Source organism: Lithobates pipiens, unplaced genomic scaffold (genome assembly GCF_037356315.1).
Source record: "Lithobates pipiens isolate NorthernLeopardFrog02 unplaced genomic scaffold, aLitPip1_a1.2 Scaffold_30, whole genome shotgun sequence".
Taxonomy (NCBI): domain Eukaryota; kingdom Metazoa; phylum Chordata; class Amphibia; order Anura; family Ranidae; genus Lithobates; species Lithobates pipiens.
The window spans coordinates 143,297,804-143,369,892 of record NW_027507791.1 but is presented as its reverse complement, the minus strand read 5'-3'; the positions used below and the strand labels follow the sequence as shown (position 1 = coordinate 143,369,892).

Genomic DNA, 72,089 nt, shown 5'->3' with positions numbered 1-72,089 from the left:
CCATCCACTCTACCAAGTCTTTGGCATGTTGTGGCTCAACACATCCAGCTGCCAAAAATAAGGAAAAGCGTGTCCCATGGCCACCTGCTGATGAGGATGTACCGCGTCCATGACCAGCACTGTTGCCTTTAGGCTTACCCTCTTTTATTGACTCGTGACTGTCTGCCTCTCCTTGTTGGTCTTCCAGACATACTATTGGCCTGCAGGGAGATGCAGCTACACAAACCTGGGACGTATATACTGAATATATTGCAGCTAGCAGATTCAACTGCCTGCCTGTAGTATTATTACTTTGAGAACACCAGCAATTGGGGTAGCTTTAGGTGCACACTGAGCAGATGGCACAGTACACCGACTGTAATTATTGCAGCTGCCTGCCTGCGGTATAGGATCAGCAGAACACCAGCAATTGGGGTAGCTTTAGGTGCACACTGTGCAGATGAAACAATACACCAACTGTAATTACTGGAGCTGCCTGCCTGTGGTATAGGATCAGAAGAACACAGCCAATTGGGGTAGCTTTAGGCGTACACTGTGCAGATGACACAATACACCAACTGTTGGGGTAATCTCCGAACCCTTTCAGATTACAAACGGTACGCGACAGGGATGCCCGCTCTCACCCCTCCTTTTTGCGTTGTCACTCGAGCCATTCCTATGCCCCATCAGATCAAATCCGAACATAACGGAAATATCGATTAAGAATACTCAATACAAAGTGTCGGCCTACGCTGACGACTTGCTATTCTCACTCTCAAACCCGGTGATATCCCTTCCCAATTTGATGCAGGAGTTTACAACCTATGGGGCGCTCTCAAACCTGAAGATTAATTTTATGAAGTCGGAGGCAATGGGGGTAGGGATACCGACCATACAGCTCATGCACATTCAAACCAGCTTCCACTTGAAGTGGACAGACAAGGCCCTGAAGTACCTAGGTACATACATTCCCCATACGTTCTCGAAACTGTATGAACTTAATGTCCCACCACTACTGTTGGAAATAAAAACCCTTCTGACCCAATGGCAATCGGGCTACACTCCTGGATAGGCCGCTGCAACATCTTAAACATATCTATCCTTCCAAAAATCCTCTACCTGATGCAGGTACTACCTATACACATCCCAACCGCTTTCTTTAAACGGGTGCAATCTGTATTTACAGTTTTTTTTGGGCACACAAAAGGCCTAGACTCGCCAATAAACTTCTTGTTCTCCCCAAATCTCATGGTGGGCTAGCTCTACCGAATATCCAAGCCTACTTTCAGGCTATACATTTGGGGAGACTCATAGATTGGTGCCGCCATCAGGGAATCAAGCTATGGGCCAAGCTGGAACAGTCCCAAAGTGCGATCCCGCTACGGGGGGCACCATGGTGCTACCCGGCACTACCAACAGAGTTAAAACGCCACCCACTGATTGGTAACTCGGCGAGGAGTCTGCGCCCGGATAATATCGCAAACGTCCCTCTCCTCCCCGAATTCGCCCCTTTATCCTATAATAGGCAACCTCCTATTTACGCCGGGTCTTTACGATGGTTGTCTCAGGGGTCTAGGCGAGGCGGGCCTACATCAAGCCTCCAACTACAGTTCGGGAGGGCGCTGGAAACCGATGGTGGACTTCCTGGACCCTACGGGCCCGTTTCGCCTAGACTTACTGAGAACTCTCCAACTAAAGCATTTCCTTTCTACGATCCCATCTCCCAATGCAGATGCCCAGACACTTACAACCCTGGAGGTGCTATGCACTGACACGGGTGCCCTACCTCATACACTTTCGTTAACCTATAACCTTTTAAATGCTCCCTCAGTAGACTTCACACCCCCGGGATTACTTAATTGGGAAAAAGAGCTAGCTCGCCAATTCAATGCCCCCAAGAGACAACGTATTCTCCGATTCCCACACAAATCCTCAATCTGTGCCAAGATCCAGGAAACAAATTACAAAATTCTCTCACGTTGGTATAGGACCCCCTCGGTACTTCCCCAGTTCTACCCGACTACACCGGATCTGTGTTGGTGCTGCCACACAGACAAAGGGACCATGTTACATATCTTTTGGTCATGCCCGAAACTAACGCACTTCTGGAAAATAGTGAGACAATACAACAATTCATAGACCAGCCCATACCAGACGACCCAGCATTCTTTCTCTTACACACCTCCAATATCCCTGAGAGGAAATACCAGAAATCAGTGATTCGCCACCTACTTGACGCAGCTAAGGCCTGCATACCACTCGGCTCTTCCGCCGACCATTGACCTCTGGCTTCGTAAGGTAGAGGACATCAGAAAAATGGAGGACCTTATCCTCACAGCACGACACAGAGAAGAGGTCTCTACTAAAACCTGGCAGGGCTGGAATATGTTTATATATTCAGCTGAGGGCCAGGTCCTAAAAGGGGCAGACAAGGGCACATAATACGGCGGGTAATGACAATAGTATGTTGAGTTCAGTGGTCGTAGACATAGACCCCGTAACTGCGCATCTGATCAGATTTCTGCACATTCCATGATCGTGTGCCACACTGTTCCCCCTTTTCCCTCCCTTCCCCCCATCCTTCTCCCGCTATCTCCCACATACTTAATGCTCTCCTGCTCTTCTCCTTTCCCATCTGACCCCCCTGTTTTCTTTCTTGCTTCACCCCCCCACACCTTGGGGGTTTTATCCGAGTAGTTGCTCATTTAAAAAGACCTTGGGAGGTGTGCCCACGAGACGGTGATAATCTGCTGAATTCCACGAAGATGGTATTTACTGTTATTAATGTTAGCAGAGACTTGCTGCTATATCACCTGTTTTGCCTCCTACTCTATAAGACATGTGGAACGTATGTATCTTGTTGGTGTATGTGGACCCATCTCCTGTTATAAATAAACAATTAAAAAAAAAACAATACACCAACTGTAATTACTGGACCTGCCTATGGTATAGGATCAGCAGAACACCAGCAATTGGGGTAGCTTTAGGTGCAAACGGTGCAGATGACAGAGTACACCGACTGTAATTGCTACAGCTGCCTGCAGATAGAATCAGAACACCAGCAATTGGGGTAGCTTTAGGCGTACACTGTGCAGATGACACAATACATTAACTGTAATTACTGGAGCTGCCTGCGGTATAGGATCAGATGAACACCAGCAAATGGGCAAGCTTTAACTGTACACTGTGCAGGTGGCACAATACACCGACTGTAATTACTAGGGATGGCCGAACTGTTCGCCCGGCGGTCGGATCACGGCGAATTTTGTGTGTTCGCGATTCGCCCGATCGGCGGACTATTGCCGCTGTTCGCCCGGCGGACGTATGTGTTTACAGTGTGAAAGAACTTTGACCCATGATGACACATCCATCATGGGGTACAGGACAGCCAATTGAGACATTTCAGGACATGGACAATTGGACATACCCCCTACCTTATAAATAGACCTGATCTGGCGGCCCGTTTACATTCTGTCTTATGTCAGTGTAGGGACAGGACGCGGTGTGCAGCAGGGAGAGACTGTAGTGACACAAATCACTAGCTATTAGGTCCACAAAAGTCCTTTTAAGGACTGGTATAGGTGTAGTACAGTATATAGGGTTCAGTGCACTGCTGTGCTGGTGATTACAGCAGCCTGTCTTTTGTCAGTGTAGGGTCAGGTCGCTGTGCGCAGCAGGGACAGTCAGTTTAATCACTAGCTAGCTATTACTACTAGGTCCACAATAGTCCTTTTAAGGACTGGTATAGGTGTACAGTATATAGGGTGCTGTTGCACTGCTGCCCTATTCTGCAGCAGTCTTTTATTAGTGTAGGGACTGAGGGAAAGCCTGCAAATCACTAGCTACTAGGTCCACAAAGGTCATTTTAAGGACTGGTATAGGTGTAGTACAGTATATAGGGTTCAGTGCACTGCTGTGCTGGTGATTGCAGCAGCCTGTCTTTTGTCAGTGTAGGGACAGGACGCTGTGTGCAGCAGGGACAGTCAGTTCAATCACTAGCTAGCTATTACTACTAGGTCCACAAAGGTCCTTTTAAGGACTGGTATAGGTGTACAGTATATAGGGTGCTGTTGCATTGCTGCTGACTGCTGCCCTATTCTGCAGCAGTCTTTTATCAGTGTAGGGACTGAGGGATAGTCTGCAGATCACTAGCTACTAGGTCCACAAAGGTCCTTTTAAGGACTGGTATAGGTGTACTATTTGGTGTGCAGTATATAGGTGTGTAATACACATATAAAATACTTGCACATATAGAAAGCATAGTATCGTGCATTTCCACTGTGCAGCATTGTGACTGCTGAGCTGTTCTGCAGCGATACTACAAAGAGTGACAAACGCAATAAAAAAAAAGTATTATAACTGGTGTGATAGACCAGTGGCCCCGAAAAACGTCAGATTGAAATGGGGTGTTATATGCCTTCTTCCACATACATACTGCCCTTCTCTAGAGACTTTTGTCACAGTGTCATTTAAAAAATGACAGGCAGAGGAAGAGGCAGGCCCTTCCACAGGTGTAGTAGGGGTAGGGCAGGAGCAACAGGCTTGAGCCAAAGTGGCAAATTGGAGAAGGTGCGTGCGATTACGTCAAAGGACGCAACAGACTTGGTTGAGTGTCTCACTCAGCCTTACTTTTCTGCACCCTCCTCATCCTCTCGATCTGCACCCTCTTCTTCACTCTCTCTCCCAAAGACACTACCACCAACACCCCCACCACCACCATATACCTTCCGCTTGAGTCACAGGAATTATTTTCCGATCCATATCAAGACATTTCTGATGTGCAGCCACTCTTGGCATTGGATCAGGAAGAGGAGGTAGCAACAACCGCCACTCAGCAGTCTGACGACAGTACCCAGATCAGCCCAAGGAGGAGATTGGTCCCCGCTGTTGCTGCCTACTCCGAGATCTCTAATTATAGCGGTGGGGAAGGTGACGTTGATGATGACGTGTCTAGTGATGTCACGTGAGTGCCCACAAGAGAGGAAGAGGAGGGGAGTTCAGAGGGATATATGGACCAGCAGATAGGGAGGAGAATCAGGAAGAACTTATATTGCACAGGAGGGACAAAGCAGACTGCTAATGTATCAGGAGCAAGGCATCAACCATGTACGGTCTGGCGCTCCCAGGACGCTGGCACATGGCTCCGCAGTGTGGGCTTTTTTTTAACGTGTCCGCTAATGACAATAGTGTTGCCATCTGCAATCTTTGCAGTCAACGCATAAGTCGCCTTAAGCCCAACACTCACCTAGGGACGACCGCCTTAAGAAGGCACATGAGCTGCCATCACCGCGCCCAGTGGGAGCAACGGAACCCACAAAGCCACACTCCCGGCTCTCACCGTCCAGCTTCGTCTTCTACTTCTCCTTCTCCTCTATCCTCACAATTGTCCTCCACTCCACCTTCCATCCTTCTGCAAAAAGGCAGGCTTCCGTGGGCCAAATGTTCGAGCGTAAAAAAATGATGACTCTGGATAACCCTCTTGCCCAACGGTTGACGGCTGGCTTGTCAGAACTGATAGCCCGCCAACTACTGCCATATAAACTGGTGGTCTCGGAGGCCTTTTGAAAATTTGTGGCTATTGGAACACCACAATGGAAGGTCCCAGGAAGGAAGTATTTCTCACAGAAGGGCATCCCAGAGCTATATGGCCATGTTTATCGGCAAGTGAATGTATCTCTGGCACACAGCCAAGATACATCTGACCACAGACACATGGTCTAGCAAACACGGGCAGGGAACAGGGGACACTTTTACTGCCCTCTGGGTGAACTTTCTGACGGCCGTCAAGCATGTAACCCGTGGCACCCATGTAGATTTGGTTTTACCGCCACGGATTGCATGCAGGCCTGGCTCTTCTCCTCCTCCTCCTACTCCATCCTCCTCCCTCTCCTCCTCAGCTGACTCCTCCTTTTCCGCTGCTAGCATCTCTTCCGCTGCGCCGCCCAAGCTCCCCAGAACCTATTCAACATGCCAGGTGAGACGTTGCCATGCTGTGCTGCATCTGTTGTGCCTGGAAGCCAAGAGCCACACTGGCCCTGCACTCTTTTCAGCTTTGCGTTCACAGGCAGATCAGTGGCTAACACAGCTCAATTTGACAGTTGGTAAAGTGGTGTGTGACAACGGTGCCAATCTGCTTAGCGCATTGAAACAGGGCAAAATTATGCACGTGCCATGCATGGCACACGTCTTAAACTTGGTTGTGCAGCGATTCGTTTTCAAATACCCTGGGGTCCAGGACATCTTGCGGCAGGCAAGGAAAATCTCCATGGCTCGCCTTGCTGACGTTCAGCGGCGACACAATCTTTAGCTTTAGGTGCACACTGTGCAGATGACATAGTACACCAACTGTAATTACTGCAGCTGCCTGCAGCATAGGATCAGCAGAACATCAGCAATTGGGGTAGCTTTAGGTGCACACTGTGCAGATGACACAGTACACTGACTGTAATTACTGCAGCTGCCTGCCTGTGGTATAGATTCTGAAGAACACCAGCAATTGGGGTAGCTTTAGGTGCACACTGTGCAGATGACACAGTACACCGACTGTAATTACTGCAGCTGCCTGCGGTATAGGATCAGTAGAACACCAGCAATTGGGGTAGCTTTAGGTGCACACTGTGCAGATGACACAATACACCAACTGTAATTACTGGAGCTGCCTGTGGTATAGGATCAGCAGAACACTAGCAATTGGGGTAGCTTTAGGTGCAAACTGTGCAGATGACACAGTATACCGACTGTAATTGCTACAGCTGCCTGCGGATAGATTCAGAACACCAGCAATTGGGGTAGCTTTAGGTGTACACTGTGCAGATGACACAATACACCAACTGTAATTACTGCAGCTGCCTGCCTGTGGTATAGGATCAGCAGAACACCAGCAATTGGGGTAGCTTTAGGTGCACACTGTGCAGATGACACAGTACACCGACTGTAATTGCTACAGCTGCCTGCAGATAGAATCAGAACACCAGCAATTGGGGTAGCTTTAGGTGTACACTGTGAAGATGACACAATACATCAACTGTAATTACTGGAGCTGCCTGCAGTATAGGATCACCAGAACACCAGCAATTGGGGTAGATTTAGGTGCACACTGTGCAGATGACACAATACACCAACTGTAATTACTGCAGCTGTCTGCCTGTGGTATAGGATCAGCAGAACACCAACAATTGGGGTAGCTTTAGATGCAAACTGTGCGGATGACACAGTGCACCGACTGTAATTGCAACACACTGTGCAGATGACACCACACACCAACTGTAATTACTGGAGCTGCCTGCGGTATAGGATTAGCAGAACACCAACAATTGGGGTAGCTTCAGGTGTACACTGTGCAGGTGGCACAATACACCGACTGTAACTGCTACAGCTGCCTCTGGTTTAGGACAAGAAGAACACCAGCAATTGGGGTAGCTTCAGGTGTACACTGTGCAGGTGGCACAATACACCAACTGTAATTACTGCAGCTGCCTGCCTGTGGTATAGGATCAGCAGAACACCAGCAACTGGGGTAGCTTTAGGTGCACCGTATGCAGATGACACAGTACACCGACCGTAATTACTGCAGCTGCCTGCCTCTGGCATAGGATCTGAAGAACACCAGCAACTGGGGTAGCTATAGGTGCACACTGTGCCGATGACACAGTACACCGACTATAATTGCTACAGCTGCCTGCGGATAGAATCTGTCATGGTCGTCCCAGTGGCCCAATGGCATATAGGAGACCTGCCCGCAGAATCCCCTTGTTGAGAACTTGTCGGTATCCTTGGGCACGCGTTAGCGCGAACGGACGCACGCGGGTGCGCGTTGGTACGAACGGCCGCACGCAGGTGCGCAATGTTACGAACGGGCGCACGCGGGTGCGCGATGTTACGAACGGGCGCACGTGGGTGCGCGATGGTGCGAACGGACGCACGCGGGTGCGCGGGGTCACGAACGGGTTAATGGTCAAACTGAGAGGACGAATCAGACGCTGGAGCAGTATCTGCGCTGCTTTTCTTCGTTCTCTCAAGATGACTGGGCTTCGCTTCTACCCTTGGCTGAATTTGCATATAACAACTCTGTTCATTCTGCCACGAAACAATCCCTGTTTTTTGCGAATTTCGGCTTTCATCCGCTGTTCCTATCCAACAACCTCCCCTAATGCCCGGTACCAGCTGTACAAGAAAACCTTAACTTCTTCAAAGCAAACAATAAGCTTCTGCAGGAGATCATGACTAAGACACAGAACTACAATAAGGAGGTGTTTGATAAGAAGAGAAGGGAGGAACTTGATCTCAAGGTCGGGGATCAGGTCTGGTTGTCCACCTTGAACTTAAAACTGGCTTGCCCGTCTAAGAAACTGGGTCCAAGGTTTGTGGGTCCTCTTCCAATTGTGAGGAAGTTGAATAGCGTGGCATATGAACTGAAGCTTCCAGAATCATTCCAGATCCATCCAGTTTTTCATGTGGCCCTACTCAAACCTGCAGTTCCGGATTATTTTGCCAACCGAAACCTGTGATTATCGATGGAGAAATCGAATATGAGGTTGAATCCATTTTGGACTGTAGGAAGAGACGTAATCAGATTCAATTTCTGGTAAAATGGAAGGGGTATGGGCCTGAGGAAAATTCCTGGGAACCGGAATCTAATATCCATGCTAGAAGATTGATCCTTGCCTTTAAAAGGTCCCATCCGGGTAAGATGGCACAGTTGGGCATCCGGAGGCTGCCCCTTGGGGGGGGCAATGTCATGGTCATCCCAGTGGCCCAATGGCATATAGGAGACCTGCCCGCAGAATCCCCTTGTTGAGAACTTGTTGGTATCCTTGGGCGCACGCGGGTGCGCGTTGGTACGAACGGGCGCACGCGGGTGCGCGATGTTACGAACGGGCGCACGCGGGTACGCGATGGTGCGAACGGACGCACGCGGGTGCGCGGGGTCACGAACGGGCCCACTGTGCCTCATTGCTGTCCAGTCTACAGCGTGTCCGGTTATTCTGCTATTCGCTATCTGTTGCCTCTGATTCCTGTTACCCAGCCTGTTCCTGACGACGTTTGCTTGCTGCCTGCCACCGACCTCCGGCTCGTCTGACTTCGCTTCTGCCTCTTCCTGTGTATCGTTGTTGCCCGCCTGTTACCAACCCGGCTTGTACTTGACTCTGCTGTCTGCCACCTGCTGTTCCAGCCTGACCGCCTGTGCCTGTTGCCGTCTGCCATCTGCTGTTCCAGCCTGACCGCCTGTGCCTGCTGCCGTCTGCTACCTGCTGTTCCAGCCTGACCGACTGTGCCTGCTGCCGTCTGCTATCTGCCACCTGCTGTTCCAGCCTGACCGCCTGTGCCTGCTGCCGTCTGCCACCTGCTGTTCCAGCCTGGCCGCCTGTGCCTGCTGCCGTCTGCTCGTCTGACCTCCGGCTCGTCTGACTTCGCTTCTGCCTCTTCCTGTGTATCGTTTTTGCCCGCCTGTTACCGACCCGGCTTGTACTTGACTCTGCTGTCTGCCACCTGCTGTTCCAGCCTGACCGCCTGTGCCTGTTGCCGTCTGCTGTCTGCCATCTGCTGTTCCAGCATGACCGCCTGTGCCTGCTGCCGTCTGCCACCTGCTGTTCCAGCCTGACCGACTGTGCCTGCTGCCGTCTGCTATCTGCCACCTGCTGTTCCAGCCTGACCGCCTGTGCCTGCTGCCGTCTGCCACCTGCTGTTCCGGACCGTCTGCCTGTGGCCGCTGTCTTCTGCGTTCCTATCTGTCTGCTGGGTGTCATCTATCCAGCGCTTCTGTGGTTTCCACGTTCCTGTTGGTACGGACCAGTTCTACACCAGCCAGGCACTTGTGCCCTCTGAACTCTTGAATTCCTGTTCCCACTCCCAGGGGTTCTCGAGCCAGAGGCTTACGAGAGGCCGCTCCCTGCATTCTGGGCTCTCATACCAGGTACGTGACAGAATCAGCAGAACACCAGCAATTGGGGTAGCTTTAGGTGCACACTGTGCAGATGACACAATACACCAACTATAATTACTGGAGCTGCCTGCGGTATAGGATCAGCAGAACACCAGCAATTGGGGTAGCTTCAGGTGTACACTGTGCAGGTGGCACAATACACCGACTTTAATTGCTGCAGCAGCTGCCTGTGGTATAGGACCAAAAGAACACCAGAAATTGGGGTAGCTTCAGGTGTACACTGTGCAGGTGGCACAATACACCAACTGTAATTACTGCAGCTGCCTGCCTGTGGTATAGGATCAGCAGAACACCAGCAATTGGGGTATCTTTAGGTGCACACTGTGCAGATGACACAATACACCAACAATAATTACTGTAACTGCTACAGCTGCCTGTGGTATAGGACCCGAAGAACACCAGCAATTGGGGTAGCTTCAGGTGTACACTGTGCAGGTGGAACAATACACTGACTGTAACTGCTACAGCTGCGTGTGGTATAGGACCAGAAGAACACCAGCAATTGGGGTAGCTTCCGGTGTAAACTGTGCAGGTGGCACAATACACCGGCTGTAATTGCAAAAGCTTCAAAGGAAATACAGACACTGTCTCTCCGTCGATCTCTCTCTCTCTTAGTGATGCAACACACTACGCAAGGCCACTACGCAGACGGCCTTATATAGTGTGGAGTGTGTACTAAACCCCCTGAGCCATAATTGGCCACAGGCATCCTGCCGACGTGTGGGTCATAGTGCATGCTTGGCCAATCATCAGCCAGCAATGCACTGCAATGCCGCAGTGTATTATGGGCCGTGAGCGCCACTCGAATTTGGCACGAACGGCCCATAATGTTTGGATTTCCCCAAATGGGCGAACAGCCGTTGTTCGAATCGAACATGGGTTTGACTCGAACATTCAGCTCATCCCTACTCATGGGCATTGAGTTAACCAGAGCTTCACAGGTTGCTACTGGAGTCCTCTTCCACTCCTCCATGATGACATAACAGAGCTGATGGATGTTAGAGACCTTGCGCTCCTCCACCTTCCTTTGAGAATGACCCACAGATGCTCAGTAGGGTTTAGGTCTGGAGACATGCTTGACCAGTCCATAACCTTTACCCTCAGCTTCTTTAGAAAGGCAGTGGTTGTCTTGGAGGTGTGTTTGGGGTCGTTATCATGTTGGAATACTGCCCTGTGGTCCAGTCTCTGAAGGGAGGGGGATCATGCTCTGCTTCAGTATGTCACAGTACATGTTGGCATTCATGGATCCCTCAATGAACTGTAGCTCCCCAGTCCCAGCAGCACTCATGCAGCCCCAGATCATGACACTCCTACCACCATGCTTGACTGTAGGCAAGACATACTTGTATTGCATCATCTTTAGAAGAGACTTCCTTTTGGGACGACAGCCATGTAGACCAATTTAATGCAGTGTGTGGCGTATGGTCTGAGCACTGACAGGCTTACCCCCCACCCCTTCAACCTCTGCAGCAATGCTGGCAACACTCATCTATTTCCCAAAGACAACCTCTGGATATGATGCTGAGCACATGCACTTAACTTCTTTGGTCGACCATGGCGAGGCCTGTTCTGAGTGGAACCTGTCCCGGTAAACCACTGTATGGTCTTGACCACCATGCTGCAGTTCAGTTTCAGGGTCTTGGCAATCTTCTTATAGCCAAGGCCATCTTTATATAGAGCAGCAATTCTTTTTTTCAGATCCTCAGAGAGTTCTTTGCCATGACGTGCCATGTTGAACTTCCAGTGACCAGTATGAGAGAGTGAGAGCAATAACACCAAATTTAACACACCTGCTCCCCATTCACACCAGAGACCTTGTAACACTAATGAGTCACATGACATCGGGAGGGAAAATGACTAATTAGGCCCAATTTGGACATTTTCACTTAGGGGTGTACTCACTTTTGTTGCCAGCGGTTTAGACAATAATGGCTGTGTGTTGACTTATTTTGAAGGGACAGCAAATTTACACTGTTATACAAGCTGTACACTTACTACTTTACATTGTAGCAAAGTGTAATTTCTTCAGTGTTGTCACATGAAAAGTTATAATAAAATATTTACAAAAATGTGAGGTGTGTGTGTGTGTGTGTATATTGTATAATGTCAAGGCTAGCACATCGGTTTATTACTACTCCACCCCCTCTGTGCACAATATACACAATTGATTGCAGAGTAAATCCCCTGTAGCCAAGCCAAGGTGATCTGTTTTGTGCAACTTGAAGGGAGAGAGGGCACCATGTCCAATGTATTTCTCAGGCTATGGAACCTGATTCATCAGGATGGTGAAAATTTATTTCCAAAAATTCCAAGAATTCTGTTTATCTCAATGCTACATAATATACAAGGCACAGCCATGCAGAACTGCACAGACAAATTAAAAGGCAGGTATATCTAGTTCCTTCTCCCCCGGGTGGACTTTGGGTTCAAACGGATGGTCCAAGACCAGGAGGATTATGGGACACAGACACAGAGGACCTGTCTCTGAAAAAATTTTCAATGCAGGTTCATGTGGTTAATTAATTAAGAAATATATTAATATGCAATGGGGGTTATTTACAAAGGGCAAATCCACTTTGCACTACAAGTGCAAACTACAAGTGCAAAGTACAGTTGAAATAGATCCGAGGGGGACATGCAAGGAAAAAAAAAAAAAAGAATTTTAGCTTACACATGATTGGATGATAAAATCAGCAGGGCTTCTCCTCATTTCTGATCTACCCTTCAGACTTACAGCGACTTCACTTCCAAGTGCACTTTCAGTGCAATTTCAACTGCACTTTGCACTTGTAGTCCAAAGTGGATTTGCCTTTCGTACATAAAAACATTTCAACCATATCATGAGCTAAAAACTATAATATATATATATATATATATATATATATATATATATATATATATATATATATATATATATATATATATATATATATATATAGTTTTTAGCTCATGATATGGATGAAATGTTTTTATGTAAGGTACCTGCAAACACTATTACCTGAGACTTCCACAGATAACAGTTAGAAAACGAGTACAACTATAAGTATTTACCATATATTTTATATATATATATATATATATATTATATATATATATATATATATATATATATATATATATCAGACTGTTAAACCCTCTCATCCCCCTGTATATCCCACACCCTCATTTACCCTCACTTTACACTTCTCCAAAAATTCTGTATACCCCTAACTTTACACTCCCTCCCTATATACCCTGCACTGTACACTCCCTCCCTCCCATATACCCTGCACTGTACACTCCCTCCCTCCCATATACCCTGCACTGTACACTCCCTCCCATATACCCTGCACTGTACACTACCTCCCTCCCCATATACCCTGCACTGTACACTCCCTCCCTCCCCATTTACCCTACACTCCCTCCCATATACCCTGCACTGTAACTCCCTCCCTCCCCATATACCCTGCACTGTACACTCCCTCCCATATACCCTGCACTGTACACTCCCTCCCCATATACCCTGCACTGTACACTCCCTCCCTCCCCATTTACCCTACACTCCCTCCCATATACCCTGCACTGTAACTCCCTCCCTCCCCATGTACCCTGCACTGTACACTCCCTCCCATATACCCTGCACTGTAAACTCCCTCCCCATATACCCTGCACTGTACACTCCCTCACGGTCAGACCTGTAGCTCAGATCTGATAGAAGTGTAATGTAACTCCTCCTGGCTCTGTACAGGTCTGCCATCTCCCTCACTGTGCCATCCACAGACTGACAGGTCTCCTCCAGCAGGCCTGGGCTTATGTCTGCAGAGGTGCCAGTGACATTGTGCCCTCCGATACTGGGCTTTGTCATCCTCCGCTGGGCTCTCTGGTGATCACCGCCCCACTAATTGTGGGAGAGCTCGGGGGGCGGGGCCGAGTGTGAATTAGCAGCGTGTAATGAGCTTTCCATATATAAGTAGCTGGGAGCGAAGCGGAGCTTTATTCACTGATCGCCATCCGGGGAATAAGAACTGTCCGGACTTCTCCCACTCACAGGACCGATTGCTGGATTTATCTTCTACCTATCTGGATAGCAGGAGATCGGCTCTAGGACTTTTCCTCTGTCGATTTTTATAGATCATTCTGCTGGATCTGTACTGGAGATCTGCCCTGGGCACGGCCATGGCACGTTGGCGATTCTCTGCCCTCACCTTGCTCTTAGCGATGTTGCAGCAGGTAATGGTGCCCGTTGAAGCCCCATTCTCTAGGCAGCTGGTAGTCTGTGGTTTCTTAGGCTGACCACACACTACACAATCTGATTGTACAATCTCCTTCATATCTACCAGCAACTATGCAGTACAAGGACCTACCTGATTGGATACAAATTAAATGAGGGGTGTGTGTGTGTGTGTGTGTGTGTGTGTGTATGTATGTATGTATATATATATATATATATATATATATATATATATATATATATATATATATATATATATATATATATATATATATATATATATATATATATAATTTTGTACAATCAGAATTGTGACGTGTGAGGGCAGCTTTAGATGAGTGATGATGGGATGGTGAGATCTGATCGGAGGGTCTTGTGTATTTCTCTCTAAGGTGTCGGGCTCTGGGGTCTTCCAACTGGAACTTCAGGAGTTTATAAACACCAGCGGGATGCTGGAGAACGGCGAGTCATGTTTGCCCAACTGCCGGATTTTCTTCAAGATCTGCCTCAAGCACTATCAGACCGTGGTGTCCCCAGGATCGTGCACATTCGGCAATGTGGTCACCCCGGTGCTGGGATCCAATTCTTTCATCATTGGCAATATGGAAGGCTTCTCCAACCCCATCAGGCTGCCCTTTAACTTCACCTGGCCGGTAAGGGGCTCCGTATCTCCAGTGGTGGCCATCCACGATTCAATTTTATTATCTAAATGTTGTGAGGTTCAAATCGGCAAACCGTGGATTAGGCATAACTTCCCTTCCGATCTTGATTTTCAAAGTCGATTGGCCAAGGCAGAAAATGATTGTTTAATCGGCAGCACTGAGATACTTTGTTCATAAAGTTGCTTGTATTTTTTAACGATCAAATTATGACATGCAATGGATTACTTATGATGGTATCTTCAACTATAAATCAAAATTCACTACCCCATGTGTGTCATATCGATTAAATTGGTAGTCGGCTATAGGTTTATGGTTCCCATCGGGAGAGATTGATTATAAACAAAATAATTATCGAACCATCTACGGCCACTTTAAAGAGTTTGGTTCATTGATGCTTGGTATCAATGATCCTTTTCTTGTTTGGGGGCACACATTCAATTGGGTACACTAGAATCATTTGAACACATTTATAAATGCAGTGCATATACAAAAAAAGTATGTCAAAGGGCTGCGTAAACTGTTGGCGCTAAATAAATCCATTATTATTATTTCAGGAAATCTAGTTTACACCACTGAGATGCTTTCATGTACATTACTAAAAATCATGAACACACCGCAAAAGCATGTAATCGCAAGTCAGTAAAAAAATAACATTGCCAAGATAGGCATTGTAAACGCACATGTGAAACCACACTGAAGGCAGGGACTGCAGTATAAACGAGCCCTAAATGTCAGGCAGATAATTGTGTGTATTTTGTGTATAAACACCCCAAAGACTGAATGGTTAATTAGAGGCTTATTTACACATTGGGGACAATTCCATGAATTAATCACCAGAGCAAGATATTGATGGCCAATCGCATCCTAAGCAACCCTTGTGACAGATGTTAACAACTTCAGATGGGTTCAAAGTCTACTGGCACCAGACACAATAACACTGGCATACCCACCCCCATCCCCTCTGCTGAAAATAAACCAAAGAAGCTTGCTTTAATTGAGATCTAGGCAGTAATACTATACGCAATTAGATTAATTAAACAGCACAGGCAAGCGAGAGCATCTCTTTAAAGACTGCACTGGCAGTTTGTTTTCATTGCTGATTATGACCTAGTCCAATGTCTCTTTTGATGTCGTCTTCTGCCCTTGCATTAAAAAGTGTTTTTGTGTTTTGTTGCAGAAAACCTTTTCCTTGATTATTGAAGCTGTCCATAAACCTTCAGGTAATTTTTATAGACACAAGAGGGCGCAATTGGCCCACCTATCATAAATATATATTTATATTTTACACGCATACTCTCTATCCCACATTTTGTCATTAGTTGGGCAATTAGGGCATTTCATTTAGGACCTGGCCTACAAAAATTTTAGCCTATTATTATTATATATTTTTTTTTTTTATACAAGCATATTTTACATTAACCCATGTTTTGCTAAAGATCTGAATCAGGCTCCTGCTTTTGATATGTATACTTTTTTTCATGTTCCTTCATACCTAATCTCGAACACAATTGCGTTTCCTCCAGTTTATTTTTGGCGTGGGAAAGAAGTCCGCTCTTTGGTGAGAAAACCAGAAGTCTGCCAAATCATCCTGACTGCCTTTTCCTGTATTTTACACCTTTTACAAATTCCGCCCTTTGGAAAAGAAATAATGGCTTTTGGATGTTTTGCTGACATGGAGGAAGAGAATATTTCAACAAAACAATTCTCACGTTGAAAAATTTCTTGAGACTACAAACTCTGAGACTAGACTGCTCACCTTGGAGTCTCGGCTTTTGATATTGGATTATTTTTTTATTTAAGGCAACAAACCAATAATACTACACAACAATTTTTTTTTTTTTTTTTTTTAATGTGCCTGTGTTTTAAAATATAGTATTAATGCTACTATTTTTTTTTTTTTTTTTTTTCCTCTAACGCTTATCTACTGGATTTCTTTGGCTTCCCTTTTTATTGTCATACATTTTAGACACACACTGTGATTTTCCCCCCCATATTCAAGTCCATTCTTTGGGAATTTTTTGGAAGTATTGCAAAACATAGGGTGAAGAAACTCAAAGTTAAAGCAAAGCAGGGAGGCTTCCTCAAATTGTTACAATATCACCCTTTAACTGTTATTAGAAACCACTTTTTTTATTATTGTCCTGTAGGTTCAAATCAAAATGATATGTTGGTCAGCAAGTTTACCATCCAGAAACCCCTCAATGTTGGTGAAGAATGGTCCACAGATGAGATGTCAGGAGTACACCAGACACAGCTGAAATATTCCTACAGAGTTGTCTGCAGTGAGCATTACTATGGGGAAAGCTGTTCCAGGCTTTGCAAACCTAGGGATGATCGGTTTGGCCATTACATCTGTGAATCAGATGGCAGCGTATCGTGCCGCAAGGGATGGAAAGGAGAATATTGCTCAAAACGTAAGTTGTATTTTTCCCACTTGGAAAAGCTTTACGCCAGCCATTCTCAACATGGTTTCTGTGGCAGCGTAGGGTTCTTCTAGAGGTGGTTAGGAGTTGCTTGAGCTGCGACTGATTGACCTCCCATTGGATGGTACTAGCATAATTCCAGGGTCAACATTACTTGGCAAAGCTTTATTAGCTGCTTTTAAGGGTGACATTTTGACCAGCACTGTCAGGGGGCAGTCAGATCACCACCGTCGGGTAGATTCTTCCCCTTGGCCACAAATATAGGGTAAATTTCCATGGTTTTTACAAGGTTCACATACATTGTCTTGGTAGGCAGTGCAAAGAGTATTACTGACATGCAAAATGCAGTATCAAACTGCCACCAGCTTTCAGCTCACTAATAGCTGAATTCTGATTGGTTCATGTGGGGTTACTACATTTGCTCACTGTGTAACTGAATTGTGTTTAAATAAGCATTCTTCGTGACAATAGCCAGGGGTATGTCAACACTCAAAACAGGCATTGTAATATAATACATGAATTTGGAATAATGGAAAATCACTGGGCTTGATATTTAAAAAACTGTTTTAACGAAAATAAGAGTCATTGCCCATAGTAACCAGTCCAGGTTTAGCTTTTAATTTTTATAGACAAATAGAGAAAAGACCGTGGAAATCTTGTCATATGGGAAATTTATCAATTCTGCTGCGGTGACAAAGTTTCATTGGCCCTTCCTCATGTTCTTTTCTATGTGTGCTTTCACCTTTGTATGTATTCATGTTTCTGTGTTTTTCATGTCATGCATAATAATGGAGATATCAGAATATAAATATTTCTTACAAATGTATGACTATATGGTATGAAATTTTTTTTTTTTTCCCCAGGGCATATATGTAAAAAAGCTAGGAGGCAGCATAAACAGGTGGATGTACACTGAGATGGGCCCTTAACCTGTCCAGCTCCCCTGGGCCCCACCATGCAACATCCACCTTCCTCACCCCTAAACTGTTTAATGCAATTGTAACAGCCTAATCACAACAACTGTCCTATCTTCACTGCTTCTTATTCTACAGTATGCACTTGTACTCATTGTACAATATCATTCCCATCCCTCTCACTTGGGGCTAGAAGTATATTTGGATATTGTTTTGAAAAAGAATAAAACATTTTTGACTGAAACCTCATTCAGTAGGCAGTCTCACCACTGAAAGCAGCCCATTCAAGTGAATGGGGCTGTTATGCAACTGCCTTGCATACTGCACATGGTTGCGCCATGGTGGTTCGGCCTTTTTTTTATGATTATAACAGGTGGAAAGAAGATGACAGATCACCTCCCAGCATTCACTGGGGATTGTTTTTCAAAGGGGCTGCAATGAGGGCCTTGGGAACGAATAGGATTTCCAATTAAAACAGAAAAAACACAAGCACTTTATTGCATGAAAATGGACAATATCAACAGGCACAGAGCCCTGACTTATGAAAAATGGCTCATGCCAAAGCTACTAGTATATACATCATCCCAAATCTATACTCTAGATTGTAAAAAAAAAAAATATGATGGGTTACTGTTTGGCCCTATGAAACCTCATTCTCTAGCAGTTATCGTACTGTATTCTAATTTAACACACAATTTAGCATCCTTTATGCACAAGAACACCTGCCAACATGGAAAGGCTGTCATTAGTCCCACGACAGATCCTCGCTCTGCGTCTCATTCAGCTGTTCATTAAGAAAAAATGAAAGGGTAATGTGCTGGCTATAGAAAGTAGGAGAGTTTGTGTGATCACACATTCTGCCCAGGGCTTTCCCTTTGTCAAATAAAGAATCCATCCAATTAATCTAATGAACTAGTAGTAACATTTTGTTTTTAAAGAAAAATCAAGGATGTTTTACTTATGCCTGTTTTCTGTGCTGTTAATATGACAGATTTGAGGTGGTCATTTATGAAAAGCAAACCAGCGAAGGAGACGGCCATTGTTGGTGAGCCATCCAAGTGCAGCAGCTTATTTATTTATAGGTTGACGTACTATAAAGACACAGGGCACAGAATAACCACACCTCGAAATACAATTCTGGAAGATAACAGTCTAGTATGTCTCTGAATGTAATGAAGAACTGAGCCTGTACAAATCTATATTTAAACATCCTAGACGTAACCTGTTTGCAAGCCACGTAAACCATATATGTAGTGGCAAGGAACGTGGGTGTTATTGCCCAGCCTCCATACATATACATCCAATGATGGCTTGAGGTTTCGTGCAGAGAACACGCTCCCAGCACACTGAGCGGTCACCCATGTCTCTCGATGAAAGCTTCTAAATGGGAGTCAAAGGGTCAGGTTCCCACTTGTGACCACTGTGAGGGCCAACCACAGTGGGCACATAATACAGAAGCGGCACTGCCTTCTGGGGGCCATTTAAGTGGGCTGTAATAAAGGGGAACTAAACCCTCCTATAATTTTTAGCCAAGGAAGCTGCCATCTTTGCCTCTGTCTGCTCTGCAACTGCCCTGCTTCTGTACGTGTGATCAGTTATGACACCAGTCATTTGATGGGTTGACAGTTTGGTTGAGAAAACAAGCAAGTGACAGTTAGCACTAACTGTTTTTTGAAACCATTAAATTAGTGTATTTAGTTATACTTTAAATATCTTTAACACCTTAAAGCAGAACTCAAAGAATTATCTTTTATTGCCAACTTACATTGGTGTAGCTTGTAACAATGTAATTATTCATATTGGTTTGTCTGGAGGGATGCTGGGGGATGCAGAAAATCACGGCAATAGTCCATGCTACATATAATGTTCGATGTGATCTGCTAGGTCCAATGCCAAGCAGCTTCCCCTGTGCACATAGGTAGCTGCTCACTTGGCACAGCCACCATTGAGAAAATGCCTTGTGGTGTTTTTTTTTTTTTCCCCTTTCATGAATAAAAGACAACATAGTAAGTGTACTGTGGTTGGACAAGGTGAAGAGGCACAGTGATGTTAAGATCTACCCTTCTCCAATCTGAGAATGTCTTGTATTAATTGAAAAGAAAATGGCGTTTTCTGAATGTTGGTGTTGCTGAGCAAGCAATCCCCTGTGTTCAGAGGGAAAGCCGCTTGAGTAGGACCCGGAAGATCGCTCCAAGGTATGTCCAGAATATAATTACATTGTGCCAAGCTGGACCAGTGTAACCGGGCAATAAAGATAACTCCTGAAGTTTGGCATTAATATAAACTTTTGATCTGTGAAATAAAATTTTTCTTAACATGACTTTCATGTTTGTACTCCAGTGTGGCAGCGCTGTAGTGAGCCTAGACTGCAAAGAGTCACCGTGTGCCATAATTAAGACTAAGAAATCCCATTCTACTTTTCTTCAGTGCAGTAAAATGTCATTGGTAATTGGTTGCCAGGGGTAGCTGCTGTTTCATCATTGAAAGATGAACTCCACTATAAAAAAAAAATATTCCCTTTCGGCATGCGTATTCTTACTTGAATCTTGGTGTGCTTTGTGTAATTCCCCAAATCTGTGTAGGAGCTTCTTATAATAGTCTGCACTGCAAGGGTTAAACACTTGTTTCTGTTTAAATTTAGAACTACAGGCAAATGGGAAAAACTATTTCAGATTTGGTAAGGTTATAGCCACTGTCCTGTACCATAGCCAAAAAAGGAAGTGAGAGAAAATCGCTGCAAATTAAGGGGATATCGTGGGGACCCCCAGCTCACCAGAACTATTGTCCCCATTGGAAGATTTTCCCTCTATTATTTTTCTTCTGGGGACAACCCTTAATTTGGGATTTTCTTTCACAATAATGATAAACAGGGCAAATAGACAACGCAAGGCAAAGACAGCAATAAAAAAAAAAAAAAAAATCTGTGTTCCAATCCCTTGCCCCTCTATCCAAAAAAAAAAGTTTTGCCTATAGTTTATACATTAAGGTACAAGAAACAATTGTTTACTTACCCAGTCCTCAGCAGCTCCTCCAGGCTGTAAGACTGGCTCCACAGCCTCTTCTCCTCTATGCTCTGCCAGTGGACTACCCCCTCAGTGTTCTCCCATCCAGTAAAGAGCTGGGGTCCCTGCATTGTACTTGATGATGTCCGAGGGCTTGTGATCACCAGAGCATAGAGGAGAAGCTGTGGGAAACCAACTTACAGCCCGGAGGAGCCTGTGGGAGCAGAGGACTGGGTAGGTAAAGGTGCCCCCTTTTTTGGTACCTTTTTAAATATAAACCAACATTTAACCCGTGCAGGGCAGCTCCTCTATAAGGGAGTATTTTTGTCTTCCTCAAAACTTTAGATTTAAGACCTCCTAAGTTTAAAATAGAACTGAAGGCAATTTTCTTTGGATAAAGAGAGGGATGTAACCCCTGTCAGTTTTTTTTCTGTGTCCTGTTGAGGAGGTTTCCCTTCACTTCCTGTCCCTTAGCCAAGAGATGAACTGAGAGGAAATCCCTCCAAAATGAGAAGATCACTCCTTGTCACCAGAATTCATGTCCCCATGGGAAGATTCCCCTCTATTCCTATTCTAGTGACAACGTAAAATGTAGGATTTTTTTTTTTTTTCTCACTCAGGTGATAACAGTAAACAAGACAAATAGATTGCTCTAACAGGGGTACAGACAGCAATAAAAACCTGACAGGTGTTCTAATCTCTCTACAGTCAATCCAAAAAAAAAGTAATTTTAAGGAATAACGATGAGCTATGTGGCAAGATCATATCTTAGTTTGATCCCATGTGAAGTGATCATTGTACTGGACCAATCTGTGGCCAAGACGTTCCCTGATAGCATGTACAGCAGAGACATGCGCATGGGGTGTGTCTGGGCACACCCTAATCACCCTGAGTGGCACAAATTCCCCCTGTTTAAACCCCCGATAAAAAATGACTGACACAGTCCGCTACCTTACTGACACTGTCATGCACATGCATGCGCGCACACACACGTGTGTTTAAGCTTTGAGGTGCACACCCTAATGCAATCGGCTGTGCACAGTATATGTGTGGCTCTTGGGTGGGAAAAGCCTTATGCCGCGTACACACAGCCGGAAATTTCCGATGGGAGCTTTTCATCTGATTTTCCGACCCTGTGTATGCCCATCTGTCTTTTTCTGTCGGCATTTCCGAAGGTCTTCTTTGAGAGCCTGTTCTTAGGTTTTCCGTCGGAAAAATTTTCTATCTGATTTTTTGTTCGTGTATGCAATTCCAGCGCATGCTCGGAAGCATTAAAGTTCCCTTTTAGTGCTGTTGAACGTGTTGTATGTCGCGGTATTATTGACCATCGGAATTTGGTGTGACCGTGTGTAGGCAAGACAGTTTGAGCGAAATTCTGACAGGAAAACCATCAGAGCTTTTTCCGACGAGACTTCCGATCGTGTGTATGCGGCATTAGCCACACTGGGCCAGTACAGAAATTACCTCCTGGTGGGATTGGGATCTGAACACACCTGAGCTCATCCCACAATTTGAAATGTGATGGGAGGATTGTAACGCATGCCAATGGCAGCTTCTGCAATAAAGAGGCTGGTAAAACGTCACTGAAGAAACACTTCCAGGATGTGATGGTGGCAGAGTGACACCAGTTTGTAATTTATGGGGACACAGTGGGGGGAATCCACAAAGACAAAATCAGCCCGGCATGCCAACCAATCAGCCTCTTCCTTTAATTTTTAAAGCCTAACTGAGAAAGCTGAAGCTAGAAGCAGATTGGCTCCAGTCAAAATTGCAGATGGAGGGTTTCCCTGTCAGTGATCTATTGGGAAGGTGACATCAGGCCATCAGCTGTGGGGGGTTTTTTTTTTTTTGTTTTTTTTTCTTGTCAATTGGAAGAAGGAAGGACGCGATGAAGATGAAGCAATAGTGGAAAGCACATCGCACACAGTCACTAAAGGACATTTCCAGTGTTTATGTCGGATGAATCATCAGTGGATGGAAAACATTCACATAAACAGCGATCAGTGCAGTGTTTGCTGTGTAAACACCTTATTATGGGACAACGCGGAGCAGGTTGGTTTGTTGTATCAGCCTAGTCTGTATATGTCTCCTCCGCGCCACTGACACGTGACCACACTTTACTTCAGGGATCTCCACTGAGTCAAGTATCGATTGACTATCGGGTGGGCGGGGCCAACGTTACCAGAGAGTTCGGGGGGCGGGGCAGCTCGCGTGGCTGAGGGTCAAGTGTAATGTTGTGGGACTCGTGCGGCGCTGTCAGGGAGGAACGCGCTCTCATTGTTGTGGTTGGCTTTAGCCAGAGGGGAGAAGCTGAGAGAACAGCTGTAGTCAGGAGAGAGACTACAGTCATGAGGGGTTCATGGCTTACAGGAGCAGCTGTTCTCTCCGGGGGGAGGCCTTGTTCAGAGTCAATCAGCCATTAAATGAGGCCCTTGTAAAATCAATGTGACCCCAGTGTAGAACGGACAGACCAGCCCCATGAACTCCGACACCCCTCTCTCTGTATGAGGCTTCTCCCAGAATAAGGGAGTGACTGCACTCACTAATGGGCTCCATTCACACCTGACAGCTTTGGCCATTTTTTTGAACCTTTAAAGAGGAGTTGCACCTTTCAAAAAAAATATTAAAAGTCAGCAACTACAAATACTGCAGCTGCTGACTTTTAATAAATTAACACTTACCTGTTCCAGGGTCCAGCGATGTCGGCAGCAGATGACGAGCAATTGCCCCCGTTGCCATCCTCTGTCAGGGAATAGGGAAGTGAAGTGTTGCGGCTCCACTGCCCGGTTCCCTACTGTGCCTACGCGTCGTGCTGCACGTCTCCACTGGGCCCGCTGTGTCCTGGGAACTGTGTGTTTCGCAGAACGGGGGGGGGGGGGGGGCGCGCATCTGCGGCTAGCTTGTCCCAGAAGTGGGTGCAGATACCTGGATTATACAGGTATCTGCACCCCCCCTCCCCCCCAGAAAGGTGCCAATTGTGGCACCGGAGGGGGGGGGGGGTTCCGATGAGCGGACCTTCCACTTTAGGGTGGAGGTCCGCTTTAAGAACACTTTCACACTGAGCCGTTTTAGTGGCCCTGTTTAAGCGGCACTTTTGCGTTGCTTTTTGTTTTTGGCTGCTAGCGGGGAGCTTTTAACCCCAAAGAAGGGGTTAAAAATGCCTATGTTGTGACCCTATCGAAGAGCTTTTCAGCGCTCAGCAATTCAATGGGCAGAGTGTTTTGGGAGAGCTAAATACTTTCTCGGCCACTAGCAGGGGGCAAAATACCACCGCTAAAACGACAGTTAAAAAAAAAAACCCTGCAAGACAAAGCATAATGAGCTAGTATGCTTGGCATACTAGCGGATTATGAAATGCTCACCTTAGATCAAAGCCCCGGTATTGGTCCTCGTACGCTGCTCCGGCTGGCGACATCGCTCCCGCACGCACTCCTGGGCATGTGTGCTGGAGCCACCGGTACTGGCACACTCACTAAAGCAACGGCACGTACGTGCCTTTGCGTCAGTGCACATGTGCCGATGACGTCGGCACATACAGATACAGGGGACAGTTTAGGTGATACCTGAGGGAGCTACAGGTAAGCCTTATTATAGGCTTACCTGTAGCAAAAAGTGGTTGTAAAGGGTTTACAACCACTTTAACCCTTTCGGTGCCAGAGCCAGTTTTTGTTTTGTTTTTTGCACTTATGATTTAAATTTAATTAATTTTAAATTTTTTATGTCGCATGATATTACTGCAAAAGTTTAGGAAACACAAAATGTTAGTAAAAAATAGAATACATTAAAATACAATAAAGTTAATTTTAGGGCATATATCACCCAATTTTTTTGGTAAAATATACAAAATGAGCAAATGGATACCCAGCATGTCAAACCTTAAAGTGTTTAACCTAAATAAAACAAAGCAGATCCTGTTCCCTTAATGTGGTTGTACAACCACTTTTACCTACAGGTAAGCCTATATTAAGGCTTACCTGTAGGCGCTGGAAATCTCTCCTAAACCTCCATGGCCTAGGAGATATTTTAAAATAAAGCCATGCATATGCGATGCATAGTAGCCCATTATGCGTTTTAACGTTTTCAGGGAAATAAAGAGAAAGTAAAACCCATCAGGGTTTAGTTCCTCTTTAAAGCATGTTATACAGCACGGTGTTTGTGCTGTGTTATTTGGCCCCCTGTAAACACCTATAAAAAAAATTTAAATGACTGGCTGATCCTACCGGGCTATACCCTCCCACCTGTAAACTGCTGCTGAGGGTTGACACCGTGGTCAGTTTACATGCCTCCATCATCTGCAGCTCTCCTCTGTCCTTCTGTCCTCTCCCCTCCCTACCTGTTTGCTTGTGTCAGCGCCCGCCCCCTCTGCTCCTACTGCTCTCATAATTAATATAAAATAATCCCATCCCCTCTGTAACATAATATGTGTTCCTGTGCCTGCGTTATATATATATAAAAAAAATGCTAATCTGGAGCTGTCAGCCGGGCAGAGGAGAGAGCCGAGGAGTCACATGGTTTCCGGGAGCTGCTGTTATATAGGTGTACAGATCAGCATATTTTTTTATATAACACAGAGGCACTTATGTTACAGAGAGGATGAGGGGATTTTATAAAAGTGGCTTAACCACTTTAGCCCCTTCGCACCTAAGTTAACCACTTTCAGACCAGACCAATTTGCTGGTCAAAGACCAGACCACTTTTTGCGATTCGGCACTGCGTCGCTTTAACTGACAATTGCGCGGTCGTGCGACGTGGCTCCCAAACAAAATTGACGTCCTTTTTTTCCCACAAATAGAGCTTTCTTTTGGTGGCATTTGATCACCCCTGCGGTTTTTATTTTTTGCGCTATAAACAAAAATAGAGCGACAATTTTGAAAAAAACGCATTATTTTTTACTTTTTGTTATAATAAATATCCCCCAAAAATATATAAAAAAACATTTTTTTCCCTCAGTTTAGGCCGATACGTATTCTTCTACATATTTTTGGTAAAAAAAATCGCAATAAGCGATTATTGATTGGTTTGCGCAAAAGTTATAGAGTTTACAAAATAGGGATAGTTTTATAGCATTTTATTAATAATTTTTTTTTTTTTTTTTTTTTTACTAGTAATGGCGGCGATCAGCGTTTTTTATTGTGACTGCGACATTGTGGGGGACCCATCGGACATTTTTGGGACCATTGTCATTTATACAGTAATCACTGCTAAATAAATGCAGTGATTCCTGTGTAAATGACACTGGCAGTGAAGGGGTTAACCAGTGGGTGGCAGTGTAGGGGTTAAGTGTTCCTAGGGGTGTGTTACTAACTGTGGGGGGTTGGGCTTTCATTTAGTGAACACTGATCTCTGCTCCAATCACATGGAGCAGAGATCAGCGTCACTAGTTGCTAGGCAGAATGGAGAAATGCTGTTTACTCGGCATTTCCTCCATTCAGCCGCTCCGTGAGACGATCGCGGGGATGCCCGCGGCGATCGAGTCCGCGGGTCCCGCGACCGGACTCACGGGTGTCCTGACTAGCGCGGGAGCGCGCCGCCGCCGGCGCGCTCCCGATGGCAGGGCGGCATTGAATATTGGACGTACCTGTACGCCAATATGCCTGCCCGTGCCATTCTGTCGACGTACATGGTCGGGAAGTGGTTAAAACAAATCTAAATTCCTAAGCACAATTTTGGAAGTTTGACATGTGTTAGTAAAGTCATACGTATTACCACAACTACTTTGTGCATCCAGGTGGATTATACCGCATTTTTTTCCCAAGACAAATTGGGCTTTCTTTTGGTGGTAAACGGTAATGGATATCTCCTGACTTATTTTATTTTTTTTATCAAAGGAAAACTGGCCCAAAATAGTATAAGTGTGTATATGTGTGTGTGTGTGTGTGTATATACAGTGGTGTGAAAAAGTGTTTGCCCCCTTCCTCATTTCCTGTTCCTTTGCATGTTTGTCGCACATAAGTGTTTTGGAACATCAAACCAATTTAAACAATAGTCAAGGACAACACAAGTAAACACAAAATGCAATTTGTAAATGAAGGTGTTTATTATTAAAGGTGAAAAAAAATCCAAACCATCATGGCCCTGTGTGGAAAAAGTGATTGCCCCCCTTGTTAAAACATACTATAACTGTGGTTGTCCACACCTGAGTTCAATTTCTATAGCCACACCCAGGCCTGATTATTGCCACACCTGTTCACAATCAAGGCATCACTTAAATAGGAGCTGCTTGACACAGTAAGGTCCACCAGAAGATCCTTAAAAGCTACACATCATGCCGAGACCCAAAGAAATTCAGGAACAATTGAGAAAGAAAGTAATTGAGATCTATCAGTCTGGAAAGGGGTTATAAAGCCATTTCCAAAGCTTTGGGAATCCAGCGAACCACAGTGAGAGCCATTATCCACAAATGGCGAAGACATGGAACAGTGGTGAACCTTCCCAGGAGTGGCCGGCCGCCCAAAATTACCCCAAGAGCGCAGCGACGACTCATCCAAGAGGTCACAAAAGACCCCACAACAACGTCCAAGGAACTGCAGGCCTCACTTGCCTCAGTTAAGGTCAGCGTTCATGCCTCTACCATCAGGAAAAGACTGGGGAAAAATGGCCTGCATGGCAGAGTTCCAAGGACAAAACCACTGCTGAGCAAAAAGAACATCAAAGCTCGTATCAATTTCTCCACAACACATCTTGATGATCCCCCAAGACTTTTGGGACAACATTCTGTGGACCGATGAGACAAAAGTGGAACTCTTTGGAAGGTGTGTGTCCAAGTATATCTGGCGTAGAAGGAACACTGCATTTCATAAAAAGAACATTATACCAACAGTAAAATATGGTGGTGGTAGTGTGATGGTCTGGGGCTGTTTTGCTGCTTCAGGACCTGGAAGACTTGCCGTGATAAAAGGAACTATGAATTCTGCTGTCTACCAAGAGATCCTGAAGGAGAATGTCCGACCATCTGTTCGTGTACTCAAGCTGAAACGAACTTGGGTTCTGCAGCAGGACAATGATCCTAAACACACCAGCAAGTCCACCACCGAATGGCTGAAGAAAAACAAAATGAAGACTTTGGAGTGGCCTAGCCAAAGTCCTGACCTGAATCCTATTGAGATGTTGTGGTATAACCTTAAAAAGGCCGTTCATGCTCGAAAACCCTCTAATGTAACTGAATTAGGACAATTCTGCAAAGATGAGTGGGCCAAAATTCCTCCAGGACGCTGTAAAAGCCTCATTGCACGTTATCGCAAACGCTTGGTTGCAGTTGTTGCTGCTAAGGGTGGCCCAACCAGTTATTAGGTTTAGGGGGCAATCACTTTTTCACACAGGGCCATGATGGTTTGGATTTTTTTTTCACCTTTAATAATAAACACCTTCATTTACAAATTGCATTTTGTGTTTACTTGTGTTGTGCTTGACTATTGTTTAAATTGGTTTGATGTTCCGAAACACTTAAGTGTGACAAACATGCAAAGGAACAGGAAATGAGGAAGGGGGCAAACACTTTTTCACACCACTGTGTATGTATGTGTGTGTGTGTGTATATGTATATGTATATATATATATATATATATATATATATATATATATACACATATACACACTTTTTTTTATTTTTTTTAAATATAGCTGTATGTTTTCTTGCTACTTCCAAAACTTACCACCAAAGAACAACTCAAATCTGCAGTGGGGCAAAAAAGTATTTAGTCAGCCACCAATTGTGCAAGATCTCCCACTTAAAAATATGAGAGAGGCCTGTAATTGTCATCATAGGTATACCTCAACTATGAGAGACAAAATGTGGAAACAAATCTACACAATCGCACTGTCTGATTTTTGAAAAAAATATTTGCAAATTATGGTGGAAAATAAGTATTTGGTCAATATTAAAAGTTCATCTTAATACTTTGTTATATATCCTTTGGCAATGACAGAGGGAAACCATTTTCTGTAAGTCTTCACAAGGTTGTCACACACTGTTGCTGGTATGTTGGCCCATTCCTCCATGCAGATCTCCTCTAGAGCAGTGATAATTTGGGGCTGTCGCTGGGCAACACGGACTTTCAACTCCCCCAAAGGTTTTCTATGGGGTTGAGATCTGGAGACTGGCTAGGCCACTCCAGGACCTTGACATGCTTCTTACAAAGCCACCCCTTCGTTGCCCGGGCAGTGTGTTTGGGATCATTGTCATGCTGAATGACCCAGCCACGTTTCATCTTCAATGCCCTTGCTGATGGGAGGTTTGCACTCAAAATCTCACGATATACATGGCCCCATTCATTCTTTCATGCACACGGATAAGTCGTCCTGTTCCCTTTGCAGAGAAACAGCCCCAAAGCATGATGTTGCCACCCCCATGCTTCACAGTAGGTATGGTGTTCTTTGGTTGCAGCTCAGCATTCTCTCTCCTTCAAACACGAGTTGTGTTTCTACCAAACAGTTCTACTTTGGTTTCATCTGACCATATGACATTCTCCCAATCCTCTTCTGGATCATCCAAATGCTCTCTGGCAAACCTCAGACGAGCCCGGACATGTACTGGCTTAAGCAGGGGGACACGTCTGGCACTGCAGGATCTGAGTCCCTGGCGGCATAGTGTGTTACTGATTGTAGCCTTTTTTTTACATTGGTCCCAGCTCTCTGCAGGTCATTCATTAGGTCTCCCCGTGTGGTTCTGAGATTTTTGCTCACCGTTCTTGTGATCATTTTGACCCCACGTGGTGAGATCTTGCCTGGTTCCCCAGATCAAGGGAAATTATCAGTGGTCTTGTATGTCTTCCATTTTCTAATTATTACTCCCACAGTTGGTTTCTTCACACCATGCTGCTTGCCTATTGCAGATTTAGTCTTCCCAGCCTGGTGCAAGTCTAAAAAAAAAAAATAATTTCTGGTGACCTTCAACAGCTCTTTGGTCTTCACCATAGTGGAGTTTGGAGTGTGACTGTTTGAGGTTGTGAACAGGTGTCTTTTATAATAACAAGTGCAAACGGGTGCCATTAATACAGGTAATGAGTGGAGGACAGAGGAGCCTCTTAAAGAAGAAGATGCAGGTCTGTGAGAGACAGAAATCTTGCTTGCTTGTAGGTGACAAAATACTTATTTCCCACCATAATTTGCAAATAAATTCTTTCAAAAATCCTATGATGACAATTACAGGCCTCTCATCTTTTTAAGTGGGAGAACTTGCACAATTGGTGGCTGACTAAATACTTTTTTGCCCCACTGTAATTTTCCTGCTCCTGATGATCACAACAGCGATACCACATATGTGTATGTTAGTTGTTGTTTGTAGCCGTAGTATGGCCCAAAAACAATAGTGCCCATTTAGTTTTTTATCCTACCTAAAACACAATGGCACTGCTACTAAAAAAATAAAAAATAAATAAAAAAAAACGAAATAAATAAATAATGACCCTGACATTAACCTTTTTGATCCTGACCCAAACACTGTCCTTGGCACTGAACTAGATCAAACTTTGATCTAGGTTTTTAATTTTTTTTTATTTTTTTCCCCTCTGCAAGGAGAGAGAGAGATGCTAAGTATTTCTCTTCCCCATTCACAGAGAAAGAAGACATAGGGGAGGGCTTCACAGTGACTGATCAGGGCGATAGCCAATCAGAGCCTATCACAGCAATCGGGAATCGGGAGTTCCGGGTCCCGATCGTTAGTACTTCCCAGCACAAAGTGAGATACACAAATATGCAGCCCCACTGGAAATAGCCCAGTGCAGTGGGGCCTCATATCTGGGCATGGTCGGCGTGAAGGGGTTAACTATGCATGCACCAATGAAATGGGGATAAACTTCAATACCCTACATTTTCAGTGGGCGTGAAACACGCAAGAGGGTGCCAGCATCATTTTTTAAATTGTGCAGCAGGAAAACACATGGTACTAGGCGTTATAGCAAGCACAAATGTATGCACATGTGCTAGATGTGTGGGTGTGTCATTAAGAATTAATAGCACCCACGCGCATCTGCAAAAGGTAGAACGTTTTTATGCTGTAAAGGAAAACGTGATTTTATTTTTTTCAGACATGTTGCTGCACTGCATCTGATACAAACAAGCACTAAAATGTACTCCTGTTAGGCAGAGTTTAGTCGTCTGTGTTGTAAATCCTCCCTATCCCCCGAATCCCCCCCTCTTAGCACAACCCATATTTTTAGCAGTGATCACTGTATTAGTGTCAGTTAGTATCTCATTGTCAATATTGCAGTCCTGCTATAAGTTGCCGATCGCGGCCATTACTAGTATTAAAAAACAAAAAAACATAAATGCAAATTTCAGTATATATCCCATAGTTTGTAGACACTATAACTTTTGCGCAAACCAATCAATATACGCTGCTTGGATTTTTTTTTTCCCCAAAAAAATATGTTTCAAAATACATATTGACCTACATGGCCTTATGAAGAAATTAGATTAAAAAAAATAAAATACTGGATATGTTTTATACAGAAAGTAAGAATTTTTATTTTTGTTTATAGCATAAAAAACCCAGAGGTGAGCAAATACCACCAAAAGAAAGCTATATTTGTGGGGGGAAAAATGACATACATTTAATTTGGGTACAGCATTGCATGACCGTGTAATTTTCAGTTAAAGTAACAGTGCAGTATCGCAAAAAGTTGCTTGGTCATGAAGAGTGGTAAATCTTCCAGAAGTCAAGTGGTTAACCTCCACAAAATGCATTTTACAATGGAAAACCAAGGCTCTTTTAAGTGGTAGGGAATTAGACTGTTTGCATGGCGCTTTACAAGATGAGAGCAGACAGTACAGTTTCAATACAGGAGGAATCAGGGGGCCCTGCTCATTAGAGCTTACAATCTAGGAGTTATAGGTAGTAACCGCAGCGGTGCATTGCATTAAAGTATGCATTTTGTGCACCTTTACTGCAGCCAACCAATGCAAAAAAACTGAGCTTGGAATGCATCTCAATGAAAATCCCCAAAATATGCCTGCATGTTAGTGCATTGTGCTGCAGTGCACTTCTGCTGGTAAGGTGCACTGGGATTCAGAATGAATGGCGCCACTCCAAACTAATACAAGTTGCATGCAATGCCAAATGTTGTGGGACAGCATGCAGAATTGCGAACTGAGCCTTATACAGCAAAGACTATTTTATGCACTGCTTTACATACTGTACATTGACATCAGGAGCATACAATGTAAGGTCCCTACCTCACAATCATTAATACACTTTGAATGTGTAATCCAGCCCCAAAAGCAACTATACTAAAATAGTTTGCTCCTGCCCACTGGGCTTGATCCTGTGTAAACCAAGCTACAGGTGTCTGAGTGCTCATGTGAACAGCCACCAATAAAATACATTGGATTTAGGATGTTGAATTGATAAAATGCTCAGGTGTGAATGGTTCCTTATGGGTTTTATTTGCTTGCTCTGTCTTGTCTGTCTCAGTGTTTCATTAAATTTTTTTGGACTGTAGCAGCAGTTTGTCAGATCATGTAGTCCACTTCCTTATTGTACTACTGCTAAAATAATATCAATTGCAAAATAAGCCATCTCATTCTTTGAGATCCCTCCTAATAAGTTGATACCTTTCACTCATGTAGAAAATGTTTATAGATTTCCTTTGACTACAGTGTGTGTGTGTGTGTGTGTGTGTGTGTGTGTGTGTGTATATGTATGTATAATATATACTTTATTTTTTTTTTTCATACCTGTCTGTTTATTGATGTAAAATACATAAGACAAACCGATACGTCGTACAATAGTAACCATAATTAAAAATTGTGTTTCCATAGCAATATGTCTGGATGGGTGCAGTGAGCAAAATGGTTTCTGCAACAGCCCTGGAGAATGTTCGTAAGTACTACTTCTTCTACTTCTACTACACAATAAATGACCATTCACTTTATATTCTATAAACTGGGTAAGCTGATCTGAGGTTATTTTTTTTTTTTTTTTCTGCACGTATTAAGGAAAATGAATGGATTAGTTCATACTATTGTTGGCTATAGTTTTTTGTTGATTTATGGTGAACACAAAGATTGTATCTCAGGAAAATGAGTAATCCCTTTGTGATAGTTTGTATATAATTCTGAGAACATTTTGCATTTTACAAAATCGCATCCTGCCTTTTCTTTCTTAGTCACTTTGCATATTTCATATAATATTGATGTCTTTAGGGTGACGTTGTTACGTATTTACTAATTTTATCACCTTATACAGCTATATGCTACATTCCTAGGCTTAGCCTGTGGAAATAAAAAAAAAAAAACCTTATTATGCATCCCAGTCTAAGCTTCAGTTGGATTAGTTGCTTCTGGGTTACTGCATGTGTTTAAATCCTCCTCATACATTTTCTAACTTCTCATCACAATGGGCAGCAATTGAAGTTGTTTTCTCCTCTTATGCAGATGTCGCCCTGGCTGGCAAGGTCGTTTCTGCAATGAGTGCATTCCCCACAATGGATGTAGACATGGTACATGTCAGAATCCATGGCAGTGCATCTGTGATGAAGGCTGGGGTGGCCTTTTCTGCGACCAAGGTAAGTGTACAATTCAGATTCTTTGACCTGCTTTTATAGTTATTGTTAAAGTGCATCTGTTCTCAGACTATGGACATTAATGTATATTCATTAACATATTTTCAAACAGTAATAAGCATTTTTGAAGAAAGCTATACCTGATGTATCTACCTGCATGTATTGTGAGTTAATTTATTTCTCAAAGGTCTTTAAAGATCACAACAGACTCTGAAGATGGTTTTCAGTTGGTTCTTAACAGCCTACAAACCCCTTCTGTGTGAAGGATGGCAGGCTGCCAAGTTTCTGCTCTCCACAGAAAATAAATGGGGTGATTTCAATGTCTTTGTTGTGAATGTTGAAGATGCAACTGGGATCACTAGGCAGGAAGATGGACAGGGGTTTAAACCTCAAAGAGGTTCTAACATGTATATACTCCTTCCTTTTTTTTTTTTTTAAGTTGTTAAGGTCTGTGTTCCCACTGGAAAGAGATCTCATCACTTCCTGTCTTTCTTACCCTATTAGGATAGGAAGTAAGGCCGCGTACACACGCGGGGACTGTTCGCTGAAACTGTCCGCTGAAACCAAGTTTCAGCGGACAGTCCGCTCGTGTGTGGGCTTTCAGCGGACAGTTTCAGCGAACAGTCCGCTGAACAAGGTTTTTCGGAAATTCCGAAAAACTGTCCGCTGAAACCTTGTTTCAGCGGACAGTCCCCGCGTGTGTAGGCTTGTTCGTCAAACAAAGTTGCGCGCATGCTCAGAAAGGATTTTCACGCCGAAAGTTATAATGCAGTGTATAGGACGTCGTATTTTTCGTCCCGTCGTACGTGCCGTTCACGTCATCGCGCACGGTTTCAGCAAACTGTTCGTCCGTCGTGTGTGGCCATGTCCGTCCATGCTAATTTTGAGCGGACTGTTTGCCGAAACTGTTTGACGGACAAAGTTGGGCGAACAGTCCCCGCGTGTGTACGCGGCCTTAGAGTAAAGATTCCTAATAAGGACAAACGGTAGTAAAACTCGACAGAGGTTCTGACCCTTTTCCATTTTACTCAGAACAAACACATTTTGGCTGGTTTTACGTTTTAAATAGGTTTCAGTACTATGCATTAAACCCTAGCAACCTGAAAAGCTCTTTCAGCAGTTTGCTATGAATGATTTCTGATTTACTGCTATGGTTGATCTGCTAAAAGGCATTGGGAGACTAGCTTAATATTAATGTTTACTGATTGATTTGATTTGTTACAGATTTAAACTACTGCACTCATCATAAACCCTGCAAAAATGGAGCCACTTGCATGAACACAGGACAGGGCAGCTACACATGTTCTTGTCGAGCTGGTTATACTGGGGTCAACTGTGAAGAGAAGATCAATGAGTGCGATAGTAACCCCTGCAGGAATGGCGGCAGTTGCACAGTAAGAAAAAGATTTCTAAATCTGTTAACCTGTGACCTTGTCATTCTTGGCTGTATATTGTAAATATAAAGAGGTATTCCACTTTGGTGTAAAAGTAGAATCCCCCCCACTGGCACTTGGTGCCACTGAACAATGTGGCTCTCACTTTTACACTCAAAATTGTACCAGTGTATCACAGATTGACAGCCTGGAGAGCATGCAGAAAAGCATTTAATTACAGGCATGGAAGAAAGTTAGTAAGTGCTGAGCTCTTTAGCCTGCCAGAAAATAGATTAATCGGCAGATGGACAATTGGACAGAGCAAATGTGCAGAAGTCGTTTCCCAGCTTTTTATTGAAAGTCTATTATAACTTCTGAAATATCAAACACAGCTGCATTATACCCAACAACCATGTATAAAAAAATGAAGTGCACATTCAGGGAAAATAGATTTTAAGATTTTGTTATGAAGGTGCTGCCCATGTAGATTTATTAGTGAATTTAGGTTTTCTATAAACCTTAAATTTGTTCTCAACAGTATAGGAGGTAATGTCCTTGTTTTCTACCTTCCTTGTTTTTCTAGCAATACAGAGCTGACTTGCTTGAACTAGATTCTCTCTTGTATCTGTTTTCACTATCAACATTCGAAATGCATGTTTACTGCTTTCTGGAACTGTCCTCTTTTGTTTTTAAACACTCTCTGCCATTCCATACTAGTGTATGTTTTGAGTTCTCTTAAAGCTCAGCTCCTGCCAAACCTTTTTTTCCTAGACTAGTGAAGAGGAGTAGGGTTTAATTCATTGTTAAAAACAGAGGCTGGGAAATGGCTTTTTTTCAATTTACTTTTATCAGTATAAAATTTTAGATTCCTTAAGCATCAGATACCTGATAATCATAATACATTTTTCCGTTTTCTCCTAGGATGTGGATAGTGGCTATGTCTGTGAGTGTCCACAAGGATATTATGGAACCCACTGTGAACACAGTGTGCTAAATTGTGCAGATTCTCCATGTTTTAATGGTGGTACATGTAGAGAACGAGAGATGGGTGCCAGCTATGCCTGCCTATGCCCGCTAGGATATACAGGTTCTAACTGTGAAAAGAAAGAAGACAAATGTACAAACAGTCCTTGTTTAAATGGTGCGTGTTTTTTAATTAATGTTGTATTTGTTTTCTTAGTAAACCAATGGCATATTTCCAGTTTAAAGCTTCTGCTTTAAGTAAATAACCTTCCTAGGATGCAAGCTTTATATTTGATACACTTATACAAAGCTAAATCTTGTTTGAGAACATTGGGCAGCCTTAAGGAGACTTTGGCGGCTTGCCAATTCAAGGCAGAGTGACTATGTCTCTTAACAGGGTCCCTTTCCCTCATATCTGACCTCCTTTTACTCACCTTGCCTGTACTCCCTCATTGCCCCTTCCTGTCTTGATACTGAAATCAGCAGTGTCAGCAAACCAGGGGAGCAGTGTTACTTCCTTGGTCATGTTCTGGCCTAGTGAGTGGCAACACAGCAACTTTGTGGCCTTAGTTTTAATATTGACTAGGACACTGTCTGCATGAAATTTGAATGTTCTACCTGTGTTTCCTGGGTCTCTGTCAGGTACTTTGGTTTACTACCACACTCAAAAAATATGCTAGTAGGTTATTTTCCCCCTGTCTAAATTGTTGGTATTATGTGTGTACAAATTGTCTATGCTAATAGGGAGAGTTAAGGAAAGACCTGGGGACCTACACTTTTTAAAATCGCCAAGAAAATTTAATGGAAAAGGTCCCTAAGTGTATTGGACATGGTCCCCAGAGATCTGCCCTATAGGATCACCAAGAGTCAGACACCAAGGTCAAGGATTGGCACAGTGCGGAAGGTCCCATGTGCCCCAATACCCAAAGATGCTAGATACTACATAGACGTTGTCAGGAGCAGAGCGAGGCTTGTAATTATCCATATAAATAAATAGAAAATTTAAATCTGTACTCTGACTACTACAAATGAGTACTGTAATTGTGTCATGGGAGGTGAACTGCTGTTAAATATTTGTCTAAAGCAGTCTGAGATAACTCATAACTTTAACTGGTGATTCCATCCATTACTGGGCACTGACTACTTCACTATTGGTTTTTGGCTGACTTTTGCCAAGCTAATTCTAAATGCATCTGTAAAATTACATACTTTTCTGTATCTAGTTCATTGCAGAAATATGTATTATGGCAGAATGCAATCAGAATTGAAATTCTATTTCAAAGTTGGTGCTGCAGCATTACAAAGTATCGAAAAAAAATAAAGTGCATCACTTGTTCAATAAATAACGATTAAATAATCGCACGAGTGAAACGCGCAAAAATGGTGACAATCCAAAATAAAGTGGCATTCAAACATATCAATATTGACATGTAAATGTGCAAAAAAAATTTATAAAAATTAATTCATATGTCCATAAATAATAAATAAATGTCCATAGAAATATCAAAAAAATCCAACAGATCGTGTGACTTGATTGAATAAAAATATATACTTGACCACGTGGGACCAGTTAACCTTTAATTACCACTAAGAAGATGGTGGCTTACCAGATCATCAGCGACCCCCTGTTTAAGGCAGGTCAGTCAGCACATGTAATGTCACAAATTCTGGCTCCAGACGACCAGATGTGAAAAAATGGGTGTCTCCTATCTACAGACTCCGCAGCTCAGGTGATCAGTCATCGCAAACTTCCCAAATATTTGCCAGCGTGTAGGCTCATGCAAAATAAAAAGTGATCCAAATCGTGTAATATGTTTTAACACCCAAAATTATTTTTCTTTATTGCATAAAGTCAGATGCTGTAAAAAGGACTCTGAGTCTCCAATGTACAGATAGCGTTTAAAATACAAACGGCGTTGAAAACAAAAAATAAAATTGCTAGCAGATAAAAAAAATCTGTGTGGTTTTAAATTGCGATCATGCGCATGTGCGGGAAGTATTGTTTTAAACTTTCACTATGTACAGACTGTAGGTGTTAGTTGCCATGAATGTGATTTTGTAAAGTGGCCAAGCAATTGCCTGCACTAGTTTCTTAGTGTGTGTACTGGATTTTCTCTGGGCACACTGGGGGGCACTGACCCTTTTTATGCCTTCTGTATTTCCTAGCTATGTGATTTAAAATAAATCTAAAGCCAAAAACTGTTTTTCACAGTTACATTAATTTTGGGTGGAATAGGGAATGGTAGTGTTTTATTTTTATTTTTTTGTGTCATCTGTGCCTCATTGGCAGGCAGGAAATCAAAAGGAAATCCTTTCCAAAGTGAGGGAAATGCCCTATTAGACCATTGTCACTGGAATAGGAGTTCTCAGGCAAGGATTTCCCCTCACCTTCTGTTATGGTGATGACCTCAATTTTTTGGCTATTGACCCCCCTTTCAGTTCTGGTGATGGTTATTAAAAAAAAAAAAAAAAATGGTGCATTCCCCTAGCAAACAATCATATTAAGAAATGTGTTTAGGCTATATGTATTCCATATTGTTAAATAATTAATATATTTGTCCTTTAACAGGTGGTCAGTGTTATGTCTTGGGTTACACGCAGCTGTGTCGCTGTCCTTCTGGATACAGAGGCCCAACATGTGCTATTAACATAAATGACTGTGCAAAGAACCCATGTTCCAATGGTGGTACCTGCTATGACTTGCATGGTGACTATGGCTGCATTTGTTCACCTGGATTTACTGGGAAGAACTGTGATGTAAAATCCGTAGATGAATGTGCTGTGAACCCTTGTAAAAATGGGGGATCGTGTCATGTTGTGCCTTATGAAAAAAACATTGCTTGTGTCTGTCCCTTTGGATTCATGGGAAGCCACTGCGAATTCCAGCCTCGGGAATTTCCCTGGGTTGCCGTGTTTATGGGTGCTGGTATGGTGGGGCTCCTAGTCCTATTTTGCATGATCTTCATCGTTGTTAGACATTTTCGTCAACAACCAAAGCAAGACACAAAGACGATGAACAATTTATCGGATTTCCAAAAAGACAACCTGATACCAGCCTCACAGTTAAAGAATATAAACAAAAAGAAGGATCTGGAAGTGGATTTTGGTCTGGATAAATCAAACTACAAGCTAAAAAACCATACATTAGACTGTAATATAACCAATGGACTAATTGGTGTTGGCAATGGAATTGCAAAAGGAGACAATTTTTACAATAGTGATAAATGTTTAGAAGACGAGAAATACCCACTTCGTTTACACAGGTAAGACAAAAAGAAAAAAAACAGAAGAAGTATACCACTTTTGTAATTTAATGCCGAATTTATATATAGCCACAATTATTAAAAAAAAAAAAAAAAAAATGGGCCTTAGTATTAACATATACTTCTTTAAAGACCTTTTCTCTACTGCATTTTTATAACAAGCAATTAATTTGACTTTCCAACTGTAATTTCCCCAGTGAAGCCCTTGACCCTTTCCAGCAGTTTTCATTTGAGACTCTTTAGTAAAATATTTCTATCCTGATGTATTTATTTTTATGAATTTTTGTGTTCCCTTTCACCTGTAATTTCTTGGAGTATCCATTAGTAACTAGCAAAGGGATGGAGGGACATTGTTGTGGAGCTAAACTCTGCAATACTTACCTCTCCTTCAACAGCCTGACATTTGGTCCTGACATCTTTTGCGGATTCTTCATTGGCTACTGTGGGACGACATTATTCATGCACTCTGCTGGAAAGTAATCCGAGATGCTTGTACAGCTCAGATTACATTCCAGCACAGTGCATTATTATTATTATTATTATTATTATTATTATTATTATGCGCCAACAGTTTGCACAGCACTTTACAACATGAGGGCAGACAGTACACTAAGAATACAAATCAATACAGGAGGCAGTGGCGGAATTATAGAGGTTACCGAGATCGCCATGGCGACCGGGCCCCTTGCTGCAGGGGGACCTCAAGAGCCCCCTGTACTCTTCGATAGGAGGGGAGGCTGAGAGGAGCTCCCCGATCATCAGCCGAACTGTAATCGGCACTGTGCAGGGAGCTCCTCACATTAGCCTTTAGTGAAAGCACAGTGTGTGCTCTTTGTCTCCCTCTACAGCTCAGTACCCGGCAGGAAGAGCCAAGGTAAAGCACTGCCTATTTTTTTATAAGACTATCTAGTGTGTGGGTATGCATGCGTGTGTGTGGGTATGCATGCGTGTGTATCAGCGGCGGTGCATCCAAAAGGACACACAGGTGTTGCCCTCTCCAGCCACTCCCTCTATGACCAATGCATGAATCTATCCATGGCCACCGCTGCCACCCCCATATTTAGGTGTCTGTCTCTTTTGGGGCACTGGGTGACTTAATTACAGTGGCGGGGGGGTGTTTTTGAAGTGCCTGATTAGAATATGCTTCAAAATAGGTGAAATGCGAGCGCCATGCTTGACGCTCACAGTCCACCCAGGTGTGTTAGAAAAGTGAATTAATATTCACTTTTCTAACACTGAACCGCCTCTCCACCAATCAGGTGTGCGATTGATAAATGATAGGCGCAGCTATTGGACGCCTAGCAGGAGGAGAGGATGGGAGATGAGGATGGCAGGAGACGCATGGAGGACCCCGCTCGTGGCCGTCACCCGCTGCCCCACCAAGACAGGGTAAGTGCCGTGCAGACAGTGAGCGGCTGGTGGAGATTTCACAGTGGTAGCATTTGATGGCACACTGCCAGCATTTGATGGGCACAGTGGCTGTAATAGATCTTTTTTTCTTTTTTCTTGAATTTTTCAGTTTGTTTGCGCCCTCCTAAAAATTTTGAGCACTAGCTGCAACTGGTTTATATGTACCGTATATACTCGAGTATAGGCCGACCCGAATATAAGCCGAGGCCCCCAATTTACCCCCAAAAAAACTGGCAAACTTATTGACTCGTGTATAAGCCGAGGGTGAGACATGCCTGTCCATCCCTGTGTGTGTGTCCGTCCATCCCTGTGTGTCCGTCCATCCCTGTGTGTCCGTCCATCCCTGTGTGTCCGTCCATCCATCCCTGTGTGTGTGTGTGTGTGTCCATCCATCCATCCATCCATCCATCCCTGTGTGTGTGTGTGTCCATCCATCCATCCCTGTGTGTGTGTGTGTGTCCATCCATCCATCCATCCCTGTGTGTGTGTGTGTGTGTCCATCCATCCATCCATCCCTGTGTGTGTGTGTCTCCATCCATCCATCCATCCCTGTGTGTGTGTGTGTCTCCATCCATCCATCCCTGTGTGTGTGTGTGTGTGTGTGTGTGTGTGTGTGTGTATCCATCCATCCCTGTGTGTGTGTGTGTGTCTCCATCCATCCATCCCTGTGTGTGTGTGTGTCTCCATCCATCCATCCCTGTGTGTGTGTGTGTGTGTGTGTGTGTGTGTGTCCAGCCTACCTGTGTCCCGAGCCTCCGTCCCGTGCCTTGCCTCCGTCCCGTGCCGTGCCTTGCCTCCTTGCCTCCGTCCCGTGCCGTGCCTTGCCTCCTTGCCTCCGTCCCGTGTCGTGCCTTGCCTTGCCTCCGTCCCGTGCCTTGCCAGGATCGCTGCTCTTCGTCGGCGCCTCGGCGGCCATTCTAAAATTCAAAAGCCGCGCCTCCGCCTTCGCCTGTGATAGGCGGAACACTGAATTTCCCAGCAGCCTGTGTTCCGCCTATCACGGACATCGTCTCATCCTCGTCCGTAGTACGAGGATGAGCGGATGTCCGTGATAGGCGGAACACTGACTGCTGGGAAATTGAGTGTTCCGCCTATCGGAGGCGGAGGCGGAGGCGCGGCTTTCGAATTGTAGTATGTCCGCCGTCTGTCTGCTCGATACGCTGATCGAGCAGTCAGACGGCGATGACTCGAGTATAAGCCGAGGGGGGCACTTTCAGCCTCAAAAAAGAGGCTGAAAATCTCGGCTTATACTCGAGTATATACGGTATGTGTGTATGTATGTATATGTGTGCACTTCCTCAAAATCAATCTATCCAAAACCGAACTTATAATTTTTCCTCCCCCATATGCCCCTTCCCCTGATCTCACTGTCAAAATTGATGGCACAACCATAAGCCCATCCCCACATGCCAAGGTTCTAGGTGTAGTCCTGGACTCTGAACTCTCCTTCAAGCAACACATCCAATCACTGTCCAAATCCTGCCGCCTCAACCTCCGCAACATCTCCAAAATACGCCCCTTTCTAACCAATGAGACAACAAAGCTCTTAATTCACTCGCTGGTCATCTCTCACCTCGACTACTGCAACTCCCTTTTCATTGGCTTACCTCTACATAGTCTATCACCTCTTCAATCCATTATGAATGCCGCTGCCAGACTCATCCACCTTACCAATCGCTCGGTGTCTGCTACTCCTCTCTGTCAATCCCTCCACTGGCTTACGCTCAGCCAAAGAATTAAATTCAAAATACTAACAATTACATACAAAGCCATCCACAACTCTGCCCCCAGCTACATCACTAGCTTAGTCTCTAAATACCAACCTACTCGTCCTCTTCGTTCCTCTCAAGACCTCCTGCTCTCTAGCTCCCTCATCACCTCCTCCCATACTCGCCTCCAGGACTTTTCCAAAGCCTCCCCAATCCTATGGAATGCCCTACCCCAATCTGTCCGCTTATCTCCTACTTTATTAGCTTTTAGACGATCCCTGAAAACACTTCTCTTCAGAGAAGCCTACCCTACCCCCACCTAACTGTATTTTCATTTTCTCCATCAGCTCATCCCCCACAGTTATTACCTTTTGTTTCAACTTGACCCTCCCTTCTAGATTGTAAGCTCTAACGAGCAGGGCCCTCTGATCCCTCCTGTATTGATTTGTATTGTAAGTGTACTGTCTGCCCTCATATTGTAAAGCGCTGCGCAAACTGTTGGCGCTATATAAATCCTGAATAATAATAATAATAATAATGTGTGTGTGTGTGTGTGTGTGTGTGTGTGTATATATGTGTGTGTATATATGTGTGTGTGTGTGTGTGTGTGTATATGTATGTATGTATGTATGTATATGTGTGTATATATATATATATATATATATATATATATATATATATACACATATACACATATACACATATACACACACACACACACACACACACACAATAATAATGTGTGTGTGTGTATATATATATAATATTATATATATACACACATTTTGTGTGTGTGTTTACATGTATGTAAAATGCTGTTCCTCCGAAAAGCGATCCATGCTCAGATCGCTTTTCCGAGGCATTTGACAGCCGGTAGAGAGGCAATATGTTGCCTATTGTGACCACCTGTTTTAACCCCTTTAATGCATCATCACTATGCTGCAACTGCATGCAGTGCACACAGTTGCAGGGGGGTTGGAGTGCAGCCCCATTCACCTAGGGGTATACTTCAAGGGTGCCCTGACTGGAAAAAGATTGTGAAACACAGACATAGAGAAACCGATCTCTACATTTTCCTCCTGCAGCTGCTGAATGCCTATGGGAGGGAGAGGAGGAGAAGCGGGGGGAAATGGAGAAATTGGTTCCTTTATATGCAGCCACCCACTTGTGACCGGACCCTGGTGTTCCGCCATCGGGCTCTGAGAAAAGAGCTTTGTCCGGGCTGGGGGAGCCTCCATGGTTTCTTGCATCGGGGCCCTGGGGGTTCTAGTTACGCCACTGACAGGAGGGATCAGAGGGCCCTGCTTGTTAGAGCTTACAATCTAGAAGGGAGGTTCAAGTGGAAACAAAAGGTAACACCTGTGGGGGGATGAGCTGATGAAAAAAATGAAAATACAGTTGTTAGGTGTGGGTAGGGTAGGCTTCTCTGAAGATGCGTAATGTCTGTCATCCCACACTAGCCAATGAAGACAGCCACAGACGATGCCAGGGCCAAATGTCAGGCTGTTGAAGGAGAGGTAAATATAATAGTTTACTTGTATAGTAAGGTACTTGCAGTATATAGCGACGATAATTCATGCAATGCTTTAACTATATTAAGACCCTGTCTGCTCCCAGTTTTTGAAAGCAGGACTTTAGTTCAGCTTTAAGCTTTGCCCTAATGTTTAACTGAAAGTTCAAGCCAGTGCTCCATTCTAACAGAGGGGCAATGACTATACCCAAACTTTTGTAGCAATCCAAAATGTTAATTGAAGGTTTAATATTTTACATTGATACAAAACTGTGTTCTCTGCATTTACTGTATGTTCTTTGGGTATAGGCATTGTCTGTTTAGAGAGGAATACTTATGGTTTTGTACTTGCTCTCATCCTATGAAATACTTGAGTGGTATGTGCATCACTGTCTCAAGGGATGGGCAGTCTGCTATAGGAACTACATTATAGTACAGCTTGTGCCCTCAAGATGTAAATTTTTCCTAAAGTTAACCTGTTCACTCCTGTGTGTGTGTGTATATAGGTGTATAGATAGATAGATAGATAGATAGATCAGTTTCATGCCTGGATAGGATCCTGGAGCCCAGGCTGTACATCATATCTTTTTATCCCACCCCACAACCTCTTGATTGTCTTTTCCCTGGAGGGTGTTGACTTAATGCTGACTTCCAGCAGAAGTTGAAGCCCTGTATACTACTTGGGCCTGGGATCTAGGGTCCTCCCTAGAGGCACACAAAAAAATGCCCGAAATCATTTAGATCAGTATTAATTATACTTTTTTTTTTTTTTTTTTTTTTTTTTTCTTTTGCTACTTTGTTTTAAAACTGGAAGCTCTAGGGCTGCCATCCTTATCCTGTCTTCTCTTCGTGATTTAAAAAAAAAAAAAACATAAATTGGGGTGATAGAGCTAGAAATTTGCACTTGTATAGAGAAGTTGATGAAGGCTGTTAGATAATCATAGTATACTTAATTCAAGTTAAATCTATATGCATACAGATATGGTATAATTCCTTCTAAAAATGTAGAAAAGACAGAACATGAACTACTACCCTTGTTTGCTCATGAGCTTTTTTTCTTTTCCTTCTCAGTGAAAAGCCAGAGTGTAGAATATCAACGATATGTTCCCCAAGGGATTCAATGTACCAGTCAATTTATGTGATAGCAGAGGAACTGAACGAATGTGTGATAGCTACAGAGGTAAGGACACTGCTGCTCAACACCACTCACCGGATAATGTGTCTAGTGAAGCTGATACTCCTCCTTATGCCAGAGATTAATCACCTAGATAACACAACAGTTCCTTAAAGAAAATGTACAAATGTTTTGCACATATTCTATTTATTGTGTCATGGGTCACAACTAAAAAAAAATATTTAAAAATATTTCTTCTTTAGTCTTCTATCAGCACACAGCTAGCATTATCATTTTCCCTCATTAAGTATTGTATCATTCTCACCTATGCCAAAAGAAAGCTTTTGCTTACAGAAGTCAGTGGGTCATAGCAGCAGGGACTCATCCCATATCAGACTGCATAGTCGCTTCTCTCCCCCTCCTCGCTGCGGCTCCGGCATTGCAAGTGTGGGCGCCCGGCTGTGGAGCCACACTGCACGTTGTGAATAGCTATTGTGCAAGGTTTTCGCTGTATATAGACATCTGTACATATTTCTTTTTGTTTGTGATATCTATGCATTATTGGTTAAAAACAAAAAAGAAAGCCTTTTTTTGGAAAAATCTGAATAAATAAATTATATATATATATATATATATATATATATATATATATATATATATATATATATATATATATATATATATATATATATATTTATATATATATATATATATATATTTATATTTATTTTTTATAAAAAAGCCTTGTATGCGCACAAATAGAAATGTGGATACCACTGACCTGAACTCTCATTCAGAAAATTATAATTGCAAAGCTTTAGTTCTGATTCTTATGGCTTTATTGCTTGGAATCCCTGACATGCAAGCAGGTGATAAGTTCTGACTTTCCTCTAAATTCAATGAAGTACTGAAGCCGGCGATAGCCATGCAACTAGTATTTTAAAAAGTGCAGCAAAGGTACCTAGGTATTTCTTTCAGTACAAGTCATCTGTATAGATGGTTCTATATGGTTCATACTTATGCATTTTTTAAATTATTTTTTTGTGCATTTTTCAGTTTTGCAGAAACGCACTACAGTCCATTTAACATGGTTTCCTATGAATGTAGTTCACAGCTGTGCATTTTATGGAAAGGTCCAGGGACTTTTTGGGGTTTTTGGTTTCATAGACCTCAATGGATAAAAAAACTTGTACTGAAAAAATTGCAAAATGCACCTGGAATATGCAAACTGCAACCTGCATAGGTGTGAATCAGGCCTTAGACAACATATTATTAAGTTTGCTTACCAGTACAGAAATAAAAAAACTGCAACATTGATGGCAGGCTGGATTCACACCTATGCAGTTTTAGTGCATTTTGCAGATTTGCACTACAGTCCATTCAACATTGTTTCCTATGGAATATGTTCTGTAATGCAAACCTGCAAAATAAAAAAAGCACTAAAAATGCATAAGTGTGAATCCGGCCTGAGTGTCGGTTCAGTGCAATGAAGCTGTTCTAACGAGAAAAAGGTCCCTTCACTGCTTGGGGACAACTTTAGAGCAGCGTGCATTGACTTCTATTAAAGAAGTCCTTTGCAAGCCAAGCTGAAGTCGTGCTATGCTAGTTAGCTTCAGAGTCGGGTGACTTTGAAGCTGCCCCAGTGTGAACTGAGCCTAATGCCGCGTACACACGGTCGGAATTTTGGCCAACAAAAGACCGATGAGAGTTTTTTTTTTTTTTTTTTTCAGAAATTCCGATCGTGTGTATGCAATTCCGATGCGCAAAAACTCACGCATGTTCAGCTTCAACTACGAGACGGAAGCTATTAGCTATTAGCTGCTGGCTATTGAACTTCCTTTTTCTAGTCCCATTGTACCTGTTGTACGTCACCCCATTCTTGACGGTCGGAATTTGGTGTGACCGTGTGTATGCAAGACAGCTTGCGCAAAATCCCTCCGGAATTCCGTCGGTAAAACCATCAGAGCTTTTTCTGATCAAAATTCAGATCGTGTATACACGGCATAAAGCCTCATGCACACTGGGCTTAAAAAATAAACAGCGCTTTTGCACTGGTTTTTTTTTTTTTTTTTTTTTGCCTGTAAAAGCAGCTCTATATTAGCCTATGAGGTTTATTTACTAAAACGGAAGAGTGCAAAACCTGGTGCAGCTGTGCATGGTAGCCAATCAGCTTCTAACTTCAGCTAGTTCAATTCAACTTTGACAAAAAAAACCTGGAAACTGATTGGTTTCTATAGAGTGTGGAACCAGATTTCACACTCCAATTTTAGTAAATCAACCCCTTATGTCCCATGTGTCATGCACTCATAGGCATTTTCAGGCATATTAGAAGAGGATTGTCTACAGGCACAAAAACCCATCAAAAGCGCACTCTAGACAGGAGCTAAAGCGCAAAATAAACACTGAATGTGCTAGACACATTTTGGTACGTTTGACCAATTAATGCATTTCAATGGCCATAACAAAATAATATTCAGTTTTAGACACATTTTTAAGCAGCATTTCTCCTGCCAGGAGTTCTTGCATCCAGGGGGGAAAAGTAAACGCCCTGTGTGCATGGAGCCTAATGTGGTGTATTGTTTAAAGTGGTTGTAAACCCTTACAAACCACTTTGACCTACAGGTAAGCCTAGATTAAGGCTTACCTGTAGGTCCAAGAAATATCTCCTAAACCTACACGGTTTAGGAGATATTTGGCAAAACACGGGCACCGCTGTCTACGGCGCATGCGTCGTAGACATCGGCACACTGAGCGCGCCGATGTCAACGGCGATATGCCATGAGTGGCGGCTCCCGTGCTCATGCGCGGGCGTGACGTCATTGCGACTCTGTCGAATGACAGCGGCAGAGCAGCGAGACCCACCGAGAAGGATGCTCCGGACTACAGGGGACAGCGGTGACTTGGCTGGCTCCTGTGTCAGGTAAGTGACACATAATGGACTACTATGCGATGCATAGTAGTCCATTATGCTTTACCTTTGACGATATTACAATTCCTTAAAGAGGAAGTAAACCCTGATGGGTTTACTTCCTAATTCATTCCCTGCAAAGTTATAGGCTTTCTTTGAGTAATGGGTCCCTGTTGGACATTTTGGATGTTGTACAGTATACTACAAGAAACCATATATGTATTCACAGTTTGAAGTGGCTATATTGTACTTTGCCAATCGTTTTTTATTTCCATTAATTAGAACTTAGAGACCTCGCCATCTTATCTATTCAAGGCAAAATGGCAAGGTCTACTTTAATCAATATTTGAAGTGTTGGATGAAGCTTAGTTCCTCAAAAATGTGGTATCAACATCCCAATTTTTTTAAAAAAGGTGAAAGAAAATTGGAGATGCGGGACTTTAAGGATACCAATGTAGAACACGTTTTGCCCGTAGGGCTTCCTTAGGAAAAGGACACTAAATGTTTTATCTGGGTATAAAAGAGTAAATCCTCAAGATGTATATAACACATACATATGCACATACACCAGAGATATATATATATATATATATATAAATATATATAAATTTCTCTGGTGTATGTGCAAAACAAGATTTTTTTTTTCTTTGGGAACCATTTCTGCATTGGATCTGATCCCCCATGCCCCCTATTTTGGAGGTAGGGGCAACATGTAATATCATGTCGTGCATTGGAACATATACTTTCAGAAATTTTGTTGGGGATATGGGGTTCTGAAGCCACGCATCTGCAAAATTGTGTTTATGTTAATATATGTTCAAATATTTGGATGTACTAATTTTTGTGTTCTCTTCTAGTTGTATACATCTTGAGATTTACTTTTATACCCAGATAAAGCATTTTGTGTCCTTTTCCCTAAGAAGCCCTACGGGCGAAACATGTTGGAAAAAATTGGAACAGAATGATTAAGCTATTTGAATATTGTAGTCTTTGTCATGTTTGTAATGTGCTATATGTATAGGCCTATGATAACAGATATGATTTCAGGCATTACACATGTTCTTTTTAAAAATTTGTCTCAATAAATATTTAATTGTTTAAATTATTATTTGCATTATGTGCTCTTTCTACTTTTGGTATCCTTAAAGTGCCGTATCTCCAATTTTCTTACACCTCTACTTTAATCTAGTTCCCTATTTCAGGTCTGCCATTCCTTCAATCTTTGCAGTTGCAGCAAAATCCCAGGCATCATGTGACTGTGTTCAGTCTAGCTATTGAGCTGTAGATCCAATTGCTTTTATGAATTCTTCCCTTACTTATTCGTGTTTATTTTTATTTTTTTATTAGGTGTAAGTTCAGAAATGCAACTGTCACATCCTCTCAAATGCCACAGAATGGAGGCATGCTGTGTAGCCATGTTTACAATTCAGTGATTCAGGACTGGAGGTGATTTTGATCACATATGTGCAACATGCTGCTTTCAGAAGACTGAATATTCTGAGCTGAAGGGAACAGACTGTGAATTTGCAGGAGTCACAAAAGACTTTTTACTCCTGGGCTCTCCTGGGCGTTTAGGAACGCAATCAACAGAATGTAACAAACTGGATTATACTTTTTTTAATTTTTTTTTTCTTTCTTTCTTTTTTTTTTTTTTTAAACCGAAATATGATTTAAAGCTGGTTTCTTAAAGTGTCCTTTTGAGGCTTCACATTACTTATTAAAAAATTGCATTATAAATTGCTGACAGCAATGGCTGTTGGCAATTCCTAACATAGAACATCTCCAGAAGAAAGTGAATGGAATTAAGTTTGCTTTGCAGAATGCAAGTCTTGCTATCAAGATTGTTCTCCTGCTGTGTTTAGAAGTGCCTAAAGAATGTCCCAAGAGTCCACGTCGTGTTGGGTGAAACCCACTACTTTCACATGTAATACCTGAACAGTATTAAGCTAGGAGATTTCTTGGAAATTTCTACCCTGCTAAAGAGGTTTTGGGACATGCTCGTGGAAAGTGCTGTGTGGACATTTCTGTTAATCCTGTTATTGAATAATGCACACAGGTTGGTAGCCTGTGCAAGTCTTTAGCCAGCAAACTGTAGTAGTCAAAGCCTTATGTTGCATGACAAGTCAATGAAGCTGGCCACTTTTTAATAATTCCTTTTGCACTACTGAGAATTGTGATTTAGTACTTTTATTGTCTTTTTAAATAGCGAACACTATCAGTTTGGTGACAGGTCTGTTTTTCCACAGCCTTAATGTTGTGAAACTGCATCAAATGCCCTTATTAACATATATATATATATATATATATATATATATATATATATGTATAAATGTAGGTTTATTCCAATTAAGTGCATTATGTTATTTAACTTATATACCATGACTGTTATTGCCATACCATAAACTCTCCAGTGACTTAACTCTAGCTCTCTCCATTCAAAAGGCTGTTCACCTAAATCTGTGTCAGTTTCTTTTTTTTTCTTTTTCCTGTACAAGTATTTTGAAATGCAAAATGTCAGTTCAAAAGGCTAGGAGGTTTTTCAATTCTGTTGTACTATTGAAACAAATTTTGTTTTAAGCAATAATGTTGATAGCTGTGAGATGCTATGATTTGTTATAACCAAAATTAATATTTAGAGGGAAGCAGGGACAAGAAAATTTACAGCAGCTATATCGGTTTATTGTGACGCATTGCTTAATTCTGTAATGTTTAAAAAAATACACACTGATTCACTACTGAGCTAGAACTCTAATGTCTCCATTGTTTTTTTTTTGTTTGTTTTTTTTCTTCATGTCCAACCATAGCAGTAATGATTCGCTCACCTGAATACGAGATTAGAATTCAATAATAGATGTGTTGGCTGCAGCTTGCTATCTTTTTTTTTTTTTTTTTTTTTTTTTAACTAGCATTTCAATAATTTAATGATGAATCAAGAGCACTGAACTTTTTACATTTTATAGCATTGTTTTGTATATAATGTATATTTATAATCAAAACAAATGTAAATATGTTTATTATGTCATGTCTTAATGTGTTAGCAACAAAGTTTCAGTTATATTTTTGTTATTTTATTATTATTATTATTATTATTATTATATATATAATATATATTTTTTTTTTTTTTTTTGAAGAAATGAAAAACTTCTTAAATCAATGTTGCTTCCAGCGTTTTTCCTTTTTACATTTTTATTTATTGAAGTATGTTTTTATGTCTAAATTATTGAGAAGCGACTTCTTTTAGATGCTTGTTTTTGTGTGTATGTGTGTTTTTTGATCAGTGTAAAGTTGTTCCTACATACCAGTAATTACGCTAGGAGTGCACTTGTTGCATGTGCACTTGATAAATTTAGGCAATAAAAAATAGCACGTTAGAGGGAAAAAACAGGTTCTGCTTTCCTGTTGCTTTTCCTGTGGCCTTTGTCAAAAACAGGCAAATAGGAAGCAAAAATGCATTCCCACTAATTCTTCTGTAGACGTTTACAGGAAAGAATTGTATATCCACTTACTACAAATAAGTTTGCATCCTGAATGATGTTTGCAGTGATCTACCTCAGACATCAAGAACAATTCTGGTTCCTTAAGTTTAGATACATGCAGGGTTTTATGGATTTCTCCCGTGTGAACGGATGTTGTCTGTTGGATGGCTTTAGATTTCACTGGAGCCTCAAATGAAAATAAAGGAAACTTTTTAAGTTACAGGTCTCATTTTGCTGTATATATTACCCGTGTAAAAAGCTGTGGTGTTAGACTTTTAATGATAACATTATTTGCTTGATTTTCTAAAGGAGAAGAATGCACACTTGGCAAAGTAAATTCTAGTAAATAGGGTTAACCAGTGTTGCATTGTGATACCTAATTTTGTGCAAAGGAACTATATTAAAGGGGTTGTAAAGGTAGATGTTTTTTCACCTTAATGCATAGAATGCATTAAAGTGAAAAAAGGTGTGACAGTGCTGGCCCCCCCCCCCCCCCGTTTTACTTACCTGACCCCTCGAAAGTCCCGCGCTCGCCTCCAACATCCTCTTCGCCGCTCAGCCTGGCTGTTGATTGTCTAGAGTGGATGGATTGAAAGCAGCACAGCCATAATAATACAATAATAAATATTGCTCTTTTTGTACTTTATCAGCCAAATGCTGTAACAAGGCTTAAAAAACCTTGGGCTGCCAGTAGAAAGGAATATTTTGCTGCAACTCTTATACACCTAACTCTCCTGCAGTGGGTCTGATGCCCAACTAATGACCGCTCGAATCAATGTGGCTCTTGCTCCCTAAGCAATACTATTAATACTGTGTGTTCAGAAAGGGTATGTGAGAAAGTTGAGCTGCTCCTGGAGTGTGAAACATAAGCTATTTAAATTTAAACATATATTTTTACTTGAAGGCACATTCATTTCAGTTTTACTTAACACATGCTGCATTGGAGCATGTCGGAACAAGTTACAAAGCAATAAAATGCTGCTTGATTGTTTTTTTTTATTTTTTTTTTTAATGCTGCATGCTGAACAGTTACAGTCCAAAACATAGGTATTGTCCATACACTGGGACTGCATTAACCAACACATGGTGTGAACAAGCCCTTAAAGGGTAAGTTCACCTTCAGGAAGATTTTCTCAATATCTATATCTTCTAAATAGTACATACCAGCACTCCTCCTGTTGAAAATGGTGAATGTCCTCCCATTACAGATGCAGCTGTTGGGAGATGGGATCTCTCCCCAAAAAAAACGTTGGCCCCTCCATCTTTTGCCAGACCACCTGTGGCATAATCCAGATGGGGATTTAGGATGCATTATCCTTTAAATGTGGCTGGGTGTCCTTGGAGTCCACAAGCAATCAGTCATGTTGGGAATGGACCATTCAGCTTTACACTTTAAGGGCATTCAGTAGAGTTTGGGGCGAAAAGTTGTTCACAATTTGCAGCTCTAGCAAATAATTACCAGTAATGCACTATCTATCTTTATCCTTTCAACTGTGGACAGTGGGCACAGAAGGGCCAATGTGGATTTTTTACTTTGTGGAGACTTGGATGAGATAGGCAGAGGTGACAGAATATTTGTAGGGAGAGATAGTTGCTGTGATATGTTATTGTTGCATCATCCCGCCCCTCCACCTCTTTCAATCAGAGAACACCCTTCATTCTGTGCTCACTTTACAGTAGGACATCTGCTTGGAACAGGACACAGAAGACAGCAGCGATCATTGTAGTAGATCATTGTACAGTGATTCTCCACTTCCACAGCTGTCCCACCAGTGCAGCAGATGTGTAATTACAATGGTCCAGGCCAATGTAAGGCTATGTTTAAACGTGGCTATTGCATAGTTACATAATTGGCGAGGTTGAAAAAGACACAAGTCCATCAGGTCCAACCTATGTCTGTGATTTTATGTCAGTATTACATTGTATATCCTTATATGTTGTGATTGTTCAGGTGCCTAATCGTTTTTTGAAATTTTATCGATGCTCCCCGCTGAAACCACTGCCTGTGGAAGAGAATTTCACATCCTAACCCCTCTTATAGGAAAGAACATTCTATGCAGTTTAAGGTTAGAAATGCATGTCTTATAATTTTAGTGAATGGCAGCGTGTCTTATTAAATTCCCTTTCACAGAAAAGCTTTATCCCTATTGTGGGGTTACCAGTACGGTATTTGTACATTGAAATCATATCCCCCCCTCAAGCATCTGTTTTCCAGAGAATAAGGTTAGTGCTCGTAACCTTTCCTCATAACAGGTTCTCCAGTCCCTTTATTAGTTTTGTTGCCCTTCTCTGGACCCTCCAGTTCTATCACATCCTTCCTGAGGACTGGTGCCCAAAACTGGTCTGGCCGCACCTGGAGTATGCTGTCCAGAGTCTTGTAGAATGGGAGAGTTATAATTTTATCTCTGGAGTTAATCCCCTTTTTAATGCATGCCAATATTCTGTTTGCTTTGCTTACAACAGCTTGGCATTGTATGCCATTGCTGAGCCTGTCATATACTAAGACCCCCAGGTCCTTTTCCATCCTAGATTTCCCCCAGAGGATCTCCACCTAGTGAATAGGTTGCATTCATATTTTTGCCCCTCAAATGCATTATTTTACATTTTTCTACATTAAACCTCATCTGCCATGTAGTTGCCCATCCCATTAATTTGTTCAGATCTTCTTGCAAAGTTTCCACATCCTGTGGAGAAGTTATTGCCCCGTTTGGCTTAGTATCATCCACAAATACAGAGATTGAGCTGTTTATCCCATCCTCCGGGTCGTTTATAAATAAATTAAATGGATTGGTCCCAGAACAGAACCCTGGGGGACCCCACTTTCCACCCTTGACCATTCCAAGTGCTCCCCATGTATCAGTACCCACTGAACTTGACCCTGTAGCCAGTTTTCAATCCATGTACTCACCCTATGGTCCATGTCAACGGACCTTACTTTGTACAGTAAATGTTTACGGGGAACTGTATCAAATGCTTTTGCAAAATCCAGATACACCACGTCTACAGCCTTCCTTTATCTATATGGCAGCTCACCTCCTCATAGAAGTTTAATAGATTTTGGTGATTTATGGTTATTATGGTTTGGCAAGAACGATTCTTCATGAATCCATGCTGATTACTGCTAATGACACTGCTGTCATTACTAAAATCTTGTATATAGTCCCTTATCATCCCCTCCAAGAGCTTGTATACAATTGATGTTACGCTAACTGGTCTGTAATTCCCAGGGATGTATCTTGGCCCTTTTTTAATATTGGTGCTATATTGGCTTTTCTCCAATCAGCTGGTACCATTCCAGTCAGTAAACTGTTTGTAAAAATTCGCAAAAATGGTCTGACAATTACTTGACTAATTTCCTTAACCACTTCAGCCCCGGAAGATCTGGTTGCTGAATGACCGGGCCATTTTTTTTTTTTTTGTGATTCGAGACTGCGCCGCTTTAACTGAAAATTGCGTGGTCGCGTGACGCTGCACCCAAACAAACTTGACATCCTTTTTTTGCCGCAGATAGAGCTTTCTCTTTCATTCATTAACAGACACCGTCTTCTTTATTCAGCACCATAGGGTTATATCGCCCCCTACAGGAGTAGGACACTAGGCAGACAAAAGACTTGGCTGCTCCCATGGGCAGTCCTGCCTAGTCAGGAATAAGGACCTAGTTACCTATTGGGATCTCTTGTCCTGGTAATTTTTATTTATTTATTTCTCCTTTTTCTGGTGAGATCTAAAATCAACTGCCGGGCTGGGTGATGGTCTGGACATTCGATTCAGTGGTTACCCCAGTCTGGCCACCGAGCGTGTGCAGACCACAGCTATGCGCTAGGTCAGCCACGACCTAGCCCCGCTGGATAAAGGCTGGCCCTGCGATTTAAACATCTGCAAGGTCTAATACAACTGGGTCTCTGCTTGAGTTGCAATGTCCCTCATGGCCGATAGCCAGCCCCCCCCCCCCACTACAGTGGCGAGGAGGTTCTGTCTAGAGTGATAGGGAAAACGAAAATGAAACTGCGCTAAGATAAATGTAAATAAAGAGATATATCTATCCAGCATCAACTGTCTAAATAAAATACAAAAATAGGAAGCAGCAATTATCCTGCATAGCATCAATGCAGTGAATGGAATGGGAAAACTTAGAATCACGCTAAACCCATGAATTAAATAATGTGAATCACTAAACAAACCAAATTTAAAATTGATCCAAAATTAATGTGAAAAGAAAAATCTATATGTGTTCTATACCAGAGCTATCAGGCTCATATGCACAAACACACATAGAGTGGTATAGTCAGTCACTTGGTTTAGTTTTTTTTTTTTTGGCTATTCATCTAGCGTTACACTATACCACTCTATGTGTGTTTGTGCATATGAGCCTGATAACTCTGGTATATAATTCATATAGACTTTTCTTTTCACACTTTGGATCAATTTTAATTTGGTTTGTTTAGTGATTCACATATTATTTAATTCACACACGATTCTAAGTTTTCCCTGTCTAGAGTGATGCCGCTTGGTCCTGGTATGGTGAGTAAAGGTCCCCCTCTCCCCTTAGGGTTTTTTTTGTGGCAGACTCGGGCCCCTCCTTGGGTTAGTCGGTCCTGCGGGTCCCCTCTACCCCTGCACCCTCTTTTCCTAGCCCTGGAGGCCCCTTGGTAACCCCACTCTTCCCCCCCATATGAGAGTGTGCCTGTGATGGGTCCTGGGGGACGGGGTTGAATACTGGTGGGCTGGGGATGTGCACCGTAGGTGCTGTGCTTACCGGGGTGGGGGGGGGGGGGAGGAGACATTGGGTCCGGTGCCCGGATCCTCTCTTGCTCTCATCCTAGGAGGCTATAGGGTTCACCTGCATCTGTGGTAGACTTGTGTAGCACAACCGGTGGCCATTTTGTTGTAGCCGGCATCCTCTTCCCTAGTGCCTGATGACTTCCTATGGCCGACAGCCATGCTTGTGTAGCAGCCATGATATGGTGGATTTTTGGCTCAGGCAATGGTGGCCATTCCTGTGTAGCCCAGGACACTGTTTTTTTGCAGACGGAAGCCCCTCTTTTTAACTTGGCACTGACTCTTGTGGTTTCTTCTCCCTTGGACGCCACGTGTTTGCAGGTTGACATCTGAGGCAGCAAGCACTATGCTAATGGGGTGGTGAGTCTGGGGATCCCTCCTCTCTCTGCTGCAGGCTGTGGGGTGTCTTGGTGGTCCGGTACCACTACTGGTGTGGGGAGTGTCCCATTGTAGTGGTCACTCTTGGTGTGGGGCTCTCCTCTTTCTCTCTTAAGGAGTCTCAGGAGCATGTTTCCCAGCCTGACCTCCTGTCAGAGGCTGCAGGTCCCTCTGGGTCCCAGTCATCCCTTGATGCACTGACGGTGGCCCTGGAGTCTTTTTTGGTCCCGGGTGGAGGTGGCTCTTGGGCGGCGGATTAGCAGGAAGCATCCCCTGCTTCATCTGTCTCATCAGATCCTGAAATTGATTCAGCTGGCGTGGACGGGCCCACCCTGTGGGGTCTGCAGCCGCGCTCCTAGATCTCTCAGACAGGGAGGAGGCCCCAGTGGCTGCACAAGAGAAGGCGCTGGTGGAGGCACTAATTGCTTCTGTGCAAGAAACTTTAGAAATGGAGGATGCAGCCATGGCTGCAGTGGAGGTGCCGGTCCCCTTTGGCACTCGCAAGCCAGCTCGCGTGGCAAAAATGTTCCCTTATCCCTCCATTTTTGACAAGTTTGTCTATAAAGATTGAGAGCTTCCTCTTTTTGTGATCCCAAAGTGTTTCGCTGTGCATTATGCCTTTAAGCAAAGTCTGCTCAAAAAATGCAAAACTCCACCTGTGGAAGGCACAGTCTCTGAGCTGTACTATGTTCTATATTGTAGGTTTGGTGCTTCGGCCGATTTTGGCTATTGCTTTGGTGATACAAACAGAGTGGGCGAAGCTGTTGCGCCATGACCTGCCTTCATGGAATTAGCTAATCAACTGGTCCAGGGGCTGCAGTTTGTCTGCGATGCCTCTTTGGACACAGCTCCCTTGCTTTCTAAGCTATCTGTTCAGCGGTAGTGCTTTCACAGGTATTGTGGCTGAAGTGGTCTGCGGATAAGGCCTCAAAGAAGGCCCTAGCTGATCTGCCTTTTCAAGGCAATCGTTTATTTGGTAGAACGAAGTTTTTGTTGCGCTAAAAGCATAAGAAAATAAACAAAGAAAATACAGCGGCTAACACAAATATTGCTGGAAACAATATGGAAACAAATATAAAATATGATATAGCGCTTAAACAGTAATAAATATAAAGTTCAAATTATTGATGGACGGATTCCAGGGAAACGGTCTAAACGAAATAGTTGTCTTTTAATTCATGAAAGGAACAGAGGGAACCACCACCAACACCCGATATTACTGACTCTTACCGTCAGTGCATATATTACATGCACGTAAGATTGAATTATAAAAGATCGTATTTCCAGACTTCTCCTTATCACAATATGATTAATCCACATAGAGGGAACCGTCCAAAGGCCATAAAGGAATTTTTTTTCTTCTTATTTTTGCGCTTCTCAAGACCTCCTCAAAAGCGTTCTCAGAAAAATTAATTTCCCCAATGGCCACATAAAAAAATATAAGAAGAATGGTTTCATTGCCCAGACTTCATGATAAGTCAATCACTCTTTAATAAAAAGATTTTAAACTCACATTTCAGATGAGATACAAACAGCATAAAAAGTATTAGCAGCATCCGACAACAGGGATGGAAACCACTCTCGTGCTCCTTCTAATGTCACAAGTCCCTCATTCGCCTGACGTTTCGTCACAAACGTGCATCCTCAGGGGCATGACCGTGACAATAGAGAGAGAGCTTTATATAAGGATCAATGTTAAAAAAAATTATTAATTCAAAAAATTAACCTTTTGCAGGTATTATCTTCCATGTGTGAAGGAAAACGCCATTCCGCAATGTGTGTTCCCGCCATGATTAGCGTGCGTTCCATCACATAAAGGAAATGAAATAAACTAAATGTGGACCTTCCGGTCCGCCATGCGTTCCAATGACCAGAACTCCAGTTCATCATGCGTTCCAACGGCCGGAACCAACTTGTAAAAAGGAAAGGAATAAATAATACATCCCCAGTGTGTCACAATAGTAATGAGCCATCCCCCGGAATAATAAACATTCCGCCCAGAAGTGGCATATATGTGTCACACTAATAGCCACATTGATAATAAAACATCCACCCGGAGTAGCAAACAATCCCCCCGGAAGTGACATATGTGTGCGCCTGATGCAGGCCTTCCGGACTACCATGCGTTCCAAAGGCCGGAACTTCCGTGCGTTCCAACGCCCGAAACTTCCGATCGGTCATGGATTGCCAATCCCCATATAAGGAGCAATACATAGGCCCCGAATTGGCTCCACCATTAGTAAACAATACCCACGCCACTCCCCCCCCCCAGGAGTGACATGGGTAAAAGAGCAAATACCGGAACATTCAATTCGCCGTGCGCTCAGCAATCTGAACTCCCCACTTAGAATGCTATAAATGGAACGCATATTCGCCTCGAAAATACCTCAAACATATGGACAAAACCATAATAGTCTATGCATCCAGCACACAGGGATAATTAATTGTGGAAAAATACTACTGATGGAACGCATGTGCGTTCCAACATGCACTTAAGGCGCCCACGATCATTTTTGTTTAAAATAGACAACATTCAACACCAATATGGGTGATTAATATAATGCCCATATGATGTTAATTGTTAAACCTCATAGCAGGGGGGGTGGTAAAAATAAAACATAATATTAAAACAAAAACGCCCCCCATAACGGCAGGCTGTCCGCCGAGTCATCAAATCCCCCCATCACTTTGTTACAGGGGAGAATAATAGATATCATAAGGCGGCTGCCATTATGTAAACATTCTAATTTTTAGAATACTAATCCTATATATAATCGTTTATTTGGGGTAATTTTGGATGATATCATTAAGAATGTCACAGGGGGAAGAGTACTTTTTTCCACAGTCAAAGAAAAGGAAGGAGCCAAGTCGCAAGCGTTGCCCTTCCTTCTCGGCACACAGAATGTTTTTTCGTCCCTCAGGGTCCACTGACAAAGGTGCAAAGTCTTTCAAGGCCCCCTCGGGAGGTTCTAAGCGGCCCTGGTTGGGCAAACTGAGAGCGGCTTTCTCTAGACCCCCAGATGAGGCTTCTTCGGCATTAAGAGGTGGGGGGACGTCTTCGCTGGTTTCCGGGCCTGTGGACCTCTCTGATAAATGACAATTGGGTCTACAAAGTGATTCTGTCTGGTTACAAGATCGATTTCCAGACTTGTCCCTGACGCTGATTTTTTTTCCATCCAAACTGCATCTGTCTCCAGACTGCTTGTTAGCCCTCCAGGGTGCGGTACAAGGCCTGTCGCTCCAGGGGGGGATTGTCCTTGTTCTGGTGTCGGAAACATTTCCAGGGCTTTTATTCAAACCTATTTACAATCCCTAAAAAGGAGGGTACGGTACGTCCGATTCTGGACCTCAAGGCCCCGAAACCGCTATGTACGGGTGCGGAAGTTCAGAATGGAGTCCATTCGCTCCATGGTGGCATCTCTTCATCAGAGGGACTTTCTTGCCTCCATTGACATCGACATCAAGGATGCCTACCTGCACATTCCGATTTGTGCACAGCTCCAGTGGTCCTCCGCTTTGCTGTGGGAGAGGAGCATTATCATATTGCGTTGGTCTCACCTCCACTTCTCTGGTCTTCACCAAAGTGTTGGCCCCGGTTCAGCCGCTCCTGTGTCAGCAGGGAATTTCTGTTTTGAGCTATCTGGACGACCTGCTGTGAGCAGAGTCCTCAGCAGCCCTGAGGGGCGACATGGAGATCACTGTTCAGACTCTGGCAGATTTTGAGTGGCTGATAAATTACTAAAAGTCTGTGTTGACACCAGTTTATTAGTTTATCTGGGTCTAACTCTGGATTCCTTCCGCAGGACAAACTCCATAAATGACAGGCGGCCTTTTATTTTTGGCCATTTTCTTCAATAGTGCAAACGTAACTTATTTGATACATGAGGTGATAATATCTTCTTCAGCTAACTATTATGTTATGTTGTGCTATGGGTCTGCTACACACACACACAGTGTCTTTGTTGTTAATGTATGTAATGCATTAATGATAAAAATAATTGTCCTTTTCAACTCCATGAATTAATTGCTTGTAGTCCCTAAAATGGCCTGATTTTGGCAAATTTTACAGCACAGTGTGTTTTTTTTTTACTAAAGGCTAATCCACTTTGCACTACAAGTGCACTTGTAGTTCAAAGTGGATTTGCCTTTAGTAACTACACCAACTTACAAAAAAAAACTGGTATTGAGCATTTAACCACTTTCAGACCGGACCATTTTGCTGGTCAATGACCAGAGGTCTTTTTACAATTTGGCACTGCGCTGCTTTAACTGGTAATTGCGCGGTCATGCAATGTTGTACCCAAACAAAATTTGCGTCCTTTTCTTCCCACAAATAGAGCTTTCTTTTGATGGTATTTGATTGCCTCTGCGATTTTTATTTTTTGCGATATAAACGTAAAAAGACCGCAAATTTTGAAAAAAAATGATATTTTCTACTTTTTTCTTAGAAAAATCCAATAAACTCAATTTTAGTCATACATTTAGGCCAAAATGTATTCAGCCACATGTCTTTGGTAAAAAAAAAGTCAATAACTGTATATTTATTGGTTTGCGCAAAAGTTGTCACATCTACAAACTAAGGTACGTTTTCTGGAATTTAGGCAGCTTTTAGTTTACGACTGCCTATCTCATTTCTTGAGGTGCTAAAATGGCAGGGCAGTACAAAACCCCCTCAAATGACCCCATTTTGGAAAGTAGACCCCCTAAGGAAATTGATAAGGGGCATGTTGAGCCCATTGAATATTTTATTTTTTTGCCTCAAGCAAAATTTTTTTTTTTTTTTTTTTTTTTTTACACAAAGTTGTTACTAAATGATATATTGCTCACACATGCTATGGGCATATGTGAAATGACACCCCAAAATAAATTCTGCTGCTTCTCCTGAGTACGGGGATACCACATATGTGGTACTTTTTGGGAGCCTAGCGCGTACGGGGCCCCGAAAACCAAGCACCGCCTTCAGGCTTTCTAAGGGAGTAAATTTTTGATTTCACTTCTCACTACCTATTACAGTTTTGAAGGCCATAAAATGCCAAGATGGCACAAAACCCCCACAAATGACCCCATTTTAGAAAGTAGACACCCCAAGCTATTTGCTGAGAGGCATGTTGAGTCCATGGAATATTTTATATTTTGCCACAAGTTGCGGGAAAATTACAAACTTTTTTTTTTTTTTTTTTTTACACAAAGTTGTCACTAAATGATATATTGCTCACACATGCTATGGGTATATGTGAAATGACACACCCAAAATAAATTCTGCTGCTTCTCCTGAGTACGGGGATACCACATATGTGGGACTTTTTGGGAGCCTAGCCGCGTACGGGGCCCCGAAAACCAAGCACCGCCTTCAGGCTTTCTAAGGGCGTTGCAGTTTTGAAGGCCATAAAATGCCAAGATGGCACAAACCCCCCCCCAAATGACCCCCATTTTGGAAAGTAGACACCCCTAAATTTAGGGGTACACTAGTGAGACTAGGTAATAAATGGCGGGTGCCCTGAAACTATAAAAAAATAACTAACCAACCAGCGTCACCTGTAACAGTTATATGGTGATCACTGGTGAAAGGGTTAACTAGGGGGCAATCAGGGGGCTTTATGCGGTAGTATATGGGGGTCCCTGGCGCTATAAAAAGCTGCGGCGAACCTAAATACCTACCTGCCTAACTAGCGTCACCTGTGACACTAATACAGCGATCAGAAAAACGATCGCTTATTAGGCTGGGTTCACACTGGAGCGATGCGGGAACGCCACGAATCCGCGGCGGGTTCCCGCATCGCATGCCTCCCGGCGGCACTTCACACTGCCCTATGCGAACTGCTGGGAGTGTCAGTGAAATGTTAATGACACCCCCAGATCAGTTCGCATATCGCAGTGCGATCTGCAAACTCGGATCGCATGGTGTGAACACCCATGCGATCCGATTCTGCTGCGGACCAAAAAAAGGGTCCCGTGCGAATTTGCGGCGGGTGCGACGCAAATTCAGCCATACTATCTGTATGGCTGAACTCGAATCGCACAGAGATCGGATGTGATTTGCACTGCAGTGCGGTGCGAATCACATCCGTTCTCATAAACCGCTGCAATGTGAACCCAGCCTTAGTGACACTGGCGACGGGGGGTGATCACGGGGTTAAACCTTTATTGGGGGGGTTAGGGGGGTACCTTAGAACTAAAGGGGGCTAACCCTAACTGCCCTAACAGTTATTACAGTCATAAATGACACCCGCCGGGTGATCAGGGGGTTAAACCTTTATTAGGTAATAAATGGCGGGTGCCCTGAAACTATAAAAAAATAACTAACCAACCAGCGTCACCTGTAACAGTTATATGGTGATCACTGGTGAAAGGGTTAACTAGGGGGCAATCAGGGGGCTTTATGCGGTAGTATATGGGGGTCCCTGGTGCTATAAAAAGCTGCGGCGAACCTAAATACCTACCTGCCTAACTAGCGTCACCTGTGACACTAATACAGCGATCAGAAAAATGATCACTTATTAGGCTGGGTTCACACTGGAGCGATGCAGGAATGCCACGAATCCGCGGCGGGTTCCCGCATCGCATGCCTCCCGGCGGCAGTTCACACTGCCCTATGCGAACTGCTGGGAGTGTCAGTGAAATGTTAATGACACCCCCAGATCAGTTCGCATATCGCAGTGCGATCTGCAAACTCGGATCGCATGGTGTGAATACCCATGCGATCCGATTCTGCTGCGGACCAAAAAAAGGGTCCCGTGCGAATTTGCGGCGGGTGCGGCGAATGGCTGAACTCGAATCGCACAGAGATCGGATGTGATTTGCACTGCAGTGCGGTGCGAATCACATCCGTTCTCATAAACCGCTGCAATGTGAACCCAGCCTTAGTGACACTGGCGACGGGGGGTGATCACGGGGTTAAACCTTTATTGGGGGGGTTAGGGGGGTACATTAGAACTAAAGGGGGCTAACCCTAACTGCCCTAACAGTTATTACAGTCACAAATGACACCAATGCAAAAAAAAAAAAATGCAATTGGTGTCACTGTGACTGGGGGGGCAGGGGTAATTGGGGGGTGATCGGGGGGTAAAGGGGGGGTGTGAGTGTGCCTGGCATGTTCTACTGTGAAGTGTCGTGTTGGTGCAACTCACCGATCCTCTCTCCTCGGTGCCGGAACGAAAAATACCGACACGGAGGAGAGATTACATCACTTCCTCTCCTGTGTTTACATTACAGGAGAGGAAGTGATGCAATGCTTCACTCCCATTCGTCAGGAGCGATCGCGAGGGGGTGGCCATGAATGAATGGCCGCCCCCTCATCCCGGATCGCTCCTGCACGGATACCGACCGCCGCTGGCACCGGGGGGGGGGCCCGATCGGGCCCCCCACCCGCAGGAAGGCAGGGACGTACAGGTACGCCCATATGCCTGCCCGTGCCATTCTGTCGACGTACATCATCGTGCGGCGGTCGGCAAGTGGTTAAAGAAGAAGCTACACATTGTTGAGTATTAAATATTTTACTCCAAGCACATTCACATGTGCGTTATAAAAGGGGTTTTTAACAAACCGACCTCTTTGGTGTATAACATGTATGTTTGACAGTATATAGCCTTTTTTTGTGGCTAAACAGGCACGTTTAAAGCCATAACCTACACATCCCCAACTCAGGAACTTAAAAAGTTCAACTTCGATAAAGTGAAGGCCATATGAGGCATTAGTATGTCAAAACTGTGTTGATTTTGCCTTCATCAGATGGGGTGATCTCATCCCTGTAAAAGCCACATTTTGAAGATGCACACAAATTGTGACTCAAAATTTACATTTTCCTCATGATCCCATGCCCAAAACGTGTGTCTTTTCCCTACATCTATTTTGATAAAGCCACAAAACGCACAGTGTGTCAACATGTGCTATCTGCCATCATGGGATATCAATGTACACGTTTTGTGGGTGCAACCCCTTCCTCCAAACTAAAGTAGGTGCACCCCCGAAATACGTCCATTGATCCCCCATGATGTAAGCTAGCACATGTTGGCACACTGGGCCTTAATACAGAAAGGACAATCCACTTTGCCCTACAAGTGCACTTGCATTGCACTTGTAGTGCAAAGTGGTTTTGCTTTTTTTGAAATAAGCCACAGTGTGTCAACATGTGCTAGCTCCCATCATGGAGGATCAATGGACGTATTTCGGGGGTGCAACCCCTTCCTCTCATCTACTCTCACCTACTTTAGTTTTGAGGAAGGGGTTGCACCCATAAAACACGTACATTGATATCCCATGATGGCAGATAGCACATGTTGACACACTGTGTGTATCTTCAAAACTTGGCTTTGCAATTACTTTAAAACTTAACGCCAAAATTTTAATTTTTTGGGGGTTTTAGATTTTGCCTAAAACATCAATGGTGTTGGTCAGTCTTTTTTGAACATCATTGATATTTTTCTTGACCTTTTCTAAATCCCGATTGCACACCATTACCTCACTGATGAGTACCTGTGCACTTGCACCGGTATTATAAATATGCAGGCATACATCTATTACCTGAAACTGTGGTCTCAGACACTGACCTGTTGTGGACACCATTTCGACCACTTCCTGAGCCTCTGCATCCACATCCTCAGGAGGTGTGGGGTTCCTGGTGTCCTCAGATGTCACGATTCTTTTCTCCCCAATGTAAATACAAAAATGGTATACTTAGACAGATATTTGAGGCTAAAAAATAGTAATATGAAACATTACTTGGAAGTGTCGTCCAATTGTCTCTTTTGACAGACTGAAGCTAAAGACAAGTGTGCAAGTTTCACACACGAGAGACCCCTAGTATCCACTGGAGCATCAAACTGCAGTTTCAAACACATCTAGACAACAATGTAATAAACTTCTTTTAATCAAAATAGGCATGAACAAATGTAGTTAACCTGCATCTGCCAAAAAAATCATATTATTGGTCGAACGAATGATGTTTAATATGAACGATTATACTGTGCCCACGAACCTCAAACTTGGCATCTTAAACTGTACATCAGTAAAGGAAAGCACATGTACCAGCACAAAAGTACTAATAATAATAGGAACACACGACAAATACTTTTTTGAGCACTTTCTTGATCCTTCTATACTGATCTTGCTCTCTCAGTTTCAGGTCTGACGAGCGTTTCCTCAATTGCTCTTTGGATCACAACTTTAATTGTGACGGCCTTTCTAACATTTGGATTTCTGTATGGTCCATGATTCCCATCATAGTCTGTCCTCTTCAAGATCTCCACCATCATTTCAAAGGACATATTTGAGGAACTGCCTTGCTCTGGGCTTTGCTTGTTGCTGAGAACAGCATCCACCTGCTGTGTCTCTGCCATGTGTTCTCCCACTGCGCCGAAAGAGAAGAGACGAAGAATACACTACAAAGAAGGACAGGGGCAGAGTTTCACGCATGCGCATTGTATATAAAGCATAACGCGCGTGTGGAGGACGGAGGATCGTTAGCGCCGATCGTTCAAACAAAGGTACAGTTGTAAATTGGGGCATCAGTGGTTAGTGGCCTATACTGCTTAGAGATTGAGGCCTATATTGGGACAAAACTAGGAGAGTTTAACCTGACATTAGGGTTTGTCTTATGTTGTGTCTTGCAGATAAAATGGTAGATAAAGTAACAGACCCTGACTTCCTGCCCAACTTCATAGACAATTACAGGGAGCTGACATGTCTCTAGCAAGTCCAATACCGGGACTATTCGAACAAATAAAAGAGGAAGGCAGAGCTGGATAAACTATTGGAATTGGTGAAGCTTGTGTATCCCATGGCAGACATCAACTTTCTTTATCGTACATCATGGGACACAAAGCTACAGTAATTACTGTATGGGTTATATAGGCATCTTTAGGTGATGGACACTGGCACACCCTAGACAGGAAGTTTAGCTTCCTATATAACCACTCCCCTTACTAGGAGTACCTCAGTTTTTTCACCAGTGTCTTAGGTGTTGGTCAGGAGTAAAAATGTGCTGTGTTGAACTCCACTGGAATATTCCTTTGCTGGGGTAATCTATGCAACCGGATCCATTCAAAGTGTCTTTTCCAGGCCGAATTGAATGGTACCCGGGCCTCGTGTCAGAAGAAACAAGGTTATGCCTGTAAGGCTTCTCTTTTTAGAGAGCTGGACCCTGGGATCCAGTGTTTGGCCTTTTCAGCCATATTTTTCTGGCAGGGTGCTTTACAGGTCCAGGGTTGTGAAACCCCCGATAAAAAGGTTTTTTTAACAGAGCCCACCAATGGTGAAGATTGGGTCTGTCTGGTTTACCATAGAACCCTGCAGCTGGATAAGGTAAGGGAGATTCCAAAGGAATTTTTTTAATTCTTGTGGGTTTTCTCCTTTAAGTAAATGTTGTCATGCCTAAAGTCGCCACCGAGGGCTGTTAAGAGCACGTACCTAATTCCATGCTTGTCAGTAATGCTCTGTGTCACAAGCTGCACGCTTCCTCCAGCCCAAGCCCCAGGTAGGATGTGGGAAGGGTTTTTATTTCTCTTTTGAATGTCCCCCCACCTGGACAGCTTCTTTCCAGCAGGCAGAGGAAGCATGGGTCAGTCGGCGGTATGGCACACCGCTCCCGCTGCCGCCGCCATTGTGGCGGTTCTCCATCCAGCAGCTCTCCTCTGCACAACCCCCCCCCCCCCTCCAAATACGATCCGGTCAGATCAGAGCCCCGTTCGAGTGAGAAAACAGTCTTTTTTCAAAAAGATGAGGGGGGACGTGGTGAGAGGTCGGAGGCAGGGGGCGTGGCCTTAGAGCAGAATTGGCGTGATTCAGCATCCACAGCGCGGGCTGTGTAAAGCTATAAGGTTCACTTTTTGCAGGTGCATACAGCTGAAGAAGGGGCACAGAGCAGACGGGTGGCATGTGAGTGTGGGTGACACAGGTATTCCCATTTACTTAGCATCGGACTGAGCCTTGATAGCAGCAGCAGTTGCTGGACTATTTTGCTCAGCAGTGGGTGCATTTTCTGATAGTACCTCTGATTTTGTGCTTGGCACTATGGGCAGAAGGGGAGGTACAAATACCCCAAAAAACAGGGGCTCAAACGGATCTCCCTCGGGCTTTGAGGACCCTCCCTCTGCAACGCCACCCCCTCCTGAAAGGCCTAGGGAGGCTGGTCAGAGCAAGCCATTGGGGTTGTCAGGGGCTGCAAATGCTTCTGGCATTTCAGCCCCTGTATATATTACTCAGGAGGTTTTTCCCTCAGTCATAATTGGATTGGAGGAAAGATTAACGGCTTTAATCACATCTTCGCAGAGTGGAAGAAAACACATTAGGTACCCTTCTACCACCCAGGACCCTCAAACAGAGCGACAGTGGGAGAGGGAAGATGATTCTCCCTCAGGGGACTGTAAAGAGACTGATGACTCCTCTTCGCCCCTGTACACATGGTCGGACATTCTGCCAACCAAATCCGATGGATTGTGTCAGAAACTGTTGCATACACACGGTCGGACCAAGTTGTCTGATTTTGCGGTTGCAAAGAATGCGGTGACGTAAGCCGTGTATGGCGGGACTAGAAAAGGGAAGTTCAGTACCACGTCCGGCACCCTTTTGGCTCCTTCTGCTGATCTCGTGTTAGTAGAAGTTTGGGGAGAGACGATTCGCGCTTTTCACATTAGTGATTCAGATCGCTACTGCTCTTCAGCTTGTGTTTGCGTATCTGATAATCAGTGCATGCAGTCATTAAGTATTTGTTTCTCATTGTGGACTATATCTTGGTATAGTACGCTTTGAAAGGCATTTTTTATTGTCTGCTTGCTTCTGCTATTCAGGTCGTTCTTTCAGACCTTGCTGTTTATCGGTGCTTTCTGGTGTTCGTTCTGACCAGCCGACCGTTTTCAAACCATGTTTCCTCTACGTAAAGTTTGTGCTGTGCAGGGGCTTCGTGTTGGGGTTCTTACTTTGACACAAGCCCGGTCCATGAACAGGGAAGGGAGGCGTTTGTGGACCAAGAATTGGTTGCGCCAGCGTCACTAGTTCTCGCACATGCCTTTGCTCCGCCTCCCCTCCCTGTTCATGGACCGGGCTTGTGTCAAAGTAAGACATAGACCTAGAAACATCAGTTCATCCATCCCCCACCCCCCCACCCCTCAAACATTCCCCCCCATGGCCAAATACCTACCCCTTAATGGCCTCGCATGAAAGACCGCCGGGACGCAATCATGCAAGCTGCGACCATCCTGTAGCCACCTTAGTGTAGCTGCAGGGGGCTATAAGGGCTGAAGTAAAAACTAAAAAAGAAAATAGAGAAAAATAAAAGGAGAAAAAAATTAATGAAAAAGGAAAAATAAGTATATAAATATATAACTTCTTAGTGTCCAAGGTAACAAGAATACCCCAAACCTTTGGGGCATCAAGAACTTGAGACATAAACAAATGGTATAAATACAAATAAGCCATCATGGCCTTCATTATTTTTTTCTCCTTTTATTTTTATATTTCTCCATTTTCTTTTTTAGTTTTTTACTTTTCGTCCCGGCGGTCTTTCATGCAAGGCCATTAAGGGGTAGGTATTTGGCCATGGGGGGAATGTTTGAGGGGTGGGGGATGGATGAACTGATGTTTCTAGGTCTATGTCGTTGGCCCACATGTATTGTGCAATATTCCGTTTTTTTCATATATTCTAATCAGTATATGTTTTCTCTTTTTTTCTGTTTTGTTTTCCCTTTTTCTTTTTCTTCTTAAATTCAGTTTTTTATAGAATTTCTACTATCCTCCTTGGATTTGTTTTCTATTCATCCCTGAGGAAGCCATCGGTATGGCGAAACATGTAGGGAAAGATTGATCAGACAGAATCTAAAGGCCAATACCATCTGTGCCCAACATGCTCTATATCTAAGGCTGTCTGATAACTGGATAGATTATATACTTTGTATGTTTTAGTGTGTAATTGTGTCTTTGTCTATATTGGACTTATATTGTCTATTGTATTGTTATACCTTTTTATCCTGTGTGATATTTATTAAAAATTGTGATAATATAATCAATGGTTCTTTTTCTACTGTTTTTCTATTCTTCTTTTGAATTTGGCACCGCAATAATCCCTTTTCTGCCCGGTTGCGCCCTCTTTTTTTCACACACTATACCTACCTTTTTCATGATCACATTTATGGATAAATTCACCAAAGCATGTAGTGTAAGGGCCTGCCTCAATACTTTCAAATGCTATTTTTATTTTTTTAACACATTAATTTTCTTGCTATGTAATAGCAGAATGTCAAAATGTGTTTCCATTTTGTTATTATGACACTTCTTAAATGTCCCGTGGGCTGCAAATAGTGTAAGTAAGGAGGGGCTTCCCAAAGTATCACACATTACTTAGGCATTCAGCTCTCAATCAAGTGGAGAGGGTTACCTGTCCTAAACATCCCCCCTCATTTTTTAGCAAGGGCCCATCAGATGGGGGGGGGGGGTTGATGACTCTCATAAGGGGACCTTATACTTTAGGCTTTAAATACTCAGTTCCCAAAAAGTTATAAGAATTTTGACCAAAAATGTGGGTGTCTAATCTGCTTGCAATGTTGATTTGTCAAATTACTAATTTTGTTCTTGTTTCACTACACAGTGTCTTTCAACGCCACAGGAATTGCAGACTGTGGCCTCCCACTTTGCCATTTTTTTTGAAGTTGTGCCTTTTTCACCAACAGTGCAAACCCAAGTTCAGAGCGAGATGAGGGGACAGTCTCTTCTTCAGATAATGTTATTATGTTATGGGTCTGCTACACACACACCTTATTTTTGTTAACTAATGTATGTAGTGAATTACTGACCAAAATCGTGCTCATTTTCAGCACCATGGCAGGAAAATGGCATGATTGTCCAAATTTACACCTCACTGTGGGTGTTTTTTTACTAAAGGCACATCCACTATGCACTACAAGTGCACTGCAAAAGTACACCTGAAACTGCACTTGGAGTGCAAATTGGAGTTGCCTTTAGTAAATCACACTCCTTCTCAGCACAAACTAAAATTTGACTACAAATACATTTTATACGCAATGAAAAAGGAAGCCACACATTGTTGAGAATTCAACTTTTTAATACAAGCACATTCACATGTGTGTTTCGAAAAGGTTTTTACAACAAACCAAGAGATTTTGTGTATCCAAAACAGAGTTTAATCAGAATTGTGTTTCCTCGTTGTTTTTGTGTAAACAGGCATGTATCAAACCGTAAAATACAGAACACAGGAACTTACAAATTTCAACTTTGAAAAGTGAAGACAATATCAGACATGAGTATGTACAAACTGGGCTGATATTGCCTTCATCACATGGGGTGTCACCCCTGAAAAAAACAAATTTGGAAGATGCACACAGTGTGTCAACATGTGCTATCTCCCATCATGGGGGATCAATTTACATGCTTTTGGGCTGCAACCCCTTCATCTCAGCCACTTTCCACAAAACATGTACATTGATCCCCCATGATGGGATATAGCACATGTTTACACACTCTGTGCATCTTCCAAATTTGTAATTTCGATAAATACATTTTTTTTTTAAATAGCAAAAATAAAACCCTATCTAGTTTTTGTTGTTTCACACTCTCCCCAAAACATCAATCATGTTCTTCATTTTATTTTTTACATCATTGATGTTTTGTTGGATAATTTCCAAATCATGATTGCACCCCATTATCTCCCCGATCAAGATCTGGGCACTTTCACTGGTAAAACGGGAATCTTCTTCCACATCACCTACAAAACAAAGCAAACAAACACACCATGTAATCCAAATATGGTGATATACACTGATGAGCTTACCGGAAGCTGTGTTCTCCGACACTCACCTGTTGTGGTGACAATTTGTCCAACCTCCACGATTTCTCCTTCCTCCTCCTCCTCCTGCTCCTCTGTTTCTGCTTTTGGAAGTTGCCCTTCTTTGGGAGGGGTGTGGTCCCTGGTGTCCTCATACTTGCTGAGTCTTCTCTCCCCTATGAGAATGTAAACAAAGAATAATTAGCACACAGATGGCAGAAATAGGAATCTGAAACATTGCTTGGAAGTGTTGTAAAATTGTGTTTTTGAGCCGAGTTACAAGGTGAGAACATTATTGGGGACACTTTGTTAAGTTGGAATACTTCCCTGCAGAACGATGTTTCATACGAACGAACGAACCAACCAACCAACGAACAAAACTATGAACTTGAAAGTGGCCATTTTAAAATGCACAACATGAAATCAAAGCACATGGAGCAGTATGCAAGCAAGAATAATCATATGAACACACGACAACTACTTACTTTTTTTAAGAACACACTTGATCCTTAGGTACTGCTCGTGTTCCCTCAGTTTTAGGTCTGACCAGCGTTTTCTCAGTTGATCCTTGGATCGGTGTACCCCAAAAATTCTTCTGAAGACTCTTCACAACTTTATTCATGATCTTGGCCTTTCTGATATTTGGGTTTGGGTAAGGTCCATACTTCCCATCATAGTCGGTCCTGTTCAATATGTCCACCATCTCCAACATCTCTCCAAAAGACATATTTGAGGCCTTAAATCTTGTCTTCCTGGATCGGGACATTTCAGGCTCTGGGCTTTCCTCACCCTCCTCCTCGTTA

At 43.3% G+C, this 72,089-nt stretch overlaps 1 protein-coding gene across 1 annotated transcript; it reads left to right on the top strand.

Annotated features, from left to right (window-relative positions):
• The first annotated feature begins 13,710 nt into the window (after positions 1-13,710).
• DLL4 (delta like canonical Notch ligand 4) lies at positions 13,711-50,629 on the top strand. The gene is made up of 11 exons (XM_077464924.1): positions 13,711-14,131; positions 14,525-14,785; positions 15,972-16,014; positions 16,942-17,208; positions 32,891-32,951; positions 33,506-33,636; positions 34,858-35,027; positions 35,928-36,147; positions 38,539-39,232; positions 44,933-45,041; positions 49,231-50,629. Exons 1-11 carry the CDS (start codon positions 14,078-14,080, stop codon positions 49,234-49,236), a joined length of 2,016 nt encoding a protein of 671 aa, XP_077321050.1. The 5' UTR covers positions 13,711-14,077; the 3' UTR covers positions 49,237-50,629.
• Positions 50,630-72,089: the final 21,460 nt, after the last annotated feature.

Coding starts and splice junctions, on each gene's coding strand:
- DLL4 (XM_077464924.1), top strand. CDS start 14,078: ATGGCACGTTGGCGATTCTCTGCCCTCACCTTGCTCTTAGCGATGTTG. Junction 14,786..15,971: donor CCTTTAACTTCACCTGGCCG/GTAAGGGGCTCC, acceptor GTTTTGTTGCAG/AAAACCTTTTCCTTGATTAT. Junction 33,637..34,857: donor TGGCCTTTTCTGCGACCAAG/GTAAGTGTACAA, acceptor GATTTGTTACAG/ATTTAAACTACTGCACTCAT.